The sequence below is a fragment of the Carassius auratus genome, chromosome 35 (genome assembly GCF_003368295.1).
Source record: "Carassius auratus strain Wakin chromosome 35, ASM336829v1, whole genome shotgun sequence".
Taxonomy (NCBI): Eukaryota; Metazoa; Chordata; class Actinopteri; order Cypriniformes; family Cyprinidae; genus Carassius; species Carassius auratus.
In genome coordinates this window covers 10,903,427-10,964,374 of record NC_039277.1, presented here as the reverse complement: position 1 = coordinate 10,964,374, position 60,948 = coordinate 10,903,427, and the positions used below count along the sequence as shown (strand labels likewise).

At 38.3% G+C, this 60,948-nt stretch overlaps 1 protein-coding gene across 2 annotated transcripts; it reads right to left on the bottom strand.

Moving 5' to 3' along the window:
• Positions 1-765: 765 nt before the first annotated feature.
• Positions 766-56,823, bottom strand: LOC113054363 (E3 ubiquitin-protein ligase CBL-B). Of its 2 annotated transcripts, none has more exons than XM_026219878.1 (19): positions 56,560-56,823; positions 55,726-55,888; positions 54,868-55,118; positions 28,657-28,803; positions 20,753-20,909; positions 18,740-18,861; positions 15,643-15,780; positions 13,615-13,702; positions 13,397-13,528; positions 10,705-10,896; positions 8,573-8,728; positions 8,123-8,485; positions 6,831-6,916; positions 4,170-4,298; positions 4,025-4,089; positions 3,714-3,788; positions 3,061-3,216; positions 2,822-2,944; positions 766-2,489 (listed from the first exon to the last, which is right to left on the bottom strand). In XM_026219878.1, exons 2-19 carry the CDS (start codon positions 55,876-55,878, stop codon positions 2,239-2,241), a joined length of 2,784 nt encoding a protein of 927 aa, XP_026075663.1. In that variant the 5' UTR covers positions 55,879-55,888; positions 56,560-56,823; the 3' UTR covers positions 766-2,238. The 2 variants fall into 2 exon arrangements, with proteins under 2 accessions (XP_026075663.1, XP_026075662.1); XM_026219877.1 differs by having other exon boundaries at positions 767-2,489; positions 3,714-3,818.
• Between the last annotated feature and the right edge of the window lie 4,125 nt (positions 56,824-60,948).

Below are 60,948 nucleotides of genomic sequence, written 5' to 3'. Positions count from 1 at the left end.
CAGCAGAACACGGCCCACTAGAGTTTAACGTAGTGACATAGACGTGAATTGCATATACTGTAGTATAAACAAGCAAACATCCGCTCTCGGTATCTGACTGGGTGATAGCGACCTTGCATGCAGAGGCTTTATTTTTTTTATAGGAAGTAAATATAAAAGAAAAGCCCCTTTATTCTGCCTTAACAGAAAGAGTCAGTATGGGGAGGCAAACTTCAGTATGTCATCTGAAACCTCACTGCATAGCCTTTCAGTTTTGTACTACAAAAACTGCATCTTTTTTTTTTTTAACACATCGTTTTCTGTATCTACAATGTTTGTCAGATTCTTGTTTGACACTGTAGTCTTTAAGGATGGGTTGAAGTATTTTTCCGTTTATCATGGTCTGAAGAAGCTGTAAATATGTTTGAATGTCTTGCTTGTGTTTGGCTATTTATAATGTGTGAGAAATGCAAGTGTAGCTGTGCTGTGCTTTTTTATTTAAAATATAATCTCACTTTGTCAAGGATATTTAGAAGAAATTCAGCTTTCACTTTTTTTGTTTTGTCTCCAAGTGTTTTGAATGATCATGTTTAATGTAAGCGTCCTTTGAACCATCAGGTCAGCAGTGAAACCAAAGAGGGTAACCGCAAAAGAAGGCCATAAAGTATTGTAAATACTGACTTTTGTTTTTGTACTTTTGTTGACAATAAAAGTGTACATTTTGAAAAAAAAAAAACGTTTTTTTTTTTTTTTCATGCACAGTGTTTTAAAAAACAAACACATAGCAGTTGTTAATACTGGCTTTTATAAAACGTTTTTTGCTCCACAATAACAGATCACAGGTTACCAACATTACTGAAAGAAGAATATAATCTCCAAGAAAACTTTTAACAAAGTATAAATTAATTGCACACATCACTGGTTTTGAAATGATCCACGAGGCATTTTCCAACAAACTAAAATCTGTGGTAAAAAAGAAAAGCAGAAATGATCAGAAAGCGTTCCCGTTGTGAACCTGTCGAAGGCCACTTCCTCTTCTGCTGGAGGGTCCACTCAGTTCTCAGACTTTCAAGTGTAAGATGGAGAGCAAGGCCAGTGCAAAAAAGTTCAAGTTCAAGAGAAAACCTTATAGGGAGGAATGACAATGGGGGGGAAATTGAGTCAAAGGATTGTTTTCTTCAGTTTGTGGGCATCACTACCATCCTATCACATTAAAATGACTCGCAGATGATATTCTGTGTTTTTTTTTGGTTTGTTTGGCAGGCGTTAATACAAACGGTGCAGGTCCAGTTGTTATTTTTGCATATCGCGTCAGTGCAAGTGGGCTGAGGGTAAACGAAAGGAAAGGGAAGGGTTTAGGTGGCTTCCTCCTGCACTGCACTTATTTTGAAATAAATAAGGAACCAATGCATCCAAAGGGAACATTTGGGTTTGTTTTATTCACAGGCTGACAGGCCCTATTTACAGAAGATGAAACGACCGTATATAGCCCTTGCTTGCGAATGCTGGAATGCACGCAGTTGTCAAAGGCATCTGTTAAGAGTCGATGAAGATTAAAACGGAAAAAAACTGAACCTGATATTCGCAGTCCATCTCTTTTTGTTCCTCAAATGATCTGATCTGATTGGTCGTGTTCACGTCAAACTAATACAATAAAAAAAAAAAAAAGAAATGGTCACACCGAGAGCCACTGCTGTAAAATTCATGATAGCCGAGAGGCGAGGAAGGAGTGGCTGGACGTGTGTATTACACGTGTGTGTGTACGTGTGTGTGTGTGTGTGTGTGTGTGTGTGTGTGTGTGTGTGTGTGTGTGTGTGTGGCAGCAGCAGTGGCAGGAAAGCCATGAACAGCCTGCAGACACTGTCAACACAAACAGAAGCGCTCAGAGCTGCTCTCATTTCACTCCAGAAGATTTGAGAGAAATACAAACGTCACTGCTTTGAAGGACGCAGCAAATCCAATCTAAAATGTGGATGGACACCTCCAAATATCAAAAATTCTATTTCCGTTCCTCTCTTGAACGTCCCGAGCTGTAATGACGATGACCTGAGCGCAGCAGATAAGCCATGTCACTGTAAACACAAGGCTTTTTTTTTTGTTTTTTTCACAGGATCCCATCGTTACAAACGCACTGCTCCATTAGGCTCCTTTTGGCGAAAAAGCACACGTTTCCGTCTCATACAAAAGCAAGCGGAAGTCAGCCTGCGGTTTGTATGCTTCGAGACAGTCATAGTTAGTTTGAAATAATTTCGACACGGGCTACAGGCCCTGCCTGGGGGCGACTAGCGCAAACTCCCGCAAAATGTTCCGTGCCACGTCCACTTTGTTCTGCGCGATCATCAGCGCTCGTTTTACGTCTTCAAATGAGTAGCCCTCCCCCATAAGCTTGGCGATCTTGGCGTCGACATTCTCCCGGGACGATTCGTGCGGTCTTCTGTGGATGTCTGGTGGGATGATCCTGGGAAGTGGCTTGGGAGGTCTCTCAGGTGCCCTGAAGCAATCTCCGGCCACTGTAAACAGGAAACAAAGAGCGTTTAGTCAAAATGGGCCATCGAGAGCGAATAGAAGCAGGCCGACTAAAAAGACTCTGAACACATTAAAAACCCATTACAGGCTAATAATTAATAATTCATTGAGTGCATTCATCTTGATGGCTAATGGCTTCATTTAATAAACGTGCATGGCTATTATAAATTCAGAACAACACACTGAGCTCACAGCTGTTTTATCAGGATATAATGTGAATATTTTTGGCTCATTCTAGATAGACTAGCAATGTTGTTGTTTTTTTTTTACTTAAGCTCAAACTTTTGCTTTATAACAACACTTTTTCAGTTATTACCTGAGGTTGGCGGCAGTTGATCGTAGTCTTGCGGAGCCCTGAATGGCTTCTTCATGTTGTCTCCTGTTAGTCTCCGCACAGGGGGACTGGGAGCCGAGTTATTCAATGCGTCTATGAAAGTGTCTGTGAATCACACCAATGATTAGACACTAATTTAACCCAAATAAAGCCGTTCTTGTTATTTGTACAGCATTAATAGTGCATACAGCATTGGTAGTGAAATGTGGGATCGGTCTCACCAGGGCTGAGCAGGAAGTGTTCGTGTCCAGACGAGGGGCGGGCAGGTCTGGGGTAGGGTGAGGAGGAGGAGGGTTCTGTGAAACTGTTCCTGATGGGGGGAGGAGGAGGAGGCTGGGACGGAGGAAGAGAGTTGAACGGGTCTTCCATTGGAGATGCTAAGGAAACAGAGAAATCGAGTCTATGTGCCTCAGCAATCCCTCCTCTCACCAACAGATGGAGCTCAAATCTCATTCAGGCATGAAATGATCGCTCTCTCTCCATCTAAATGAATTGTTTACGCAATTGCTCGAACACATTTTATGAAAACACTGGACGCATTTTTGTAAGCAATTGAGAAAAAGAGTTATTCTATATTACCTATGAATTAAACTGAAAGACAATTCAATATACTCAAGAAACAAAGGTTTATGGAAGTGAAGGTGAATAAATGTTAGAAAAGAGGCACAAACACACCTTGTGCACATCACACAGATCTTAATTTAAACTAATAATACGAATTAGCGCCTCAATAATTAATAATAACTGCATAATAGTTTGCAGTTCATTTTGTTTAAACTAGTACAACAGTAAATGCAAAACACAAAGCAACAAAACAAACAAAGACCAGATAATCAGACAGCCAATCAGATAAAGGCGATGTGCCATTGGCTACCTTGAGGGGGCAGTAGAATGTCGTAGTCTGAGGGTGTCCTGTTGTTAAGGGGGCACTGTGTGGTGTGAGCCACACCTGAAATCAACGAACCAGAGTCAAACCCACCTGAGGGACACAACACAGAGTTATACTGACCAACAACTGGCCTCTGAGACTTCAACCAGCATTGGTCGCCACATAAAACAATGCATACTTTAGTCCCTGACGCTACAAACACACACAAACTCCCACAATCACACAAAAAAATGGCCACACAAAAAGTGAAGATGATAGATGGAATGTGTATGTGACTTAAATGTGTGTTATCTCACCATGCTCTGGGGGTTTATGTTTCTTTACATCTGTTGAGAGATCCGACGAGCCGTTTTCTACAGCCCTTTACGGAGAGCAAACGCATGTAAATGTGGGCGGCACATTAAAACAGTCACTGTTTCACCATCATGTGTGTGCGTTTACCTGTTAGGGATGCGAAAGGGGATGCAGATGGGCGGTTGTGTGATGCAGACGGGATGTGATGAGGGGATCTGATACTCGTCCTCCACTCTGTCTGCCAGACTCCGGTGGCTTGTGAAGGGGTTGGTGTGTCTGTAGATCATAAAAAACACATGTCACAAGACGTAAAGGAACAAATGACACCACAGAGTCAGAACCACCCAATCCCATGATGCTTCAGGCATCAGATCGGCCACAGATCACACTGACACCATTCAGCCCGACATAGCATGTTGCTTTGCGGTCAGTAACTGATTCAGATTGTTTTTAGCATGTTGTTATGCAGATAATATAGGGATTAATCCCTATATTATCTGTTTTTCACCTGTTTTATCATAAATCTGATGACTGATGATGAAAAGTAAAAGCAGTTCTTTTGAAACATCATTTATGTATGTACTATGGAAAACCTGATACATACTTGAACAACTCCCTAGCTCCAGATATGAATTACTGCATTAGCAAATACTCAAATAAACTGCCTTCGGCAAGTGTGGAATAACCATATGTAAATATTTACATTGATGACAGCATTGTAACTGATGCTGCAGCACTCTTAGAAAACAGCTCTTTGACGGGAGACTTGGACGATGTTCTCCGCCTTCATGCTGACTCACTGAAATGAGCACTGGTCACTGTGAGATTAGACAGTTTAATCATGTAATGCGCTAACTAACAGGCTGGGCTGAAATAGGCAAATCCAGCCAATATTTAAACAGGGTGGAGAGAGGCTAGTTCTGGCTGAGATATGAAGGGTGGTCTTTCCGGCCCAAGTCCGGGCTGCTACCACGATGTGCCATTAGAGGGCACTTTAGACATTTCTTGTCCTTGTGACCATGAGGAGATTCACTAAAGAACTTTTTCGAATTGCTCCTTGTTTCCAAGACATCAAGACAGTGTTTATAGAAGTACATTTGCCAAGTCTTTAACTGAAGCCAACCATGGCAGTGTGAAAGCACCTGAGAGAGAGAGATGACAGGTTCACACTTTTTGTTTTCTTTGAGGAGTTGGAAAGTTGGTGTGTGTGCGTTTCTGTACAGTAAGTATGATGCTCATCACAAAGAACCCAGTGTGCCCTGAAGCCAGCAGAAAAGCCTTACTATCCTTACTAACAATACAATGATCTCAGCTTCTATAAACACATCACTGAGCTCTATGGACAGATACGCCACATATACACACAAGACTATTCTTCTGTGCTCTTAACAACAACCATTGTGGTTTCCAGAGCTTCTCGGTTTCATTTGTCAAAGCGGTGACAGAAACACGTTTTTTCTTGTAGCAGGAACTGCTGAGAAGAGCACAACAGTGTTGCATGAATGAAGCTATTAACATTGACAACCAAACCAATGACTAGGGCTAGGGTGCTATGGGTGATAGTCAGAGCATTGCTAAGCGTTTGCTAAGGTGTTTAGATTGTTTCTGAAACACTTTATCAACCGAATACTAAAAACAGCTCCTTAGCAATGTATTAACAATACTGAAAACACATGCTAAAACATGCTAAAAGCTCATCGGAAATCTACTCAAAATTTGCTATAGGTGCTAATGCTATGTGGTTACTATGACACTCATTGTTTTAAGAATGCTTTATCAATCTTATAGCAACATACCACTCCATACCAAAATACTTAATGACTTTGTTAAAGTGTTTTTACCTTTTCCTTGAGAAACTAAAAAGTAACAACTAAAAAACACACTGAATGCCTTAGCAACATTTTTAAAACTGCTTGGAACACCTAATTTTATCCATTTGTAAAGTCCAATCACTTAGAAAATTAAGAGCAGACCTTTCCTGAACAACCAACATAATTTGAGGCACCATGTATCTGAGGCACTACAACACTACAAGTGAAGTGGTGAAGTTTACGGTGTTAATTAACCACTTCTTTTTATCTAATTATAATAATAATAACAACAAAAATTCAACACTCTGAGCGCAATATAAAGGAAAGAAAGAGCATAGGTGTTTGTGACAGAAGAGGATATATGGCTTGCAGACTGGTTCTGCTTAATTCCCTCAAAAGCCCCACAGGAAGTCCACAAGTGCTGGATCTATGTCTGTGAATGTGTGTGTGTGTGTGTGTGTGTGTGTGTCTCTGTGTGTGTGTGTGTGTGTGTGTGTGTGTGTGTGAATGCTTTTATGTTTGTTTAAAGAGCACATGCTCTCCAGATCCTGGTGCCTGGTGCATAATTGGTGCACATGTGTCCAAACTGCTGTATGTATGTGTGTGTGTGTGTGTTGTTTGATAGAGCTCTAGAGATATACAGAATGATGCATGTGCACTTGATCCCTGGATCACATTAACACATTCAGCAAATCCACATGATCTTTTTGTCTTGTCACCACAAAAAATCATTTGTTTGAAAAAGCAATAACTCAGTCATGGAACATTGAGAGAGCAGCTCAATAAGCAAAGCAGGAAAAGATGCTCTGGATCGGCGTCAAGAGAAGTCCACGGAAAAAAAATGCATTGCTTGAGAGCGACAAACAGGTGATTGTTTAGTGAGGCTCACTTCAGAATGAACAAACATTCAGCAGCTTTACAGTGATTGCAGGGCTCCAGGGATGGGAGTGGTACGTGTGTGTGTGTGTGTGTGTGTGCGTGTGTGTGAGACGCTTACCTCTGGTTGTGGTCCACAAGGGGAGGGGAGTGACGCAGAGGGGGGATGTCATACTCATCACCAGGTAACAGACCGTTGACGAAAGACTGCAGAAAAATGCATGCACACAAACAAGCAATGTTAAAATAATACAACCAAGCCATTTTTGATAACACTCTTTTACATTTAGTTATCAATAAGCAACCAGTCAAACAGATACAGAAAATATAAATATGGGACAGAATGAACAGATCCAAAGTGAGTCAATACAGTATCCATTTATACAGATCAATAGTGGAGGGAAAGAGTATATGGATGGATGGATGGATAATTCATTTATGTCTGAAACAATGTAATATTGTAAATATACTATACTGGTCAATCCTAATAAATAAACAGATTAAAGAAAGCGAGAGAAAAAAAATGGAGAAATGGAGAAATGTCTGATGTCTGAGTGTTTATTTCAGAGATCAAGAGCAGCGTGTGATGCTGCAGGCGGGGGGCTGAACAGAGCTTGTGACGGGAGAACAGGGGCCAAGCTCTCTGTGCCCACACTGTGACTCTAAATTAATCCATATAGTGACATGCCAACCCGGGACAGAGAGAAAGAGAATTTTACAGTCAATTGGTGGTTAAATATAACTGCATGTTGCAAACCTTAGTAAAACAAAAGGATCAAAAAGATCAACATGCACTTCAAACAACCCAGAACATCTCAGAGACGTTCTTTCATTTGCAAGAAGTCTTTAATAAGAGACCTGCTACAGTTTTGCAACCAACTATTTAACTCTTTTCAATCCCCTTTCATAGAACACATTTAGTTAAAGCATAATCTATAAACTCTCAGTGAGCCATGAATATGTGTGTATGTATTTTGCATTTTGGTGCATTAACCTGGATATATGCAAAAACACATGGTGGGGTTGGAGGGCAACTGCTGTAATCATGAAAGGAGCTGAATGCTTTTTAAATATCCTCTTTTTTTTAATGCCAGGGCTCGAAGCACTACAAACAGCCGAATTTCACAGCCTTGCTTTACTGTGAAAATATCGTCACTGTTGCTTAGTAACAGCCATGAGCAAAAAGTGAATATTTATGGCTTATATTAGGCATGTAAGGGCTTGTGAATGAGTACAGAAGGTTCTAGGTGATTTCAAAGCACAATGTCCGGTTATTCTTCTGCTCTTATCTCATGTTCTCGACTCTGCTTATCAAAGAAGGACATTCCAACCCTAATATAAAGTGTCGCTCCCCAAAATGAGCTTGTGAACATGATCCACATGATACAGAAGGAATGTGTGTGCATTCCTAACCTTGCTACACTCTGACTGCGTGTTCAGTCTGTGGCTGGTTCGGTTTAATCCCAAGTCTGCACCGGAGCAGCTGAGGGGTCTTCCGTTGATGTGCACAGGGGCAGCGTGGGCGAGTTTGGGGGAGCGGTCAGCAGCAGATGTCCTGCAATCTGACAAAGCAGTGCTGTCTATGGGGCTCCAGGCCTCCAGGGGCGCTCTGGGGTCCCTCGGGAGGCCAGATGAAGGGGTGACAAGCCAAGCGGCCCTGCCGTCTTGAGGGATATGAGGTGGGCGTTCTGGTGGAGGTGGGGGAGGAGGGTCTCTCTGTGGAGGTGGAGGGGCAGGAAGGGGTTTATCCTGTTTTCTGGACAAGCCTGGAGATGACTGCAAAGCGAAAAGAGAAATTTGGAACATATGGAAATTAAATGAAGACAAATCTAAAAATGTATTGCTATCTAAAACAAAAGATACCTTGGGTGAACTTGTGGGACTAGGAATGAGATCACGGCGGGGCGGTACGGGTGGAATGTTCAAGTGTGGACCCATATGATCTGCAGTGGCTTTCCGGCGTTCACACACAGGGGATGAGTTCGGAGACATTATCGGCGAGTTCTGGATCTCCATGGACTACGCAAAGAAACAGAGAAACACTGATGATGATTTATGCAATATTTAGGAGCATTTGCAAAGATGAGCATCATTATTATTGTTCATTTATAGGGGTTGTTCATACCTGTAAGTTTAGAATTTGGAGCATAACTTATAATGCATTTTGCTTTTACTTTTCTATAAGAAATAAAATGACCAAAAAAGTCTTACACTGAACTTGAGCCACTGGGGCAATCAGAAATAAATCCGTTAGAGCACTGGTTCTCTATCTTCTTGACTCCAAAATTATTATCATCATTATTTATTTGTACTTTTTTTTTTTTACTCACAAACAGCAATTTCTACCTGCTTTTATGAGCTTGTCATAACTAGAGAATTTTATATTAATTACAGAAATGTTCATGACCTTTAATTTTATTAAATTTTATTATAACTAAAATAAAGTTTCTTCAATCTATACACATTTTCCAAAACAATGGAAATTCGGGTTCTTAAAAAAGTTTTTGAGAGAACAAATTAAAACAAATAATATTGGCATCTGATTAAGCTTAAATTAAAGCTTGATCTTTCTCATTTTAAATCATATTAAGCCATCTTAAACCTTTTAATCTTTTGGAAATTTGCTGATGCCCCTAGTGGGTTTCAGTCCCTTGGTTGAGAACCACAGACCTATAAAAGCCTAATAACCACCAAGAACACTCTAGCAACCAGATAAAAAAACTCAAATCACATTAGCGACCACATTGCAACAGCTTGACAGTCATCCACAACATCCCAAAATCATGCTTATGTTTTACAGAATCAAACAGTTTAAGTCAGTGCAATACAGAAACACTCAATGTTGCACAGGTCTTGGTCTTGACTAAAATAAAATGCTTTTTAACAAACAAGACAACAAGAAGAACAATGGCAAACTCATAATTACCCATCATAATGATTGCATACATAGTTATCCTAATGGCCTATTACCTCCATGAATTGCTTTGGGCAGGTTATGGTGTTCAACTTCCTAATTAACTAATAGCATCATTAGCATATCCATAACCAGAGCAATTGCAGCTGGCCAGCATATGTCCATAGTGCAGAAAAATATTTCCAGAGTGGAAAGAGCTGCTAATTCAATTTTCTATGAAACAGTACAGGAAATGAAAGGTGAATGATGTGCACTTCATACACTAACACTACACTTAGTACAAACTAGTTCTCACCCACCAGGAGGCCAATATCTTCTACAAGTTCTCTTGCAAGGGCATTATGAGGAGAGGAAATAATATATATCTTGCATTTCTATTCAAAAACATTCCTGCCAGAAGGTGCCCTCTATTGCTCTCCAAGCTCTACCATTTAATGGATCTACTCAGTGGAGCTGCGGAGGTTGTGTCCGCGTGAGGCAGGTTCCAACAGGTTTCTTTTTCTAATAAAAGAGACTGACATTTAGAGAGCGGGAGGCTCTTGCACCTATATAAAAACTCTAGAAATAAAGGAGATGGTAGTAGAATGACAACAGTGATGAATGAAGTCTCCTCTACAAAGCAGATTTGGGCAAAAACAAACTTCTGCATACTTGTAAACATAGAGCAATATGATTAATTCAAAATGAAATGCATTTGCAACCAATTTTGTTTACAAAACATGACATTTCAGAGTGAAACAATACAACAAAGTAGGTCTGGAGTTGATTTTATCCATCCTTATTTGACTGGGTCTTGAAAAGTTGGCATTACATACAAGAATGAACGGGACTGAAAAATAAAAGGGCTTGGTGACATCATCCAAAAAAAGGAAGTTGTTTATATAAAATATAATATTATATAAAATATATGAATTTAAATTGTAATCATATTTACAATATTACTGTTATTACTGTATTTTTTGATCAAATAAATACAGCATTGAGCTTTATTTAAAAAAAAAAAACACATCAACCCAAAAGTATGTAATGGTAAGCAATAGGGTCGATTTAGAAGACATTGAAAATGTCATGGATATTTTACCTTCTTGATATGATCTATAACCAACGATTCCTCTTTGTCATCATCATCATCCAGGTCCAGCATGGGGGAGTTGAAGTGGTCCAGGAAGTAGCACTTGCCCCCTACGTTGCGTGGGTCAAACGGATCAACAATAATGGGCTCAGTTCCTTTGATCTCACAGCGACAGAACGGGCAGCCCTGACCATCCGAATCCTGCAGACAAGAGTCGAGGACACACTGAGTGAACTTTAAAATACTAGCACATACTTATTACACACACAAAAAATGGTTGAAGTCCAAAAAACCGCCCCACAAGCACACACACAGAGCATAGTACCTCCGGTGATCTCTACCCCAATGGTTCTGGGCTGCTTATTTGTATAGTGCTGTAAACACTGACAGACTGTTGTGGAAATATGCCTCGGCCATGAGGAAGCTCTTTACTGGCAGGATCTGAAGAGCCATGCTTGATTACAAACAGCTGGAACGCACATGTTACCCCCTCAAGCGGAGTACTGAATTTTTCTTTTTCGATTTAGAAAACAGCAGAGTAAGACAGACACACATGCAGGCAGGCAAGTTTGTCCTGTTGCATGGCTCAATACGGCCTGGAGACAGCTTACACATGGCAAAATTAAAAACAATCATCTTTCACTTCCTTCATTAAACTCAGAGAATCAAAGTGTGTCGATATTGACAAGAACAAAAGATGATCATGGCTGCCATCTGGTTGAGGGGTTGCTGAAGACATCAAAGCGTCTTTTGAAAGCTAATCCTAATTAAAGCCCTTAAACGGAGGAAAAAGAAACACAACCCCAACTGACTCGGCATAAAACAAGGCCATTCAAAACGAAAGGAGAGCGAGATTTCGAAAGAAATCTAGTCACCATCCAGACTTCACTGCTTTGTGTTTCCGTAAACTTGCCAGAAAAATAGCTATGAATATTAATGCCTCTGCCAGCTAGGAGGTGAGACTACACTTCTCTGGGCTCTCAACCGGTTCAATGGTTTATTTAACGGTCAGGTTCCTTTTATAGGCATGTGACAGGTTAAAAGAGAAGCCACTTTGGCTGTTCTAGAAAGTGAGAGGGTGAGCAACAGCAGGAGAGATTCAAAAAAGACACACAGCACTAATATTATGTCTCTTGTTGTCCCAAGACAACTTTTAAATGTCATTTTAGATCTATTTTAATATAGTGAGAGTTCATTAATAATTCTGTAATGAAGCAGATATGACACCCTTTTTCACACATTCTCATACTTAAATGTAGCACAGACACAAGTAAACACTTGCATCTAAACTTAAAGTAGCACATAGAAACTGTTTCACCAACATTTGACAAGCAGAAAGTCTACAGATAACTTTTCTTAATTTTGAGTTGCATGTCTACGGTTTTGTATTAGACATTTTTCAGATAAACCTTATCAATATTTTATTCTGAAATGATTTGTTTGAAAAATAAGTTTGTTCTATATTTCTATTTAAAATTAATGGCAAGTTGGTTTGGCATTTTCTTATTTAAAGGCAGTGACATTCATACATTTGTAAGCGTCAAAATATTTTTTTAGGGGCCATTGTATTGTTTGATGAAGTGCTCTTCTGAAATTCAATTACCTTGAGCACTTCACTTCAATTTTGGTCAATAAGCAAAAATTTGTTCTTCAGCCTCTCAGAAATTCAGAAGGTTGCAGATCCATTTGCAGCAGAGTGTAAAATACTTCGACCAAACAAACAAAAATCACGGAACACTACAATAATTCTGCTTCTTTCTCAAACTGTTGAGGACATTATTGGAGTCAGAAAGAAGGAATGGAATCAATGGATTCAATCCTGCTTCTCCTACATTAGCATCAAGGTTCAAATCAGAAATATGATTGGATCCGCTTGAGTAAGTGTACTTTCCTTAATAACAAGAAAAGCAGCATGCATCTGGCTGAATCATCCCGAGTTTAGCTGACCCAACTGAGGCCCTGAAATATTTATCATAAGAGAAGCTCCGATGCTCAGACAACTCTCTGGATTTGGACATTTTTGGCAATTCAGAAGATACTTAAATTGTAAACACAAACACAATTCACCCCACATGTCTTTCATCACCCATGTAACCATACTCGATCACAATCATACACTGACACACAGAAACACACACCCAGAGGATAAATGCAAGCAGAAGGGACACATTTGCCTTTCTTTCACCTGCTCGCTGGGGTGACACTAGCATTTGTGATCAGGACAAACGCAAGGACAACGTAGAGACAGATTACCTGCTGTTCGTTCTAATAAGTCCTGATAGCGCTCAGTATTCAGGTCATAACATGCCATTAAAGCACTTCTAACTTAATCCATCAGCCGAGCACTGGGCATCATTTTTATTTATTTATTTTAATTAGTGTACTGAATTAATAAGTGACAACAGTCCCACCGAAGGCATGCTTAAGATGAAATATTAGATTAAATGTTTGAAGAAATAAAAGAAAATTCACTTTTAGGAGAATTTTTAAATCTTCTGTAATTTTCAAATCAAGGTAATTTCAATTTCAATGTCAAATTATGCAAAAGTGTGAAAACATTAATTTTGTGTAATTACAACCCAAAAAATTCCAACTTTGAATTTTGTGGAAAAGGAGATTGGCATTTCATACACACACAGTTGGACATTAATAGTTTACAAATTATTAACACTAGTGAAGTATAAAACATCTTTAGACATACCTGCCATGATGTCAAACAGGAAGTGCACATGAGGTGACCACATGGCTCTATCTTAACATCTTTATCATTTTCAGCACAGATCTTACACAGCTGAAACGTGGAGCCCATCTCACAGTACAACTCGTATTGCTCCTAAAAAGACAGAAAAAAATTTAGATTAAAAAGATAATATACAAAAACTGACATCTAGCCTATCCAAACGTGCATCGGTTACTAACCTGTGTGACCTTAATGTGGTCGTGTGGGGTGGGTTCACACAGACCTGTGAGATCTGGGTTATAACTGCGCCCATCTGGAAACAGATAACTACAGATGGAGAGAAAGACAGCAGAAAGAGAACGAGGTTAAGAGTCTTGTCCTCATGTGCAACTGGCTGTGTTGCATCTCCATTAGCAGTGCTGTGAAAGTGGGCCACCTCCCCAGCCCATCCAATCACAGCCAGTGTCTGAACCGCTACACTTACAGCACGGATCAAACTTCTCGGCTGGGGCGATCAGATGAGAGAGAGCGAGTGAGCGAGAAGAGAGAGAGACAGAGAGAGAGAGACATCCAGACAAAATCTGCAGGGTTTTTTTTTCTGCATTTTCTGTGTTGGATAGAATTCAGCAGAATAGTTAAATGTGTTAAATAGAGCTGACAGCAGTTGATGACTGAAAGTATAATCAAAATATATTTAAAATAAAAAACTACAGAATGCAAACAAATTAAATGAAAGGTGTTCAACTTATGTAGAAATTAGTTTCTTGTCTGCACCCTGTGTCAGGGTCCATTAACAATATTACAGTGCCCTTTTTGTGTGAAGAAAACAGAGTTGTGCAGGCATATCAGATTCATTATCTAAACGGAATTTCGGAGACCATGGTACAGCTCAGATGGTGTGAGATTTGCATGTAGGGCTGGGCCGGGTAGTCAGAGCCACAAAACCAGTGATGTGAAGTGGTTCAGAGACAGCTGACACAGCAACAGTGACAGCTACATGCAGCTAAACCAGCAAATGATGCCATATACAGACATGCCACTAAGACACCTGCCAACAAAGAGAAAGGGGTGAACAGTGTGTCTGTCTGTCTGTCTGTCTGTGTGTGTGTTTGTTTGTCTGTTTACAAGAAAGACTGACAATTTATCAGAACATATTGAGCAGATAGGGTGCTTCACAGAAGAACGAATGGAGCTGATTCCAGGAAAATGGGACAAAATTAGTAGATCTGGACACAGGGGCGCCAGAACCCTGTCTTTGGCCTATTCAATCAAACTTAGTCAGCTAATATTAAAATATGCACCACTGCTGGCTCAGATGCAGGAAATAATGACTTATACAGTATGCATGTATAAAAAAGCCAATCAATGCTTCACTTAATAAAATTAAAAAGCAAAGTGGTGCTAAACCTACAAACTGCACTTTTACGGTTTACTGCACAGCTTTACCATTGTGAATTCAATTACAGAAGAAAATTCATGTAAAAGAGAAAATCATTTACAATCATTAAAAGAATGGAAACATTTTACAGTCCTTGATCTTCATTCCTGGTACTTCTACTTCAGATATAGATTAATCGTTCAATATAATTAAGTCAAATGTATTTGTACAGCACTTTTCATAATAAACATGGTTTCAAAGAAACTTTACATTTAAACATGAATTTATTATTTATAATATCGTAATAGGACCAAGTATTATAATTGCATCAAGCAGATCAGAGCTAAATGATAATATAATTTACAATTTGTGATGATGCAAGCAATCAAGCAGTTGAGATTTCATATACAGCATCAATTGGCATACACAGGTATACTGTGTGTATGAGAATAAAGTTGGACATACTTATTCATCCAAATCTATATAAAGAGCTGGGTGAGATTATAGTTACATTTTGCAATGCAATATATTGCTTTATGAAAGTGTACTGCATGTATGCAGATAAAGTTGGGTAAAACTTTAAAAGGTCACATAAAAACATCTGATAAAATGCTAACCCACTCGTCTAAAGCCCCCTTGTCTAGTTCAAACACACTAAAAAAGTGTAATGTGAAGCTTTGAAAGAGAACAGGAGTAAAGCTTGTAATTGAGACAGCGGGCACTTAGTAAATCTGAATGGTTTAGTTAAAGAGTTTGATGATGGAGAGAAGAGGAAGGACTGGGACTGGAAATCCAAATGGCCAAATGAGCACCATGACTCAACATGCAGCAGCCACTAGGCCAAAGCTCTGATGTTTATTGAATAGTTTAATCTGTCTGAGTTACTCACAAGCCTTCTCTGCATCCATCGATGAGTGCCTGGAACAGCGGCTTGTTATGTGGGATGGTCTGCAGGATGTTGCCGTCACTGGTGACATAGCCAATGGCCCACTGTCCTAACCGCGTACAACTCAGTCTGAAGATATAGCTGGAAGTAAGAGAGAGAAATCAACTGTAAAAAAAAAAAAAAAAAAACATACTGCATACCAAAACAGCTGACACACAATATAAGCACGAATGAGGTTATGTAAATAGAACACTTGGGTGCTTATCGTTTGCATGAAAGCAGCAGGCTTGGGTCGATTATATTAAAGAAAACATTTATTTGGCTAGTAAAAAAAAAAAAAGTTTTGATATCTTAACAGAAATTATAAAATAATCAAAGGCTAGGAAAAACAATGGCGAGAAAACAGCCATATGGATGACATTTACTTCAACATGCCGCTTTACTAAGAAATGTAAAAGGAAAAGGAAATGAAAAGCACATTTTTGGAGAGATTCAAAGACGTCTTTTGGTTATGCAACTGCTGAACAACAAATTCAGCCAGATTAAGAGACTAGCTGGTACCAGACTGAACCTTTCCATTCAATATCCCACAACATCAGGGTGGCACAGGCTGGCACTCAAGCCGGAAAAAGGGAGAAAAAATGTGTCTGGCGAAGTAAAGGTTGACATTTCTCAGCAGGAGGTGGAAAAGTTTATACATATGTCTTGCAGAATTTGATTTGCAATGATAAATGCTACTTCCTCATGTGGTGTCACAAACATCACAAATGTGCGAATGAGATGAATCAGACAAAGGTTAGCACTACCAGGCCAGAATAAGAACATCTGATGAGGTAAATGCAACACTTCGGCAAAAGAGACAATTTTCCATGCTTGAGCCACTTTTCCAGAAATCAGACCGCACACACTGATCCACCACAGGAGAAGGTCAAGGCCTGATGTACTATAAGGGATTGTTGCAGGATTTCTTGATTACATTAGAGTTATTTCTAATGCAGCTGCTGGGGATGAATGGAGCTCTCTGTGTTAAATGTGATTAATCCCATAATGCTCCACTGTGCTGCTTTCACACTGGACATGGAGCTTTTCATGCACAGGGGGAAAAAATCATACAGCCTCGACACTAACTCTCGTTAACACTCTTTCAGCTCAACTCTCTGCAAATTACTTCATCTCTCTGTCAGTCATTCTTTCTCCTCTCTCTTTTGTTTAATATGACAGCTGCTCCAGTGTACCATTGGCATAATATATCATTTGACACTTTTTATTTATAGGCTAGGCAAATGCAGTACCTACACCAACACTGAAAAAAGAATTGGCTTTTTACTTCTGAACATAGATAAACCAAACCGCTCTATCACAGGACAGATCATAATAAAATTTTGAAACAACGTCCATCCTAACAGAATGAATGGGGACAAAAGCTTTGAATAATAATAAAAAAAAAAAGATATTTACAAATAATTCTGAAGTCAAATGATTTTTTGTTGGGGAAAATTCGAATAATTTTCACTGAAATTTTCTCCTCCAGTGAGCTGTGTTAACCATTGACATATGCCAGTATATTTGTCAAGCGTAACAGATTTTTTAATTGTGTATACCGTGACATGTAAATAAGTGGGCGTGGTTAACTCACAAGCAGCACGAGTGAGACGGAGATGGTGCCATTTGTCAAAGAAAAATGGAGAAAGATGAACAGTTAGATCAGGAGGATCCGATCCACAAAATATAAATTTTCAAAAGGGTTGTTAATAACGTGATATTGTAGGAACAAATGTGTCAACAGTTAATGTGTCAACTTTATGCAGATTTCCAGAGTAACTATATAACTATCGTGAAGTGTATTGTTACAGTGATAAAAATTAGTCATAACAGAATTTTGGTCATACCGCCCACCCCTAACTGACATTACCAAACTCAAGAACAGAATCGGTTCAATTAATTTACAATGATTTTGAAAACTGGATCAAGCAATACTCATGAACATACCAAGACCAATGAAACAGAAATCAAGGTTTTCAGTGAATATTGACTTCAATATCTGCATGTTCATCACACAAACCTATCATATGACTTCAGAAAACTTCCAGATATCAGTTTTTGTTTCCTGGCATAATTCAGCTTCCCTCGGCTGGTTATTCTGCCCTGTGGAACGGGGCAGACAGGTTCTGGTAGGCGGAGAGCACAATATGGATGTCTAGAGAGAAGAAACTGGGAAACGATTGAACAAACCAAGTCACCAGCACCCTCAGATTCATCACACACAAACACACACACACACAGATCATAAAAAGCTCTGGGCTGCTGTGACCACTGAGACAGCGACTGTGTGTTTCCGCACTAATGAGCCCTTGCCTCTCGTGCCACACTGCCCTGATATAAACAGACATGAATATGACATCTGGCTTGTCAAAAGCTTGATTTTGCCAGGTGACGGTTACGGGTAGATGCTCAGCATGAAACACATATAGCGTCCTAGGGTGCAGCCATGACCTTCTCTCCACACACACACACACACAGCTGCTGCTCCTCTTCAACAGACTGGTATTTGCATACAGTTCTGCTCGACCACCCACCGTCCTCGACTTGCTTCTGTTTGTTCAGCCACATCTCTCCAACCCACATCAGCCCTTTAAAACGGCCCATCTCAAACAGTGGGAATCCTTTCCCATAAAGTTTTTTATTTTTATTTTATGGCCTCGCTATTATCTTGCTGTAGCATTAAACGACTGTAACCAGTGTGTAATCATGCCTGCCGTCTGGCTCTGGACCTCCGAGTCGTTTTGGTGCAGATGTGATGCTATTTCTCTAATCAGCTAATCCAAACAGACTGGATTTAACTACCCCTGTCTCCCTGCGGCACTGTCCCGCATCCTTAGCGTACTGGTACCGTACAATCTAGGTTCATTTCCAGGTTACACTGATCTTAGATGTCAGACCAGTGCCTGCGAAATGACAAACAAGAGTCGGAGAGGAGTAAACAGACAAAGAGCCTCCTGTAATAAGCTAACTGGAGAAAAACAGCTGGTTGGGCTGGCGCACGACGCAGCAGATGGTACGTCTATTACAGCCATCCAGTTACACACAGACTAGTCTGTACCTGCCAGGTTTGTTGATGTACTTCTGCAGACGTGCCTTTACTTCATCATAAGTCAGAAAGGCCATGTAGCCTGGGTGCGTGACAGCCAGGAAATTCCAGTTCCTCAGGATTGAGCCCCACGGCTACAGGAAAGAGAAAAGAATTAGAGAGAAAGGTAGTGGTTTTAGGATGCCTGTAATCTGGAGTGTGCCAGCATACAGTGCACTGCATTTTTACAACCTTTCAGACGAATAAATCAACAAAGCTGTGACACACCAACTAAACTAGGTACACAACTGATCTTTGAAGCTGGATTTACAACAATCCCACAAAAACTCCCAACACTTAAAAGTCACAGATAAAAATGCCTGATTGTTGCACACTTTTCATAGTAAACATATAACAAATATAAGATAAAAAAGGATTTGATATTATACAAATGCATTATATAATTATAATTACATTATTTTAGCAATATTTATTTTAAAGAACAGCACAGACATGTTTCAAATTAAACATTTAGCAAAAAAAAAGTGTTTTAAATTATAAAAATAATAAATGTGCTATTCAAAATGTCGACAAAAGCATTTGGAGACCTACATCATTAGTTAAAAATGAATGAATGTAAGAAAAAAAAAAAATATATATATATATATATATATATTAAACCATGTGCAATTTATTTTGATAAAACAAGTATTTGGAAACTTTCTGGTTGTCAGAGGTTCATCGAACATGATTATAGTTAATACACAATGGTAATGGGGAAGTGGCTTTTATCCATTAAAAATAAAAAAGGGAAGTTACTGTAGTTCTAAGAAAATGTTGACCATAATTTATTTACAGATGCTGTCTGATTTGAATTTCATTTTCTAATGAAGGGTTTGGTGATTCTAAGGACTCCCAAATATAATGACGATAATGAATATCATAAAACTAGCTTTTATACTCTCACTGCAATAAAGCCATATGATTGAGAAAAATTTACTTTTTATTAAGTTTATTTCCAAATATTTCTTAAGGTTAACACGCATTTATTCTGACAGCCCTACAAACCAATATGATCACAAATTTTCTGCAAACCTCCTAGTACCTTTTACTGGCTCATGGACTGCAATTTGAAAACCTCTGACTTAGTATAATACAATGACATTTAAGAGTAACTTAAAGAGCATAGACTTTTTTGTACATTTTTAAACATATCAGAATTAAGTGAAAAACAGCTTGGACTTGGATACTGTAGGGGAAAAAGGTTTATGCTGTTTTCCCCGTGCAAGCATAACCAATCCAGACTTAAGCAATTCCAAAAAATCTGCAGCAGAGCAACAGAGAGACAGAGTTTTGGATGAGTAGGGTGTAGTTTTGTAAGGTAGCGGGGGTCGAGTGTTGTGATTTAGCAGAGGAAAGTCACATGATAATTAGAAGCATGGCTAATTGCTCACTGATTGACTCAACAAATTCACAGTAATGAAATGATGTGGGTTATTCCAGCACATTTCTGGGAATTTTTTTATTTTTTGCACCAAGGACTCGAGTAGGTAGACAAAAAAGTAGGTGTTTTCTAGCCGATACGTAATAAGGTTTGTGCAAGCACAGGTTTGTAAGCATGTGTGTTGTGGTTAAGGATGAGGTGTGTTTTTCTAACTACGGGATTCCTCTGCGTAAAACAAACCTCCCACTCAACACTCATTCGCTGAGGTGATCCCCAGTGTTAGCGCTATTTTCCATCAGACGTGATGACTACAAAACATTGTGACGTTTTTGATGTTTTCAATTTAAATGTGGTTATCTGTGAGACATCTGTGTACAAGGTTTCTCCTCAGAATGAGTAGATCGACACATGCTGGAGTCAGAGAAAAACAGGGGTGATCCTGTATCGCTTTCGTTATTACGATTAGCTGTTTTTAGAAAGTAGCTGACATTTAAATGTTAGCTTGTAATAAGCCGATTTAAAACATGTTTGCATTGGTGAGAATTCGAGAGAGAAAAATAGTCTTAAGTGGAGCTGTGGGAGGTGAGGGGTTTAGGGGTTACCTGGAAAAGACGTGTAAAGATGTCGAACTCAAAGACGGAGATGTAGTCGTTGCAGGTGAGGTCGATGGTGGATTTCAGAGCCATGGCCTCCAACCCGGAGCTGATGGGGTGCACGTCGTGAAGGCACTGCCGGAACATTCTCCATGGCACTATTGTTCTGGAATCACACGAGCACAGACAAATGCACACTGGGATTAGACTTCTCGAAATACATCCAAAAGCTTTGGGCTGTAAACATGAACTGAATCCGCCATCAAATCCTTCAGTCACTCGCCTGTGAAATTGAATGTAGAAAATGTGTTTGCCAGGTCACTGCTACAGTATTTGTGATGTGGTTGCCAGGGTGTTCTGGATGGTTGTTAGTGTGTTGCTAATAGCTAATTTAGGGGAAGCATTAAAATAATCCGGTGAATGCACTTTAAGGGATAGTTCACCCAAAAATCATAATTATGTCATTAATAACTCACCCTCATGTCGTTCCAAACCCGTAAGACCTCCGTTTATCTTCGGAACACAGTTTAAGATATTTTAGATTTAGTCCGAGAGCTCTCAGTCCCTCCATTGAAACTGTGTGTACGGTATAGTGTCCATATCCAGAAAGGTAAGAAAAACATCATCAAAGTAGTCCATCTGACATCAGAGGGTCAGTTAGAATATTTTGTAGCATCGAAAATACATTTTGGTCCAAAAATAGCAAAAACTATGAACTTTATTCAGCATTGTCTTCTCTTCCGGGTCTGTTGTGAGAGAGAGTTCAAAACAAAGCAGTTTGTCATTGTTTGTTTGCTCGGCTCGGTGTTCGTCTTCAGTTCTCTCTTCACAGCAGTTCAGTCAGTGTACTGTTTGAGTACATGAATTACTCCGGGATATTTGTTTGTTTGAACTCAGAGGGAGTGTCAGACACATTAAACAAGTTAACAGCTGAAGTCATTTGTGGATTAATGCTTATTGGAGACGCAAACCATTTAAAATGATTCAGTTCCATTTGGTGAACTGGTTCAAAAAGATCCGGTTACATTGAATGATTTGTTCGCGAACTGGATATCACAAACTGCTTTGATTTGAACTCTCTCTCACACAGACACGGAAGAGAAGACAATGCTGAATAAAGTCGTAGTTTTTGCTATTTTTGAACCAAAAGGTATTTTCAATGCTTCAAAATATTCTAACTGACCCTCTGATGTCACATGGACTACTTTGATGATGTTTTTCTTACCTTTCTGGATATGGACACTATACCGTACACACAGCTTCAATGGAGGGACTGAGAGATCTCGGACTAAAGCTAAAATACCTTAAACTGTGTTCCGAAGATGAACGGAGGTCTTAAGGGTTTGGAACGACATGAGGTTGAGTTATAAATTACATAATTTTCATTTTTGGGTGAACAACCCTTTTATAGAATGAAGAACTGAATCATTATAATCAAATCGAACTGAATTTAATTATGAATCCATTAAAATTGAATCGTTCTAATTTTGCAAAAATTGTTCTTTAATCGAATAGAAAACATATGAATAGTGACTCGAATCAAAGCGCTGTCTACCCACAGATTCACAGCCCTAATTGCTATACAGTTGCTTGGGAGTTTTGAGTAGTTGTGAGCAGGTTGGTGTTCTTGGTAGCTATTAGCAGCTTGCTACGCAGTCTATTATTATTATTTCTTGCTATGCAGTTGTTAGGGTGATCCTAGAAGCGGTTTTGTTGGTATGTGGTTGCTAAGAATTTTGGGGTGGTTGTTAGCATGTTGCTATGCAGTTGTTTGGATATTATGAGTGGTTGTTATCTTGTTGCTTTGTTGTTCTGATATAATACGGAGTTAATAATAATACAAAAAAAAACACCTGTGAAAGTTTATCACATTTCTTTGGAAATGCATATTTCTGTGGTTTTTACAACCAGAGGTTGTGCAATGTTGTGGCATGTCAGAACACTAGTTCTTACTGTATACGTGCTTATGAAGATCTCTAAACTTTCTTCACATTCTGTAAAAAATGTTGTACATATTCCTCTGGTGGTCTGTGACAGCAACAAAATGGAGGTTTAGGTAAGAAGCAGAGCATGTGGAGAAAAGTGCCTCCCACGCTCTGCTTCGACTCTAAAGAACAGTTTCATAAACACTGACCGACACAAATTGACCAATAAACACTTTCAGACACAAACACACTCTTGGAAGGAGAAAAAAACAATATCAGAGCTTCTTAAAAGCCTGTTCTCTTTTCTTGGTTAGCACAGAAATCTTCACTTCAAGGTAACGTCACATTGTTCCTTCAGGTGAGACAACAAAAGAGACTTGTCACACTAATAACAGAGGATCTGCTGTTCATGCTACTTCATTCTGACAATCTGACAGTGTCAGCCACCCTGAGAAAGCATTACCAATCATTCCTGTGACTTCTGTTGGCTGCTGTTTCTCAGAAAGCTTTGGACCAAAACCAGACACATTCTGGTTTCGCAAGTAACCCGAGTCTTTCAGGAAGTAAAAACTGTTCCGGATTAAAACACAACAGTAATGACAGCGATACAAGATGAGGATCAGAGCCTGCTGATCAGGACAATAAAGACAAGAAGTGAGTCATCTGGATGTCAGAAACAATGGCATGGATGTTCCACACTGAAGCAGGTTAATGAAGAAACCTCAACTCTGCTGATTCCTATTAGAAAGGGCAGTGGCCTGCTGGTTAATTTTCAACACACGCGCACGTACGCACGCACACACGATAAATAAAGCAACAATAAATAAATGTATACCTTTACAAAAAAACTTCTTACTTTACACATGTATTTCTTTAATAAAAAAGAAAACAAATTATTAAATTATGCTTAAATATCACAGTTTCTACAAACATATTAAGATATAAAATATTAATAATAAGAAATGTTTCTTCAGTGCCAAATCAAATCGGAAGGATTTCTGATGGATCATGTGGCACTGAAGACTGGCGTAATGGCTGCTGAAAAACAAGCTGTGCATCACATTAGTAAATTACATTTCACAACAAAATAGAAACTGATAATATTTATAAATATTACAGTTTTTACTGTATTCTTGAACAAATATAATGCAGCCATGGTGGGCATAAAAGCCAGAAATCTTAATCAAATCTGACCAACACTTTAAAGGTGCTGTTCATTGTTTTCCATGTTCAGATTTACTAGGTCATTTGTAGGTTGATTTCTCTAACCTTTATCATCTCAAATTCAAACTCATTTCCATCATGTCATGAGTTCTGCGCATTATGCATCTTCAGCATGATTACACTGCAGTTCAGCATGGAATTGACCACTTTTTCCAGAGAAACTTTGTGTTCTGTATATGTATTCATCAGCAACCACAGCGAAACAGCGCAAAAGTGGTGATGCATCACCAGGAATAATGAAACTCAGTCTAGCCTCTGATAAACATCCAAATGATGCAGTAAAGAAAACAATGAATCAGTCTATTGAGTTTACCATACACCTCCAAGTCTGCAATATTGAGGGTTACAAGTCATTTTTCTACAAGTGATCCTTCTTTTCCTCCTTATATTTACAGATTGTAGCTGGACGGGTAAGCTGAGCTTGATTTTGTGATGACAAGATCTAGTTTAATTACATTTATTAGAATAGCTGACCTCTTAAATTAGAGAAGACTCAAGACTCATTCTCTCAATGGATGGCACAAAAAGGCATCTCATTAAGGACCCTGTCCATGCCAATTACAGCAGCAGGAAAGGTAGAGACATATGCATAATATCATCATGCTAATAAATAAAAGAACGAAGAAGTGAAGAGTCAGAGCGAGGCAGGTCACGAGGCAGGGGAATTATTTCCACATCTGTTAAAACGGGCTCCAAAAAGCCTCCACAAAGTCATGCTGTCCGTCAAGAGAAACAAATTGGGTAAAATACTAAACCTGAGTGCTTGCTCTGGGGCTATTTGGTCGTGTGATAATCCCCTGTGCTATCAGAAGAAAATCAGCAAGTGCATTACTTTAATTCACTAAACAGCTGCCGCCCGAGTAAGACAGAAAACAGCAGCTCAGCCAGTGACCTTCAGTGTTGCCACTGGAAACCGTGCTCCTATTGGCCACTGGCCACTTACAACATTTAAACGAGAGATTGAAATGGATTTGAGTCTCAGTGGACAAAAGGAGATTAATAAGGAAAATTAGCTTGAAAACAAATCTCTCCTCAACCCATCAGTCAGCAAAACTGATGGATATTAATATGAACTGATAATGAGGAAACAGTGAGCAAGACTTCCTGTTGCTACTGCAGAGGAGCATATAGATCGTATTTTCCCTTCATTATATCATCTGCACATCAAATACTGCATGCCTAATGCATCTGTGTCTGGGTGGGGTTAGTCTACACATCATAGTCTATGCTAGACCGTAGGACTGAGAGCTGAAACTGATCAGAAAACAGTGTTCAGATGAGAGAGGGGGAGGAGACTTCTTGTTTATTCCATTCTATGGTTACTCGAAGTAAAAGCATTATATTCCATTATCAAGAGACCCACAAAGAGAGAGAGAGAGAATTTATAAGGTCTGATATTATCTTTCTAGTCTCAGAGCAATCTGTCTTGCTACATTGATCACCGCAGTGACAACAGTCTTTTTTACATATAAAAACCGGTATAAAAAGTTCAAAAAAATCAAAAAAGACATCAAAAGAAATAAATGGCATGATGCTTTTTTGTCTTATCTAATAATGTATTCGAAACTACACTGAATATTCCATTCACAATGAATTCTATGATGAGCAGTTTTTTCTCTGTTATTTGAAAGTCAAAAATGCAGAATCATAATGAAGAAAAAAAACTCAGTAAAATAATAAAGTTCTTGAAAAGAAAAGATTGTCATAATATTTGATTATTATTTCTTACAAAGAAATGTACATTACTCTTTTTAAAGATTTTTAATGCTTTTGAAAGCAGTCTCTTATTCTCACCAAGGCTGCATTTATTTGATCAAAAATACAATTAAAAAAACACTAACATTGTGAAACTACTAAAAACAATTGTTTTCTATTTTACTATATTTTAAAGTTTAATTTATTCCTACACTGTCAGAAATAGGGGTACAGTAGAAGTCCATTTCTGTCCCCCAAGGTACAATCTACACTAACGTACCCCATAGGGCTCATTATTGGACAAAAGAGTCATGAGGGTCAAAAAGGTATACATATATGTTCCCAAGCATATGCCAAGGGTACAAAAGCTGTACCCTTGAGGGTACAGCCCCAGTGACAAGCCATTGTACCCCTACAATGTTACAATTGTATACTTTATTTTCTGAGAGTGTATAATGGCTAAACTGAAATTGCAGCAGCCAAAACTACTGTACTTCACTGCATGTTGATAAAAAAATAAAAAAAAACAGTCTTTAAAAAATGTTTTACTTTAATCTCAATACACAAAACAAACACAGACACGAGCGAGGGAAACAGAGATAGAACAGCTGAAGGAAGCCTGCTCTGCTTCTCGTATCAATGACTCATGCAAACTTCCTCTGTACAAAGCGGGAAGTAGACCTTTATAATAATCTATAATATATCAGAGCGGTAACTAGATACACACTAGAGACTGCGCCGGTCTTTTCCCATCTCTCAATCTCTGTTGCTCTTCCTCTCTGGGATAGCTGATCACACCTGCCCCATTATGAGGCCTTTCCGTTCCTAACACGCCTGTGTCAGTGCACACGTTCACACTTCCTTTAACTCTCCGATTTGTTGGATTATACAAGAGATAAAATATGCAGCAGCCACAGAGATTGCAAATGAATTAAACATGGCAATCTGCAAATGGACAACACCTTTTAAGGATCTAAAGAGATCTGCACACAGAAGGCCTGAGTCCTGTGCTTGGAATGGAAATCAGATTAATTCCTCATTATTACTTGATTTTGTTCTCGTATCAGAGGAAGCAATAAAAATAACCTCACAGTAAAATAATAATAATTTTTTTTTTAAAACTCATAAAAATCAAACTGAAAGTTACAGCAAAAGTGTTAACAGCAATACACAAGATATACAGCCACTGCACTAAAAATATCATGCTATTTTTGTAAAATGTCATCAAGATATTATTAGTGCCATTACATTATATTTACATTTTTGTCATTTAGCAGACACTTTTATGCAAAGCGACTTACAAATGAGGACAATGGAGGCAATTTAAAAAAAAAAATCACAGCTTCATCAGAATGGTACGAAACTTGGTGACTTTTATGTCATTTGGAATGTGGACACACACACAAAAAAATAAAACAAATAAAGAATAAGGCATAATTCGAGAAGGGCTAAGTGGTCTTAAAAAAATTTTCCCACTTGTGGTCTTTGGTCAGAAATGACCGACCATAGGAAATGAAAGGGAAATCGACAAAAACACAAAAATTCTCTACAGTCTACAAATGCACATGATGCAGAACAAAAGTACACAGCAATGACAGGGTGAAACTCTAAAACAGAGTGCAAACAGATTCACGCACACATGCACATACACACACTTATGAACTGTTATAACTGTAACTCTCTCTCTCTCTCTTTCTCTCTCTCTCTTTAAGAAACAAAAAATATATATTGTTAGTAAAGACAAAAAAAATTTAGAGTATTCGTCAAATTTAAAATAAAATAAAATTTAGAATATTCGTCAAATTTAAAATAAGCATCATTCACCTCGCGTACGCACACTGTCCGCACGGCCTTAAAAAAACTGCCTGCACGCGGATAACGAAAATTTCATAATGCAGACGGTGCGCAGAGATGCAATGATGATGTAAGTGTCATTGCATTATAAGGTTTGTGTTAGCCTATCCAGTTGAAGCCACTAGAAAAAAAAGGGGACCTCAATGTGGAGAAGATCTTGTTTACATCAAAACTGAAACAAGCATATTGCATATTTCGCACATTTTTCTAGAGGGAGACCATTGGACATGACCATATTCTAGATCCCTTAACCCAACCCAATACCTAAACATTACTACTCCAAAAATTACCTTACCTTCTATCAATTATCAACCCTCTATCCAAACTTACTGACTAGCATGAACTCTCACAACTTTATCTTTTTCTTTAGCTATATTTATATGCTGGCAGTAGGGCTGGGTAATTTGGCCAAAAAATCATAGTGCACTATATTTTTGCTGAAATGTGATATACAGTATGTATCTCAGTATTTTCTAAATTTTCTATTTGGATACTGTGATGCCGTCTCCCAGCATGAAAATACAAAAACGATAAAACCCATCATAAACGAGGCATTTCTTGCATCCAGTGGGGACATAATTACTGATAATAATGACTTATACTATCTTTTTACGTTTTGTATTGCGTATCGTGTTGCGTAAACATAAAACCATGTCTGCCTTTGTGATCATAGAAACGTCTTCTCAAAAATCACGTTTCAGTCATCAGTGGCAAATTCTTTAAATATGAAAAGGTACTAACAGGCTGCGAGTCAGAAGTGCCAGACTGTCCTTTCAAAGTTGGAACTGCCCTACTTTATAGAAACAGACACCGGTATTGTAGGCTACTCTCACAGGAAACATTCCTCGTCCTCTGTATAATGCGCTGCACACATCGGAATATTTGGGTTGAACTTTTCTGGAACAGTGTTGTAAATACAACTTAACCACCGAATTCTAATTGTGTCCTCTTTCGAATAAAAGTAATGCCTTCTTTCTTTGCGTGAACATTTGGAAGGCAGCAAAGAAAGCCATCACCGTGTCTGGTTTAGTGTGCAGATGTATGCTAAATCACAGGCATGGCTCAAGAGCAGTACTCGCTGCTAAATAGAAAACAGAAAAGCTATTTCTCCATGACAAAGAGCTTTAACTGATTGGAGCTATAATGAAAACAAGAAAAATCTGATCTGATTTGGCAGATAGATCTTGAAATGAGAAGAAAACCGTTCAAACTCACTTTTCGCCAAAAGACCTTCTCCAAAACTCGGCGGCGTCAGCCTTGGTAATGCGGAATGTGTCTCCTTGGAACTGTCCACCTGGAAAGATGGCTTTGATCTCGGCCAACATGTGACTGAAGATCAGCGAGAGCTTGGTGAGGTTCCGTCTGCAAGAGAACGAGATGAACAAAAGCGAGAGCACAGGGTCAGTACATTAAACAGACAGGAAATCAGCAGTCAGTGCAAGTGTACACACACAGAGACAAAAGTGAACTCTCAACATTCTCTATTGAGTGAGTTTCTTGTCCTTGAGCTTGTCTGGAAGTTAATGTGCCATATGCGTCTCCCTACAAACAGCATGAGGATACAGTGCAATCTGATGCAGGCGGTCTGAAGGGCATGTTGGAGCCACACCAGAAAACAAAACGCTCACTGGACACCAGCCAACAGAACAAAGATGATCTAAGTTTTATTTTATACAATTGCTGGTTTTCTGTCAAATCACAATGTTTCATGTGTTTGTAGTTCATTCATATATTGCATTAATTACATAAGTGGGATGCAGATGATGTCTGATTGTCAAATTAATTGTTCTTCAATTGGTTCACAAAAAACGCTTAAATCATTTGATCCAATTCCTTATGCTAGTCTTTTATACTTCAAACATACATGCAATTTCAGCTGCTTTACAACGTATACTAGTACTTTTCCTATTTCTTATGTTTACCTAACGGCAATTCGTAAATTTTTTACAAGGTGGCTAATTCGTATGGATTTGTACGACCTCATTCATACAAATTCATATGATTTGTGCTAAATCGTATGCATTTTACGAGTTGCACAATTCGTATGAATTTGTACGAATGACCTACACCTAAACCCGCCCCTAAACTTACCCATCACCGGGGTCTAGAAAAATCGTGCAAAATCGTACAATTGAGGTCGTACGAATTCAGACGAATTACCCATCTTGTAAAATACATATGAATTGGTCGTGAGATATCGTTGGTTAGCCTTGAACATCTTTATATTTACGCATGTGACTTTTGGGTAATTTATAGAACAGTGCAGCAGACATGCAGACAAATATAATGAGTTACACCATCTTTAGGTGCCACAAAGTTCAAAGTTAAGTCCCTAAGTGACTTTTCCCATAATGCCTCGTGGCTGGCAGACAGGGACTCCAACCCTCAGGGGCTTGTCCCCTTCCTCCCCTGTGCTGTTCTCCTGTGGGATTAGAGTGGGCAGATAACCCACCTTTCAGAACAACTTTTCAGGTTGCACTCAATTACACAAGGCCACTCAGCCCGAGGGAGGTCAAGAGGAACCAGGCTGCAAGCGGTAGATAACTAGCCCCTCTGAGGCACAACAAACACACACCAACTTTCAGGATTTACAGTGGTGTTTTGTAAAGCAGCAATTGGGCACCTGCAGCTCCCAGGAGTGTTGCCGAAATTCCGGCCCAACTGTCATGCTCTGCACAACAATTTCTTTCCCCGGTGTCACATTTGCATTTCTTGTCTAAATCAGGCTTTATTTTGAGGCCCATTAATTAGTGTGCTACATCACCGTAGCTTCCTGTCAAAACATAACTGTGACAAAGCAATTAGCACGTTAGCAGTGAAGCAGAACCGGTGGGAGAAGGCAGAAACTGGCAGATGAGAACCAGAGGTCAAATATGGAGGTGTATTTTATTTCAGAATCCTGATTATTCAGAGTTTTTATAAAGCATTGGTCATAATCACAGCTCAAAACTGTCAGTGATTAACCAGTATGAAAAACTTTCTTAGATCTAAGTGGTATTCGCCTCGGATATAGGCAATAAAGCTCTTTTCAGCCTAACGTAGCCGTAGGGATCCTTTTATTTCGTTATAAATCTCTGATGAACCCACCAGAGAACATTTCTCTCCATAAACTTCAGTTCAGTTGATACCTCTAAGTCTTCAAGTTTTCAATACTGTGAGTCCCTGCTCATTTTATCATCCCGTTTAATGCAGTAATACTGAAACTGCTGAGGGATTCATATATATTAGGTGTCAGACTGGAGAAAGGCAAGCTCAACTAAAACAGTCCAGATGGGCTGACTCTGGGCTTGCTTTTTATTAGTAATGAATAATAAATGAGTAAATAAATAAGTAATAAACCCATACATTCAAATTTTTGGAGTCAGTTTTTCTCTTTTAAAGGAAATTACTACTTTTCTTCGTGAACAATTAAATAAAGTAACAGTAAATATGTATGTCATGTTACAAAATTTTTCTTTTTTTGTTTTTGTTTTCTCCGTCTTTCTTCCATACTTTGTAACACTAACAAGGTTATATGCCCCCCTTGTGATTTCTCCAAATGTTTCAGACTAATTATACCTACACTTGTCATTCATTTGATACCTGACACACTCCGAGGAAGGCCGAAGGCCAAAATGCATCAGTGTGAAGTGAGTTTTAGCTATTATGTTAATAAAGGCTTTTTAACTTTGCAAATGTAAAGTTTGCAACACAATAACGATACAATACAGTGTATAACTGAAACCCACCGGCTCACATGTCTGTAGAACGTTTACACATATAACTCGAATCACTAACATCCGACATATCCATTACCAGCAGACAACATGCCTACCACATCAAGCACTCACACCTGCTTGCTTCATCACTTTCACAGGAAATTAGAGATTATGGGTCACACAAGAACTACATTATAATATTTCAACATCTACACCGCTCAGAGAGTTTGCACCATTACGCAGATGAATCCTAGAGATACTCATGTGCTGACTGTCAGGTCACAGCGATCATTTAAGCTTCAACACCTCTGACACACACAGCAGTTCCCGGCCATGTCCGTGAATCATTTAAACCCGATCCATGCAGTACAGACTGATAACATGTCACACGCTAACCACAAAGCCAGGGAGGAGACAGTGTACCTTTGAGGACACTGAGTGACGGATGCACACAGAGAGTTAATCCTAGTATAGAAGCTTGTCCTGAGGCAGAAGAAATTGAATTTAAGACAGAACAATAATCTCGGCCCTACAGGCAACTAACGTATGCTAATTCCCTCTGCACTGCTGGGGTGGATGTGGTTTTTTTTTTTATGTGCCTCACCTCTTATCGACAGGAGCGGGGGTACGCTTGAGCAGAGCCAGGACTCCATAGGACACATCTCTACCTCACACAACACCACAGCTCAGCGGGATATAGCTGGAGCTTAATCTGGGATATGTAAAATTACTCTGCAAGTCATTAACAAAACAGCTACATGGGCAAAAAAAATATGTTGGAACAGTATATTCTAGAAACCTGTTTCTCTTTGTAATTGTAATTTCGCTTTAGTCGTTTTAGAGGCCAATGCAACTAGAAACCACCAGGAAGCTGTAGGGTGACTGGAACGGTTGATCCAGGGCGTGCCAACTGTTTTCTGTTTTCATTAAAGGTTGATCCAAGTCAATGTATCTATGATATTCTAGTCTGCAGATATGATTCGACTCCCATCTTTAAAGTCTATGAGATTTATCCTCTGCCAGGTGAAAATAATATGTCTGATGGCTTAGAAAAGTAATAACATATGTTTATCCCCAACAAGCCACATGATTTGAGGTATCAGTTATGTGCATAGTGCAGAATGGAGAAGAATAATAATAATAGTGATGGTTGCCTTAGAAAACACCACAAATAAACCAAACTACACATTTGTGTGTATTAAGGGAGAGGTTGCTAAAGGGAAAGGAACAGAAATAGTGATTCTGGGCTCACATAAGAGCCATGTGACTGTTCTAAAAGCAGCATAAAGGCTAATAATTTCGGCTTTGCTCAGGTCATATGAGACATAGAGTGAACCTGTTGAGTAACTTTAGTAATATTTAGTACGATTAATAAAATAGCAGTGACAGGAATACAATAAAATAAAATAAATAGTTTTTTTGCATTAGAAATGCTGCTCTGCATTACTTTTCCTGGTGTTTCATTGTGGCCAGACCAAAGAAAGTCAGACTTCCTAACATCATCTCTGTGAACTCTTCTTGTGCATTGCTCTGTGAACCAGATGACTCCTGCCTTTCTGAATGAAACCCCATAAAACATTATATATTATTGGGAGATGGAGGATGACAGTGCTGAATTTGAGCACAGATGATTTTATGGTAATTGCAGATAATGGTAGAGTGTTGGGGTTGGGGTTCATCCGAGCTCATCTGGAGAGGAGGGAAAAAACTGGGAAATGACCCTTGGGAGCCTTTATTTTCAGACTTCAATTACATTCAAGCAATCTGTCTGGATTTCCAGTCAAAACCTCTAATAACCACCTCCCATACATACTGAAACACACACACACACACGCACAACGTTGCAGCTCAGAATGGTGCCACGTCTCTGCTGTTGAGTGCTTCAGATAGCGATGCGTTTCCATTTGCTGCATTTTTGCTTCTCCGTGTCCAGAATGTCCCAAATGGAAGCATGAAGCAAGTCTGCAGGTCTTAAAGAGTTTTTTACGAGAGGTCACATCTAAGTTCTATCATACTCCAACATCGTGTTAAAAGGCCACCGGCACCCAGCGGGAATTGACCTCTGTGAGCAAAGTCAGTCGATACTCACACATTATTGGCAGATTGCAAAATGAACCATAGTTCACAACGACTGTTATTAGATTCCAATCCCACTGGAATACAAGAGAAATCTCGCTTAATGTTTTCTTTAACATCTATGACTACAAAGCTATTTCAAAACACAATCATCTGGCATTTGCCGTTAGTGTTAATGAAGTATGATCTCGTAAAGTACTTCATTGCAGTTGGGTCTAAAGGTCCTCATCAGGGAGTGTCAAGTGTGGGATCATAAAGGTACTTGCACATGTGACGGCTGTGCAGAGATCAGGCACTGATTTGATTAACAGCTTTAGCATTACAGCAAAAAAAAGCAACAGCTAGAGAGGGAGAGAGACCTCCAACCAGTACATTCAAGCACCCATCATACTCTCTGGAAACTCAAGCACTGAATCACTTTAAAAATGTGGACTGTATAAAAATGTTTTCAGTATTCTTTGATTAACACAAAATAAAATATGAAATGAGGAAAAAAAACTTTTAAAAATGTCTTTACTGTTTGATTTAATGGGCCCTTGCTGAATAAAATTATTAAGCGAATTTCTCTTAAAAAAATGATTGAGACCAAACTTCTGAATGGCAATGTAAATATATAAAATGAAGATCCCTATATTAAGAAGGTGGCCATTCTATGAGTATCATGCCCACTTTAACTGTAGCTCAACCTCAATCTGCAACACACAACCCTGCAAACACCTTCAGCACAGTGCAGTTGACGCCCTCGAAGGCGTCGTGTGTGGTTCAGAGGCACGTGGAAGCACCTGTCGCGTCTAACGGCCGGCGTGACATTCTCCTATGCTTCCTGACACCTGTAGGACTCATCGTTGCTTGCTATTGTCTTTCACTTTTTGTTGACCTACATTCACACACCCTCCACCATAAATACTGTCATTACATCAATCGGCTGTCAGTCAGAAAACAGCACACAGCGGATGACATGTAATCAATACACAGAAGAGCTTTCCAAAAATTACAGCTGCATGAAAAAAAGGGCACTTGCACCTTTTTCTTGTTGCAGCCACGGCCTAGTGGTTAGTGTCAGTTATGAGGAAGTTATCGAGATATATATATATATATATATATATATATATATATATATATATATATATATATATATATATATATATATATATATATATATATATATATATATTATATATATATTTTATTCACATGAACTGTCCAACTGACTCAGATTTTCAAACTGAATTGGATTTCCAATGTTTTATAAAGAAGAGAGAAACAAAGGACATCTTATGATATCATGTTTAATTATTGCCTCCACCGTTTACCTATAACAGAGCAGTTTAATTTGCAAAAAACTGTTTTAGCCAAAGATAGTTGAATGGTAATCAGTCTTAAATTCTGCCTTTTTGTCCTGCTTTTACCTGAAAGCTATCTGCAGAAGTGAAGCCACCAGGCCAGGGAAAGGTCTCGTCAATAAAATACCTGGCAGCCTGCTCCGCAGCAGGACCGGCCCGGGTGAGAGAGTAAGTGTGATAATAGCGGCAGGACCCCTTGATGCGGCGGAGAACAGATGAGATATCTATCAGGTCCTCCTGCTGCAGGCCAATCTCCCACAAACACACACACATACATACACATTACCGGCAACACCCATGCACAAATCACTATGAATTATTAAAACCGCCAACAATCATTTTGCCGAGGAACTGACAAATAAGCCTCTCCATTAGTCAAGTATGCCTGTCTGTTCTTCCTCTAAACAGCTGAACCTTGAAGTGGTCTTCTAGTGTCTATAATGAGGGACAGGGGGTGGATAACGGAAGGAGAGACTAGCATAGGGGGGGGGGGGTGAGACATCACAAGCCTCTGTTTTATGACTAAATCAATGCTGCCACAACCCCTTTCGCTCATCTCCTTCTCTCCCACGAACACACACACGCTAATCCACTCCACACTAATAACTCCGCTGCTTTGAACACATACATGAAAAACTGATAGGATTCCAGTAACTGTGCTGTTCAACTTTTTTAATGAACGGTTTGGGGATTAAGAAGATAAAAGGGAGGAAGATAAAAAAAAACAGGAACCACAACACTTAGTTAATAGTTTGTGTAACAGACAATAATGACACCTCAAATAGTGCGTTAGAGAGAAGTGAGGTGAGAGGTGTGTTATTACTTTTCTAAGCAAGTGTTTTGCAAATTTTCTCTAGGCAGATTTACATTTTTTTGCTTGACAGACAATAAAGCAGGCAGAAAAAAAAACTACAATGAAAGAGAAACAGAGCCATATCTTGGAAATATTAGTACCAATAATAAGTTACCCTACACCCTGACAACCACCCAAAACACCCTAGCACTTGCACCGCTTACATATTTTTTTGTTTGCTGCTTTAAAAGATAATATCCTGCCCTAAGAGTAAGAGTATATCCTGCCTTTAAAAACAATGCATTTTTGCCACCTCTATCCACTCATATCAACTACAGGGGACATTTTAAGCTTCAGCGAAACCAACAGAGATGGCGACTTGCAAAATGCAGGTTTCACACAGCGGTGGTCTTCTGAGGAGCATGTCCTGACAGTTAACTTATCCATATCCTTCGCCTTTGACTCTTTCTGCATTTCCACTTCTATAACCATCTAGAAACCTGGTAGAAAAAGCTAAAATTTGGGGTTTAGATGATGCTTTTACAGTGTGGCTGTGAAGCGAAGAAAACCGTAAACAAACGTCTCTCAACCTTAAAAAGAAACCACTACAACTCTCAAAAAAAGGCACACGCTGAGAGAAAAGAACAGATGTGAAGAAACTTCTGAGGGCTGCTGAGGGCTTAAGACGTTATGAGACGCTCTTAATCTCATCTCAAAGTTTTATTCTCTTCATTTTATCTTTTTCTACCGCCTAAGTCTCTACTGTCTGAAGTGCTGCAGTTGCTCTGATACGGTAAGAGCTTTGTGAGTTGAAATACACAGAGCTTTTACAAAAGGCAACAGAGCTTCATTCATTTCATATGAGGCAATGCATGTTTTATTAAAGAGGTCCAATGTAAACAGATTCAAAGCTTATGCAATCTAAAGAAAAAAATGCTCCAATAATTAAATGGTAATGTGTGCCTCTGCTCGGAGCTAAATCATGAACATGCAAATGCTGCCAAACACAAATTCATGTGGCCAGAATATTTCACGTGCTCATTAGTAAATCCTCCCTCTCTTTACACTAATTCCACACACACCGCCATAAATGCTCTTTAAGAAAAAAAAAAAGACTACATAGCAGAGATAACGGTGACTACATGCAAGATATTACCCACAATCTTATACACACAAAATTGTGGGGCAAAACAATTTCTGTAAAAGAGCAATTTCAATCTCATTATGCTTCTATAATGAGTCCTCAGAGACAGCAGGCATTCCCTGCTGCTCACAGCAGTACAGATGCAAAGTGCAAGATCAAATTACATGACAATCAGTTCGATTACAAGAAAAGAGACTAAATGAGAGTGGTGCACATCAGCCTGTTCAGCCGCGCATAAGTCTTCGGCATGATGTGTGTAATTAAAAGGTCAAGTTTAATGCCTCAGAGTGAAGAGGAATAAGTTTAGATGGGTCGAGTACAGAGCCTTGGGGAGCTCCTGAACACAGGGGTGAAGAACAGAGGAAAATAACCCACTACCATTGTTAAATTCTAATCAGCATACTGCTGTTTTTTTTTTTTTTTTTTTTTGTCTTTTACCTAATTTTCTTAAAATGTTCAATTTAGAATAAAATTTTGAATAAAACAAAAAAAAATATTATTTTAAAGTTCACGACAAAAACATTAAATTAATGATGAAGCCCAAAATAATAAAAGTTTTTTGAATGCAAACATTTAATAATAAATGTAAGTAAACATGTATCAACATATAAAATATTCATCAACATAAAATACAATATTTAAAACACTTGTGAATAGTGAAAACCTGAGCTCCTAATAAATATAAGAATAAAAAATAGCAAGTCCTAAAATAATATTGCAATGAGTTTGCACACATTTTAGCTATCTTTTTTTTTCATTATTTAGCACTATATTTAATTATAAATATATAAGTATTAACATAAAAAAGAGGTTCATGTGAATTATTTAAATCAACCATATTTTTTCTAGATTTTTCTTCCGAAAACACTGTTAGTGCATATACAGCAGTGTTGATTCTTTTATTTTGTTAACTGAACAACTGCAAAATAAAAAAAGGAAAATCATTTTACTGAAAAGATGCAGCTCTTTATATGCAGCAGACTCTCTCATCTCTGACCTGCAAATAAACAGACTCAATGATGAAATCTTATAAACAAGATTCTCTTTGAAGTTGAGGGTATAAGAATATTAATTCCAGAATTTCTCTCTCTGTTTCTGAGGGCTAAGCTATTGGGACACTGTGTGTGTGTGTGTGTGTGCGTGTGAATTTCTGTAGAAAATTGCATCTTGAAAAACAAAGATAGGGACACTTCTGTCTCATTAAGCCACTGACTGGTTAAGGTCTGTCCCAGGAGAAAGGGAAGACACATATGCCTGAATAAATAAAAAGGGGGCACTGTGTGCATATGGGGCTTGTCCCCTGCAGAAATCCCCCCACACCCCACCCTGCCAATCTATTTTTTTTTTAAATACTCCTACCACATCCTGCACAACCCCATCTCTTTGTTGCCCCATCTACTCACTTTCAGCCTTCATTGTTACAAATGATACATTTATTGAGAGAAGGGCAAGCAGCACATGTGCACTTCATTTCAACGGCCTGCCGTATACTTCACAGTATCACCGTAAACTTCTTTATTAGATATCAATACCAGTATAAATGTAACTATTTTCAATAACACATTTTGACACCAAATAAAAACTAACTGAACGGTTATTATAATATATATGCTTATACATTATAAGAATTATTAAATATTATGCTTATAACATTTTATACATATGCATGTATATATTGTTTATATACACACACTAAATATTCAATAATTATCATTTTTGATATAGGTTATAAAATGATTATATATTATATAATGTTATATAATACAAAAAAAGCAATCTAACCAATCTATATTCCTTTGTAAATATTTCTTCAAAACTATCATTGAATGTGCCTACTTTTTTCATTTATGAATTTATGTATTCATTTTGTGTTAAAATACCACTAGCTTTGACCACTCTATTCGTAATGACACACCAATTCATTAAAGAGAAAATGCATGAAAGCATGAGAGGGAAAAAACAGAGAATGACTGTGAAAGAGAAAGACATGTGCAGGGCAGAAATCAATTCCAACATTCCCACCACATCGATGTATTGATTCAAACACAACAATACTTCCAGTAGAATATTGTCTGAAAAACCATAATCAACTTGGCATGCTATTTAATCAGATATCATACCAAATTAATATTTGTTCAAAAACATGTAATTATATATATTTTTTGATGGACTGTGCAAAGCACATTTTATGTCAGCTGAATGGATTTTCTCATTGATTATATTATCTAACACACTTTAGTCTCTGATTGCATCAGGCTTGAAGTGTGTATGCATGTGTATGTGTGCACTGCACGCATACGAGCATCGGTCAGCCATCACAAAGGGAGCTCTCTGATTGGCTCCCTTTTGAGCAAATAGACTGATAGATTTTATAGGAATTCTATCAGCTCTGATTGTTTCAAAGACAATTACACACTCTCTCTGCCAGATTATGGTTAGAAATATGTATGTGACTATGTTTGGTCTATATTCTTACGTCTTTAAATCTGTAAATTTTTACCTTCAAATCTCTCCCAGCTTGATTCCTCTACAGTTTATGAATATATGAACTCACGTACACATGGTTTACTTGTCCTCTTTTTTTTTTACTTTTCACTGAACTTGATATATTTGAATACATGCAAATAAATTGAGTCATTTACAGACGACGAAAATGCAGATGGAAGATTTTTTTTTTGTGATTATATATTTGTGTGTGTGTGTGCGTGTGTGCGTGTGTGTGTGTGTGTGTATGTGACCCTGGACAACAAAACCAGTCTTAAGTCGCTGGGGTATATTTTTAGCAATAGTCAAAAAAATAATGTATGGGTCAAAATTATTATTTTTTATTTATTTTTTGCCAAAAATCATTAGAATATTGAGTAAAGATCATGTTCCATGAATATATTTAGTAAATTTCCTACCTTAAATATATCAAATATATATTTTTGATTAGAAATATGCATTGGTATGAACTTAATTTGCCAACTTTTAAGGTGATTTATTTTACACCCTCAGATTCCAGATTTTCAAATATTGTCCTATCCTAACAAACCATACATCAATGGAAAGCTTATTTATTCAACTTTCAGATGATGTATAAATGTAAATTAACATTAATAAAATTAACACTTAAGACTGGTTTTGTGGTCCAGGGTCACACACACACACGCATACAATTTATATAAAAATACCCTATATATATATATATATATATATTACTCATTAAGAGAATAGGGACAACACATTTAGACCATGCGCCCGAACGCCCCAACCATTGTTCCGTCATTAAAATAGCCATGAGTGCACCTTCGCCGTGAAATTTACACAATGTGTTTAGATCGTTAAAATAGGGCCCAGAGACTCTCCCCACAGATAAATGCTGTTGGCTCAGTTCACAGGGTACATAATGCTTGCCACTATCCACTATCAAACACACATACATACACACACACACACACACACACGCATTCCTTTAAATAAATAAATAATTGCGTGTGTGTGCATGTGTGTGTGGGTATCATATAAATAATATTTAAATATATTTAAATAGACAGAAATCTAATCTAATCTTTTTTTTTGGGGGGGGGGTATTGTAATCAATTTTAATGATCAAACATACAGTTTAGGAAATGGAAACATAAGATCAGTAAAATGCAAATCAGCGCGGGAAAGTCACGTGAGTGCTTGTGGTAATGAAACTCTCATTAGAGAGAGCAAAAGAAGATACAGCAAAGTTCAAGTCAGCTCTTTCACACTGCATTTGAACAACTAAGAAGTGAGAACACATTAAAAAAATTAACACATACACAAAAGATGGACAAGAATTTATCCACAAACAGGAACAGGAATTAACACAGAACACTGTATACACACACACACACACACAGAGAGCAACACGGCCCACACCGCCGTGTGCTGACAGCAGAAGATTCCGGTCCGTAGAACAGCTCAGACTGTTTGTCTTGTACTACGCTCAAACTCAAACAAAACAGGACTGTGTCTGCATGTCAGCTTCTGCCACTGCAGCACTACCAGTACCACTTCTGTTATTGTGATGTGTTTGTATGGGGGAGAAATCTTCACAGATCACATGATCGATGATACGTATAAAGGTCTTTAGACACCAGGTCTAAAAACACCTCGTTCCATTTACCCAGTGGAATTTTTTTTAGATTAGAGCAAGGGGCACCAACCTTTTTGACAGAGCCATTTCTAAATTCATATCTGTACTAAATGTGCCATTTCGTCACCTACCCTTAACACCATTTCTAAGTATACTCTCAGAAAAATGTTTTAATGCAAAGCTGTCACTGGGACTGTACCCTAAAGAACAAAAGCTAAGTTACATCTTTGTAGTATATCTACCTCTAATGGTACATATTAAATACCTTAAAAATAAACATACATTTTAGTACTTTCAAGCACATATTTTAGTTCCTAAATATCTGTATCTTTTAAAAGAGAGTTTTGTAGCTTTTCTCCTGAGCAATAATTATTATTAATATTGTAACAATATCATACATTTATATAATATATAATATATTACAAATTAAATATATAATATATAATATAATACTTGATATATATATAAATATAATATAGTTATATATATATATATATTATATTATAATATATATATATATATATATATATAACACACATTTATATTGATTAGATAAATACATTTTATTATTATTATTTTATTTTTTCACATGATCTTTTAGAATCATCATCATCATCATTATTATCAAACTGATGTAGTGTATTTCTTTTTTTTTTATTATATTAGGGTGCTGAAATCAATGATGCAGTACTTTTTTTCTGCGATTTTCTTTGAAAGATTAGTAGTAAGTCCAATAACAGCGCATTCATTTGTGTAATATAATTTTTTGTAACATTATAATTTGTCTCTTACTGTCAGTTTTGATCCATTTAATGCAATCCTACTGGAATGAAAACATGACTTTATTTAAAAACTTCTGATTAAAGCGTAATATTAAAAAAACATCCCATCTCTGTGTTGCCACTATGCCACTTGTACAATTCGAGAAATTATATTGTTACAGTCAAGCCTGGAGAATCTGGATTTTTATGTTCTAAATTGGGAGAAATATTTGCGTTTCAATTAGGGATGGGCATGATTAATCGACGATCGATAATTGATCGTTAAGATTTTCCTCGATCATGTTAATTTGTTATCGATTAATCTAAAGCATTTTTTTTTTATCTAATGCAGGTTGCGTTGTGTAGTGCGAGTCTTGAAGCAATTAAATGAATTTCACTGTGTGGCAGCAATTAAATATTTTACCACCAGGGTGCAATATTTGACACCCTACTCGGTTATCTGTGATCTTCCGTTTTGATTTCAAAGAATAATCATGAAGATGTCACGGCGAAGTGTGGCGTGGGACCATTTTGATTTAAAAGCTAACTAGTTAACTGCAAACATTGCGATGGGGTGTTTAAGTACAACTTGGCCACGACTCAAATGATGTACCTGTGCATCCCGGCAACGTCATTTCCCTCAGAGCGGGTGTTTTCGGCGGCTGGACTGACGGTCACCATGGTTGCGGTCGCGTCTGACACCAGATCATGTCAACATGCTTATACGGTATTTCTCAGCAAAAATTCGTAGACTCGTGCAGAAGTTGTATGCTAGTTATTAAAGTTAGTTATTTTTCATGAGGCTTTAAGTAGCATAATTTGTTACGTTAGCGTAATTGTTAGGAAGGCTAATATCTGGCCTTTTCTTCTGGCTTGGATAGTTTTGAGTTACATTTTGACAAAATCTGTCAGATCTAAGTATTATAATGTTTTTTTTTTAATGTTATTGTTTAACATGATTCTTTTATCATTATTATTATTTTGGAACAAATGAGGTCTCTGTAGCAGCTGCAGAGCACTGCATATGCACGCGGATATATGTTCGGTTTGCCTGAACGTAGTTTAACTGTCTGCCACAAGTTGATCTTGTAATAAAGGTCTCACCGAGGAAAACACGCTGTATTTTGTATTCATTGCATTTTTTTATTATAAAAAATAAATAATTATATTATAAAAATATTAATGATTAATCGATAGTCGATCGTTAATTCTCCCGACGATCGACTAAGAAAATTTAATCGAATGCCCATCCCTAGTTTCAATATTAAGTTTAATGTTCAAACATTTTCAATTTGAGGCTCATGATCAGAGCTGGACATGAACCATGAAGCCTAGAGTCATGGCAAGCTCTCAGAGTGCAGTTTGGTGAGTGTGTGGGTGTCAACCTACACTGATCACAGACCAGCAGTGAGTCACCAGCTCAGCCCCAAACTCAACTGATAAATGCAGTTATTACTACACCTCACCGAGCTGCACTGACACGGAGCAGCAGCCAATTGACATACGGTGGCAGAGAGGCCTAGGACAAACACGCAAGCTCCTCAAACCAAGTCCACCATAAATCATTCTAGATAACTAATAAATGTCACTCTTCACCAAAGCCCCAGTCTGGCGCCTCCACGCGCGCTCGCACATACAAACACATGCATACCACACAGACACAAGCAAACAATCTCACACAAAAGTCAGCAAACAAACCCACGCATTCCATCTCCTCTGAAGCCCAGATGCTAGTTGCGCCTTCTCGAATGTTTCCTGAACTCTTGTTGACAAACTTATGGCTTCTTCTGACAAGCTTTTGGGTCTCCAAACCTTTTGCTAACAGAACGAGAGATCGACAAAGAAAGAGAGGACGCACTTCGTCCTCCCACAGACACAGGATGTGCTGCAGGAAATTCAATGGAAGTCATATTCACACACTCTGTCAGCTCCTGTCCACTTCCTGCATGAATGTTACACTTCCATTTCCTCTAACATTAACTCTTCAGACCCTTTAATCAACTGCAACTGACTTGTGGTTGAAAGGCTTTCTTCGTTAACACAAGGAATAAACCGATGAATAAAACGGCATCCACGCCCACGAAGTGACTAAGCACGTGTCATTGAGTCTTTACAGTCAGCGTTTCTAAAGAAAGACATCCTCCTCTTCTCCGCCTTCATGCTGCACCTCTCTCTGGCATGGCCTGAGCCATAGATATAATTGCTAGATGGCTCAACCCCACTCATGTCCGTCTCACCACATCCTAGCAGATGGGACCCAGATTTCAGGCTCCGAATGGGTTGTTTCTGGGCTACAGTGTGCGCTCAGGCCGTTTGCTTTCATATTTGCAGGAAGGATGGACATTCTGGTCATTTTACTCCAGTACTAAACCAACTGATTCTGTCAAACTGCTCTACGTACAGATAGAAGTTGTCAGCTGGTGCATTGGTTTACACTTAATGTAAACTTACTCTTTTTTTTTTTTACAAATAGTTTCAAGTTTTTTACAAAAACTTACTTTTTTTTTTTTACAAATAGTTTCAAGTTTTTTACAAAAACTTACTCTTTTTTTTTTTTTTTACAAATAGTTTCAAAACTAAATATAAAAGTATACCAAAAAAATTTTTTTTAAGTATCATATATATTTATTTTAAGTTATGCAATTTATCTTTTCATGATCGATTATTGCTGTCATTTCCTAGTTCTGGTACTCATATCCTTTCCTAATTGGCAGCAATAAACTAAGGGGGAAAAGGAAATGGCGTCACTCTAAAGTGAGGATTTTCCCTTACTGCGCAATGATGCACCTGGAAGCTGTGTTGTGTAAAGCATAGCGCGGCTCTGTGAGTACTGTATGTTGGAGAAGGCATGTCAGTTCTGGGTGATCCCAGGGATTGATCATAGTGTGGGAATGGCTCCCGAAATGGGCAGACTCCGTCATACCTTCCTCCTGTGTCGCTGGCTCCATGACTTACTCACAGACGTGAGTAAAACACCCCTATTTCTCTCTATACTGTAGCTCAGGCCCCCACACGTTCACTCAGCTCTGCTCTTCATTTCTTGTTCTCTTTCTGGGCCCATTTCCTGTGCAGATGGTGTATGTTAATAAATAGATTGATAAAAGATGTACTTTATTGATTCCTGAAAGCTATCTCTGTGCAAAATCAGCACAGCGGGGCTCTACAAAAAGTTTTTTTCCTTCTTGTCTGGTCAAAAACAGTTTCCTAAAATTAGTATTTTGCAATATTGGGTGTAAACTGAACATTACATAAACACTTTAGCTGGAAAACAATGTGAATTGGCGATTTATTTGTAATTTTCAATACAGCACAGCATGTTAAAGAACTTTTAAAAATATGAATGAAACATTAAATATATAATATTATTATTATATAATAAACTTTTTTTTTTTTACTTTTAGATAAAATCATTATAGGGCTGCTTGATTCTGGCAAAAATCATAAATCAAAATTATTTTGGTCAATAATATTATTTGAAATAAAGGAAATCAATGAATTTACAGAACTTATAAAAAAAAAAAAACTTTTTAGCAGTGAACTTCCTTGAACTTTAAACCAAACATTTTCAATGTTTGCAAGACACATCGATGTAGATGTTCAATACATGCAAGCTCCATCCTGTGGGCTTCTTGTGGCAAAAAATATCTGAACTCTTCTCAGAAAACCAATTCTGCCATTTTTAATCATGCAAATTTATAGCTGCAACATGCATTATAATTCCCCAATGCCAAGAAATACACTAAACCCTCAACTGCGGCCAAATGCAACTCTTGTACCTCTGTGTGCACTGTCTATGTTCTCAAATGCTCTTTGAGAAGCGGGTGGTTAAAGTTTCTTAATAAAGAACATTCTGGATTATTTACAACTTTACTCTATCTGCATCTGTAGCATGCAGCCAATAACTTGGAATATGACATTAAACTATTGTTTATTCTGCTTTTAGTATCCCAGCAGTCAAAGAATGGCAGGTTGTTATTTCATAACCATGCCTTGTTGTCTTAATCTAATTGTGTTAGAATAAGCATCTGATCTATGGCATAATGAACTGCAAGTATAACCTTCAAAGTGATGATACCAAGTTTTTGATAAAACATTGTTTCATTGTCCTTTTTGCGGGTATTAGAAGGATATCCTAGACAAGATATTTCGACCATCACTTTCAGAACACCACAAAGCCTTATTGTTTCATTTCCTGTAATATTAAGGTTTTGTGAAAGCGGTGTCTCTTTAACAAATAGAAACGATTCTCCCATACACCACTGACTATACTCAAACATTGACCCAAACTGCCAATATTTTCCTTTTCTTTCTTTTTTTCTGCGAGCGAGCTGAACTGCCATTTCTGAATCAGCGGAACATGTTACAGTTAGTTCAGTGACAAACAGGAAAAAGAGATCTAAGATTAGCTTTATGATGATCAGCTTACTAAAACCAGCTACAAACCCAAAACAGCAACAGCCAGACAGAGTTCTCCAAGGTTGGTTGGAATAGGTTGTTAGGTCTGCTTCTTAAAGCTTAGAGAACTGGTCCTTACGAAAGAGTGATGAGTTTGTTTCTCCACATCTCTTGTTTCACAAATCTGTTCATGGGCCCAAAGAGGATGCTGCTTCCGGGATAGAATGGATCAATACTGGTTTGAGTTAAGGAAGGTCGTTGGAGCTTCCATTCTGCCTTATCAGTGTAAATGCAGATCTGACATGCAAACATTTCCAAGCACTTAACCGTGAAAGAAATGTCTGAGGCCCCATCCACACTGAGACACGTTTCTGTGAATACGCCCACATTTTTAACTAATAGGCCACACGGATCCAGCGTTTTCGGAAGGTGAAACCGCTATTTTTTGAAACCGGGTCCCAGGGTGGATAAATCTGAAAACGCCATCTTTGCGTTTTTGTGTGGACGGGGCCCCATTTTCTGAAATAATGACGTCATCAGCCCATGTCTCGCCCCTAGTCGGACACCTCTACATCACGTAACAGCAACAAAAACATGAACACACACTGAATGATTGTCTTTTTATCAACTAACATTAACAAAGATTAATAAATGTATTGTTCCATGTTCGTTTGTGTACCACGCGCAAGGTTTATGCACATAGTCCATGTCTTCTTCTCCATTTTTAGTGTTTCTCTGTGGCAGAATTACAGCACCACATGCTGGTCTGGCATGTTTACTACATCGCTTTGTGGTTTCGTGTGGACACGGATATTTCTTGAGATGAGGAGAAAAAAAAGATTGGATTGGGGTAAGCGCCGGCTTTGTGTGGACGTAGCCGGAGATATCCAACAGTTTGATAACTCTTAATATAAAAATGCTTAAAAGTTTTTAAGCTAATAAAGTAGCTTTTCTGTTATCCTAAAACACATCAATTAAGGCACATCGGTAATAAAAAGAAAAAAAGAATAAAAATGATGGTGATATCGATGACTGATAGGTGGATTCTTCCTGGAATTCTGAATCACAAAGAATTTAACTGGTCATCATGTCATCATATGTTTAAAAGCAACGGATAACTGACAAGACCACACACTTGAAAAACGTCTCTCACACCCCACGATGAGTGACATATTGCTTGGTTTGAGTGACGGTTGGACAGAAGGCAACCGATCCCAGAGGGCCTAATCTAGTCTGACAGTTTAAACAGGCTTTCACACTGAGGTAGCGAGCCGGTCACAGGGCTGAGGGCAGTTTTGGGGGCACGTTATGCTGAGTTGAGTCTGCTGAAGGTTTCTGATCACAGAAAGAAAAAGAAGCCGTTGCCAGCTCAGAGTTTCCATCCTGTGCACATCAACAGCACTACGTGCAGCCCGACAGAAGCGTTTATGTGGTCCCTCTGATGAGGTCACCAATTTTACAGCGGGAAAAGACAAAAGGCGTTCAGAGCTCCGGCAGGTGTTCTTCTGTGGCTGCTTTAAAACTACAAACCTGAGGTTTTATCGTAACACATGCAGACAAATGTCTCATTCAAATCAACTGAATGCATGGTGACAGCTATGAGAGTTGGAGGAAGGCATGTTTTAATGTTTTTAAAAGAAGCCCCACCCAGGTTTTATTTGAAGAAAAACACACAGCAATACTGTGAAGTATTCATTTCTTTCAAAATCTTGAAAAGAAAAAACATGTTGTGGGTATAAGGATATATTCCGTATGTATTGAGCATGTTTAAGTGCTCTGGCTCAGTTTTGTTTGTTCACAGTCTGCCTTCTGGGATTTCATGCTCAACAGCAGTGAATGGTGACTGGGGCTCAGATGGCCTGCTGATGTGTGTGTGTGTGTGTGTGTGTGTGTGTGTGTATACACAGTATATGAGAAAGGAAACACTTCACAATAAATCAAGCAAGCCAGCTAGACTCCTAAAAGCACCACATAGACACAAAAATGCAACAAAGTCCCATATGGACACCCGTGAAACCTCACTAGACAAATCATCATTCCCACTCTGGACTGGACACACACACCCGACTCCCCAAGCACCTCGCTGGAAACATGGCAGGTTTCTGTCCTTTAAAGCACACATCTGCCACAATGGACCTAACCCAGAGCTCAGACGGGGGACTGGACATTGCTAGATGTAGAGTAAACACTGGAAACAAAAGGCTTGTTCTCTCATCTTCCGCTCTTCTCTCGCTCTACAAGTCACCTAACCACTTGAGACACAGCTGTCAAGACTGCTATTGATTTGCTGTTGGGTTGATTTGAATCCATCCTGAAGTTCCACCTGCTGCCCGTGCCAAAAAAATAAATAAAAAACAGCGCCAACACACACTTGCAGTCACTTAGATGGCAAGAAGCTGTCACAAATGGGGCTCTGGTTTCAGAGAAACACATTTTCACTGCCGTGGAAAGTGTGACACTCACCCACTCAGTTCATGAGCACAAAAGCGGCCCATGACACCCTAGATGCAGAACTTAAAGACTGAGAGGTAAAGATGGAGAGATACACCAACAGAGATACAAATGAAACCTCAAAAGCTGATAATTCATTAGATGTTAATTTAAGGAGGCATCCCATATTTAAGCTTTTCCAGATGAGATCAGCAAAGGTTGAACCCCAAATTTCAGGGGGCTGGGGCACAAAGAGACAATCATAAAGACAAAAGGGTGATGTGTGTTTTAAGTACAGATGGGTGCTGCATCTGAAATCAGCTCACTGCATTATAATAAAGCCAGAAATAGTGTTGTCAAAAGACCCAGTACTTCGGTACCAAGTCGGTACTAAAAAAAAAAGAATTTAAATGAATTGTGAATCTAAAATATGCATGTTAGAGAATGTACAAATGGTTAACATTGTGTCATATCAGTCAGAAAAGCAGTTCTGGGCTTTTTTCTATTTTTTAACAACTTCGTTGTTATTCTTGGCTTTAAAATTCAAATGCCATTTTAAATTAAATATTTACACAGTTTGGACTTAATGAAAGTACAGTCAAATTTTATAATTAGCATGTTTTGCTTTGGGACCATGAACCATGGATTTTCACTGGTATTTGTATCAAATGCTGAAATGCTGGTACAGTGACAACTCTAGCTAGAAATATACTTTACACAAGCACACAAACACAAAAGCTTGGCCAACGAATTGCAATGCACTGAAGTCCCATTCACCCATTAAAATGCTCAGTTTACTGTGACAGTAATCTACTAAACCTTGAAACTCAAGAGAGTTCAAATTTGCCATTAAGAGATGCAATAATATTAATATCTGTTAGATAAACTGATTATACTTTAAATAACTGATATTTAAATTCTAACTAAACATTTTTTTTTTAAACTGGTCAACAATTTTTTTTAAATAATGCATTAAAGAAAAAAACGTTTTTGCTAATGACCAACCCTTGATTTATGAACTGCATTCATTTCTAGGAGCATTTGTCTACTTGCGTATACAAGTATTCTGACCTAAATGTGTTTGTGTTCACAGAAAAAGGATAATTGTGGAAGGGAAACACAAGAACAGGATGTTATGGGGCACTTCCTCCTTAAGTTTTCCTCCAGATGACTGAAAAGAGGGTTAAATGGCACAGTACAGCAAAACCCGAGTGAGCAAAAATCATAACAGATACCTGCACTCATTGCCACTGATTTGCAATGTAAAGATATCCTGTCTTGTAAGAGTGTGTGTATTTGTGTGTTTGCCCTTCCTCTTGAGGTCATATATTCCAATGTTTTTCCTTTCCGGTTTTCACCCCAGCCTTTCTTGCAAACCACTTCCTTTAAAGTCTGGATATGTTTTGGGACCTTGACTGAATTCCCATACAGTTGAAGTACAGAGAACATAGACACTGAATTTAGTCCTTTCCATTGAAGCCAATTCAAAGCAGTAAACAGTGGTATCTCCTAGAGGTCTAAGGCTCTGAATCGGAATTCCTTATTAATGAAGCTTTTTTCCATCATTAACCAGGCACCAGATGAACCCCATCATCACACTGCAGAGCAAACGGTGCGGTAACTGAGGCGTGGTGGGGTGGGGGAGCTGGGATACGTGGTGTGCCATCTGATTGCTGGTAGACTGAGTGCTGCTAATTGCGCTTTTACCCAAATGTAGACCGCTCATTAATCACAGCGATTGGCCTTCATTTGACAAGGCAATTTAAGAGAAATAAATAAAAACATGAACCCAATAACAGGACAACTTTACTGAGCCCCCATTGCAGGACAAACATGTTACACAATGGGATAAAGGAGCAGGAAAACATTAAAGAGTGAACAGAGAGCAGGGAGACCCCTAATTGAGTAGAACATCTGGCTCTGTTCCACTGTTATTTGGCTATTTGAACTTCATTGTTCCAGTGTGTGATGGATGCAGCTGGAGAAGGCTGAGATTGGGGGGTGGAGAGGGGCCCATTTGGTCTGCAGCCTCCGAGATGAGGGGAGGGTATATTTTCCTTTCATTCTCCATGGGAGGGCATTCACTTACTCTGTAAATAACTCCAATTAACTCCAGTCAAGGAGTGACATGCCCTGCTGCAGTCCATCATGTGCCATGCGCCAGGTCTGCAGTCAATAATTACTTTGTATACTTGAGCAATAAGGTATGAGGTTGCGCTATGTTAAAACTAGGGATGCACCCATATTAAAACATTAATCATAAGAAGAAAAGCTTTTTGAGCACTATTGACTTTAATGATTTAATAGCTGCTTAAAATTCAGCTTTGTCACAGGAATAAATCAAAGTTTACAATACATTACATTTAATTTAGTTTTAATTTTAATAATGTCTTGACTATTTAGGAGCAATTTAATGCAGCTTTAATGAGCATAAGAGACTTGTCTTATCAACCCCAAACATTTAAATAAAATAAATGAAAAAAAAAATCTAATTTTGACCAATATGGCCTCAATATAATATGCATCCCTAATTAAAATGTTTTCATTAATCAAACTTATTAAATGGCACCTTTCAACAAGACAATATAGTCTTAGACAGGTAAACAACAAAATGGTATTTCCAACCAGATTCCTGGAGTCTTTTATAAGAATATTTTATTTTATATGAGAAAAAAGAGCCTGATATATAATGCAGTTATTACTTTGTAACAAAGAAATAATTTGATGCATAGTGAAAAGTCTTTCTGACCAGAATCGGTTGGAGAATGGGTAATTGTGCTCATTCACCAAAAACCTAACCTATAATTAGTTTCTCCTAGGGAAGTAGAAATCGCTGAACATTAACTTCTGCTTGCGCAGAACAAATAGCAGAGTTAACCTTTTAAAAGATGCTCTCTGCAATGTGCTTAAGGTCAAAAAAGGCACGCCGGTCTCTCAGTTCCTCTACCTAGCAGTTTCAAATCCACAGCTCCGTTTCCATCAAGGTCTGCACTTTCACTTCAGCTTTTCATCACCAGCTCAGACAGAGTTGAGATAAAGCTACATCAGAGACCGTTTCCATCAAATCTGCTGCTGCATCAGTTCAGTCTGTTTCAGGGCAGCGTTCAGTCCAAGCATCATCCTGTGACGTTCCTGTTGCCCCCTGTACTGTAACATGTTGATCAGTTCTGTTTATTCACAGCAGACGGCAAAAAAGTCTGTTTCAACAACTACAGGATTGTGTTTATCCTGCACGGAGGACATCTGCACGGAGAACATAGTTGCTTGTGGTCAAACACGAATGAAGGGATGGTTATTCAGAGAAGGCGGTAAACATCCTGTGCTTTAAGGAAATAAAAAATTTCAAACATCACATCATGGTGCTAACACCTACACTGGTTTACAGGTGCTAGAGAAGAGTAGAGGTGCAAGATGGGAAGAAAATTCAATTTTAGCACCTTTGCGGAAGGCAAAAACTTCCCCAAATGTTCCATAGCTGTTAATCGGCTTTGAACCGAGCAGGCTGAGTAAGGAGATTTAAACAGACGGCTGCCACTTGTGAGCAAGTGCAGTTTATTACCTTTCTCAGAGGGGAACTGGATCTCTTGAAGGACTCTCAGAACGTAAAAAAAAAACGTCGTTCTGGGATGTGATGAGGCTGGAAGAGGTAGAGTAAGGAATGGCGTTCATACACTGCAACTTCACAGTCAGTGTAAATGCAAAACAGCTCCAAGGACCGTCCCCACTGTCTGTGGCCTGCTTAAAGGCCAAACCTCAGAGATATTTTCTTTTGCGAGTTTGAGAACAGTGCATCTGAAGTCTCTATCTCTGTCGACAGCAGGCTCTCTGTCATCAGCTCACACCTCAAAGCCACAGGAACATTAAAACATCTGCCGATCTTCTCATCATGCATGATGACTGAGAAGCAAGCGCGTCAATGAGGCCAAGTCTGAGGCTTCAGCAAAGTTTGGCGTGTACTGTATGGCTCCGTGCTACTCTACACAATGCTTTCCATCTCTGTCACCAAAAAGGACACGGAGGAGAAAAAGCATGAGAGATCCAACACTCCAAGTCTTACAATTGCCACCTCAGCCCCAGATACAACAAAGCTTGCCATTCTCGACTTGATTCAATACATCCGGCCTATTCATCTCTGTTCCAGACCACCGTTTTGTCCACCTTTTAACGTCAATACTAATAGATTGTTCTGCATTTACATCTGTAAGAGGGAACTCAGAACCTCAGCGATCCTCTGATCATTTTCAAACAGGGCTGACTAGGCTAGAATACAGCACCAAGTCTGAAGATGGGTGTCTGTATCATCACCACATTGATGATTTTTTATAATTATTAAAAAATTGCGCAGTTAATGAAACAAAGTAAGACCACGTTCATCCCCCCGCCCACTGTTCCATCAGTGGCTTTATGGTTAATTTTTTTTCTTTTTCTGTTGTTGTTATAATTTGCCCACAGCTGTGCAACGATGTAAACACAGAAAAATAGTCACACAGATTTGGTGAAGAATAAAATAGTATAGTAAAAAAAAAAAGATACTTAAAGGGGTTAAAAAATTAAATGTTTTAAAACTCTTCACTTATGCATATTTATGGACTGAATCAAAATGACACAACAAAACTAGGCATTATAAGTTATTTAGGAACTGTTTTGTCCTCCAAGTTGATGCCAGAGATGATATACAAGGCGGGAGTGTGCTAGAGCCCCGTTGTTGGTCTCATGAGTTGCAGTATAATTACTATAGCACATGCGGGGCCTCTATGAAGATGCCTGGCTGCAGGCCGGGGACCAGCTTTTGTACTGATGTCTCCCCGCAGCCCCACTGCACTATGAATGAACTCTCCTTGCTTTTCCACATGGCTCTATCCTGTTTCCCTCCTCTCTTATTGCCTCTTCTGTCCTTTCTACGCATCTCGTTCAGTGAGCTAAATAATAAGGAATGTTTCTGCTGGCCTAAACAGGACTTTCACTTGCCCTGTCAAAATTTTCAAACATTTATTCCAATGTATTATATTCAAATGTATATTACGTATCGATATTATGTCCTATTAAATGATATATTCCAAATGGTAATATACTGTATACTATTAAACATCTATATGCATGTATGTATGTATGTGTATGTATGTATATATATATATATAGAGAGAGAGAGAGAGAGAGAGAGAGAGATTGATATAGATATATATATAGATATAATGTATTTATATTTAAATTTTCATTGTCAATTATTATTTCCATTATAACTATTGCTTGCAAGATCAAAAAACTCATCTGTGTGAGCCAGCCAGATGTTACCGTGGCGACATATTTAAATTAGCAGAATTTTCAATGTGAGAAAACCAAACGTTTCCATTTACAAACCACAAAAAAATTATACATGATCATCAATTATATGAACCCCTGACAGCACAGCACTAGCCTGACTATTGACAGTTCCATCAACTAGCAATGGAACATCAAACCATCCTTATTTTTAAGCCCTGCACTCATCTCAATTTCTTGACCTTTTTGTCTTCCCTCCCTTCCTCTCTGTAATCTCCAAAAAGACACATTTCTACCCCCCTTTGTGTGGGACAGGGAACCAAAGGCTGGAAGGCAAGGTAGAGGATCTCTCTCCGGAGATTTAAAACAGGAGTGACACAGCAGATGTGGAGGAGCTGTCAGCCGATATCCCTGCTCCTGTCCAGAGCGAGCTTCATAGCTTCTGGATACGACAGCGTGCCAGGACGGCCTGTCAGCTGGTGCCCGCAGGCTAACAAATGCTGCTTTTACCTCTCCATCACCCCCAAAAAATGTCATTTCAATCATCTTCTGACCCCTGCAGGATCTGGGGAGACTGGGATCGAAAGCATTACTGAAATGAAACTCTTCTGCCAAAACCCGAGCCACAGTTGCCAATCAAAAGCACTGGGATATAAACCAACAGCTGAAACACTATTATCTGCTGGCAGTATCAAACGCCTTATGATAGGTTTTCAACTGTGCAGTATTTTCCCAAATAGTCAGTGGCCTAAATACAGTTTAATTGATGTGAGGCTACGCTCTAAACCAGATGCTGGGAATGTTACGCTTGGCTGTCAGTAAAGCAGAATGCTAAGATTTTCCTCTGTAGTCAAGGGCCGTGTTTCATGTCTGAAAAGCACAGGCTGACCCAGAGCTCCAATTCCCCTTAGGGAGAGTGTTCTGCTTGTGTCAGCTTATGCCCGGGACACACTTACTCTGTTAATAATCTCTCTCACTTTGTTCTCGTCCAGTGCAGAGTCTGCCCGGCCCACCAAGGGTTTAGATCCAGAGGGGGTCAGTCTCTTTCATTAGCGCTGCAGTTCTTGATCGGAGTTGGATTTCCATGATAATTAGCCACGACTCAAACTGACACTGAAGGAAACCCAGCAAACAGACCAGCCATGTGACCTGAGCTCTCTTATGTCTATGTCCATCCAACAGGACGTTTAAAGAGCAACAGATCAGTGTCAAAAGAAAGACTGTATGAGTAATGAGACTGACAACCGTGATAACGCTTGAAGATGATCTTAAAAAAAACATCTGCTGGTGTTAAAACAGATATCACACGCAGGATGCACATTGAACAAAAGTGAGATGTCCTTTTGTTTCACTTTGAAATGAATAAAACACTAGCCAAACCACTTGTGAAACAGAGCATAAGTGAAATAAAAAGCATCCTACCTGTCTTGTGACTGTTCTTCATACATTCTCTCCTTGGCTTCCTTAAAGAGGCGAATTGCTCTTTTGGATTTCTTCATCAGGCTGTCGATGTACACTTTGAAATAGTCATTCTCACTTAGCTGAGTAAGTCTCTGATTCTCTTCATATTTGCACAGAATCAGCCTCAGGTGCTGGTAAGTGTCAGGTAAAATATCCAGGATGTACGGAGGACTGTTCTTCAGCTGTAGTCTAGGGTTCTGACATAACCTCACCTAAAAATAAAGAAAAAGCACACTCACATCAACTCCTCTTCACTGACAACAAAGTAAACAGCAATTTTCAATGAACAATTTATTTAAAAATAGATAATAATTCAAACGTTAGGTGGTATTTCTGACAAACCTTTTATTAAAATATAGAACTGACAGATGCATGGGAAATAAATCACATAAGATATAGCATAAATGTATACATTAAATATATAAATAATACTTTTTCAGTCACAAAAGGAGTGCATATATTAAATAAATATATTATAAATATTTTTTCTTTGATGCATTTTTAGATATAAAACCCGTCAATATATAAAACAAGGGTGCTCAAAATAAACATTTCCTTTTTTATACACAAACACACATAAATGCCTTTATATATTACTCAAACATTGAAAAATTGCAAAGGACTGCAGATAGAGAAAATTAAGCTAACTGGATGGATTTCAATAACCAACAAATTACTTGAGTTTGCCGTCAGACAGCAAACAGTTTGCTACTATGTATCTAACAAACGCTTCCAAACAACCAACTTCATGGAAACCTTTCTCATTGAGAACTGTTGTGTCATCGGCAGCAAGACTGTAAACATACTCAGGACACTTACTACTTTGTCCATGAGTTTCCATGTCTTCTCTACGGTCCGGCGGTCCGCAGCCGCCTGCTTGGGGGGTCCAACAGCGTCCTGGATGGCGTCAATAATGCCTAAAATACGGCCTTTTCGATTGTTAGGTGGGCGTCCACTGAGAGCAGTTGCCATTTTCTGCACACTGTAACACACACAAAAAAAAATTTTTTGCTGCTTAAGGAAACAAAACAAATGTGGACAGATATGTGACAGTATAAAACCTTTGGTTTTATATCGGTCCAGCGTTTAGTACTAAGTCAAGACTAGACAAGAGAAAAACTTGAACTTTGTAACTAAGCAATAGCAAACCCATCATCCCATTTAATTTAATTCCACTGGTTACATTTGTGACATTAGTTAGAATAAACCATGTATAATACAATACACAAAGGCACCTATCATATACGTGTACAGGTTCCAATAATCATTAAAGTACAAGATTCTGTCTCATACAAATCATGGTCATTATCCATGTAAACATGTCAGTGGTCACTTTTGAATGAGTAACTGATTAAATCACATTCTAAAAGTTTTTAAAAACTTTTTATAGGAAAGCACACAGTTTGTTTAATTAGGTTGTCTATGCAGTAAAATACATGTGAATAATTTGGGATTAAACGGTTTAAAAAACACCCTGCAAAAAGGGTTACAGTGTTGCACTATTTAAAAGTGAATGGAACAAAATGCGTTGTAGCACGAAATGCAACTTGATGTTCAAAACCATGCCAACTCATTAGACAAAGCAAGTATCTTAAATTCATTGTAAATTGCGGCAAACTGCTCTTTTGTATCATCTATAAACTCCAGACTTACTGCGGCAAAAGGAAAACAGTGTAGCTGCCAAGACAGGGAATGTCAGAGTTCCTGAGTAGAAGCTTTAGGGAGGTCCCCACAACAAATACAACAAAAGCAACAAAAACACAACCCAGATACCAGGAAACTGTTACATCTCTGCCCAGATGTTCAGAAACTTGAAGCGGCTTTTCCGTATCCTCACGTAGAAACCGCTTAAACGCAACACAATCCCGCTTTACTCGCTGTCTGATATGGTCGTGTCACTGCTCGCTTGAAAATCACTACTGGAACAAGAAGCAGCGAAAGCAACAGGGAGGAGCCGAGTGGGCGGAGCCAATGAAGCAATCGCTCTCACGTGGCCAATCAGAATGCGGGAACGTTCTCGGCGGTGATGGAGTCCTCCAATCGCCAATTAGAGTCGAGACTTTAACCGCATACTTAATATTTCCGCAAATGAGGAGGCAATGAAATCGTGCAGAGCGATTTGTAGGTTGTTCCTATTATGCAAATTGTACATTCAGTCGTCTTCACTTTCTCCGATGGAAACAAGTACTATGGCAAGCCGTGTTTGCATTTATTCCTTAAAAATACCTAAATATTGTGCTGTATGTATGCATGCTAATTACTCTTTCATTACTAGTACCTAATCCAATAGTGACTAGTATATATATATATATATATATATATATATATATATATATATATATATATATATATATATATATATATATATATATATATATATATATATATATATATATATATATAGTATTATTGAATAAATAAATTTATTTTGATAGCAACTAACTTCTATTCATTCACTCACTAACTTTATAATCCATTGTTACTGATAATGATACTGGTGGCAAATGGAATAGATGCCAGTATCTAATAAATATCTATTTATACTGAAATGGATGCTAATGACTGTAAAGTAAGTTCTAGTACCATAGATAAGCTAGAATAAGAAGTAACTGGGATACTACTAAGATGAAATTTCAATTACAAAAGTTTGTGATTTGTTACTAGTAACATTAGAATCGTTGAATTGGAGAAGTGATAAGTAGCAATGTAATAATTACTAGAATCTAATGACTAATTTAATCAAATAAGTAGGCTAAGTAGGCCAAACTTAATGTAAAAATTAATATTACTTTACTAGTTACTTTAAAAGAATAGATGTTAAATTGGCTTTCCACAGGTCATGTTGTTTCGCTGCCCTGTATCCACATGGGCCATTGGCTGAACATTTTGTCTCAATCGTTTAATTAGGAATGTCTTGCTCTTTTTCTTCTGCATATTCTGTCTTCATCTCCTTCAGTTCATCTTCCTCATGTTTGTATTCTTAGATGGACATTCACAGTCATGGAAAACCTGGATATATCTGGTATTTCAACATTTTGAGTCTGGAAAAGTTAACTCATCCAAAGCTGTGTACGTTAAGACTTGTTTTGTTTGTGAATGGTTCATATTTTTGAAAGGGTTCTTTGAAAAAAAGACTTTCATACTATTTCATCATAATGTCACAGTCTGGCTTTGAATTTATGATCTTTTTTCAGGTGCATCATATCCTATTTTGTACTTAGAAACAATATAGGGCATTTCCAACAACCAGCAATCTTTTAGATTGGTATTTCACCCATCCCATCCCACCTAGACCAGCTACATATGGATTTCATATACTACTCTTTAACTGACTATACACTGAACTCATTGTTAAATCTTACAGTTACAGTGCAAGCATGAGTGATTCTATACAGAACCTCTGTGAAATATGAAACTGTGAGGTCAAACCACTACAAAAAAAAAAAAAAAACATTATGGTATAGGCACTCAAAAGAGAAACAGGAAGTAGCAAAAACAATGAAACATCTTTGCACCTGAAGACACAACCGAATTTGCAGACACTACAAAGTAGACTGGTTTATTCAGATATTAACACGATGTGAATAAGGGATTAGTAAAGGAGTTCAGAAATTTAAGACATGACTAATTTAACTGAGAATGGATGCAGGGCTTCAATGTATCCAGAAAATGCTCAGACATGTCTGGTTTAAATGAAGCTATTTATGTGGTTAGTAAATAACCCCTCTACTTTGTCAGAAAATCACAGAGAATAATCAGCCGCTTTCAAAGAATCAAAGAAGATTTTATATCTGCCTTTTTTGTATATATGGCAAATTTGAAATTTTAAACTTGCCCCCATCTGCAGCAAAGCCCCATAGATGATGTTTGTAATGAGAATGGAGGTCCCTGGGGCCTTGACCAGGAGGTCACACAATACAGCGCAGCGCTTATTAAAGCACAACACTCTCAGTTCCACTTCCATGACACTACTCACACACACACACACACACACACACACACACACACAGGATATGTGATCCAATATCTCCAGGGCATATCTTTCTCCAAAGAAAGGAGAGCAGACAAGATGAACAATCATATCATTACAGGGGCTGATGTTGATACACACACGCACACATATATATATATATATATATATATATATATATATATATATATATATATATGTGTGTGTGTGTGTGTGTGTGTGTGTGTGTGTGTGTGTGTGTGTGTGTGTGTGTGTGTGTGTGTGTGTGTCAACATTAGCATTATATATATAATTAATTAAAACTCAGAACGGCACAACATGATTTAAAGTTATTGTCAAGTTATTCTTGTAATGTCAGCATAACTGATTCCCTCTCAAAAGTATCAAATGGTCTGCACAATATCTTGCTTCTCTGTTAGAATGTGACCCTGCTTCCGATTTACCTTTTCCTGACCTGTGGAGGTCAAGTATGTGATAATAGTTTGGGGGGGGGGCAAAAGACCCCAAAGTAAGTGTTTTTGGCCAGTCAATAACCCCCTACATTAACTTAAACAATTAATAAAAACATACTAACAAAGAGTAACAATCACTTAAGTAATAGTTTATTAAAGTTGCATCTGTCTCAATCAAAAGAATAACGTACCTTGCGATGTGTAGCAGAGTGGTTTTGGCACAATATGCTGACTGAAGTGATGAAAAATATAATTGACATGTTTCTGAGTCATTATTTCTCTGTTATGACTAAGCACACTTATTATTTCAGAGCGAGCCGTCTTTCAGGATGTCTGTGGCCTGTTAATAGTGTGCTAAACGTAACAGTCACAGACTGCATTCTCAACAGGATTCACAATGAAGGTGTGGTGGTTCACTGTGAAATGTCAGGATTATCTGGAATTGGCATGTCTCTTACGATATTGTTTCTGGCAACTGGGCGCAGTGATGTCATCAAGTATTGCAAAATAATTCCCTGGATGTTTGCTCAGATGTAAAATTATGAAACTATGTTGCCATAAGGCATAAGAATTTAATCTGCTTTCTATAAAGGAAGTTGTATAACATTGAGCCAATTAAATCAGGGAGTTATCATGTGTGCCATTGCATGTTCAGGAAATGTAAAAAGGCTTTATCATGTCCACGGGAATAACCAGGGGTGTGATTCGCTTCAGAGTGGCCTCAAAGTAAAGATGCCTATCAATATTTAAACTATACATCCTATGTCATCTGCTGGAATCTCTCCTGAACATGCGTACGACGTTTAATGGAAGCTAGACATTACGGTTGATTAAGTTTTAAACGTATATTTTCTTACACAAATGCATTCCTTGGCTTCCGAAGGCTTTTATTCACCCCCAGAGATGTGTGGAGTACTTTTGATGAGGGATGCATTTTTTTGGGCTCGAAAATCTCGACCCCCATTCACTGCCATTATAAATCTTGGAAGAGCCAGGACATATAATAATAAAACTCTTATTGTATTTGTCTGAAAGAAGAAAGTCATAGAAGTATTGTTCATTCTAAGTTCATCTTAGTTAACTAATGTTAACAAATGAAATTTCATTGTAAAGTGTTATCCTGATTTGTAACTGGTCCAAGCCCATTTAGACTGGTTTAGATGATTTAGAAACTACAATATCAGCTGGCATGCAGCAAAACAAGATCCAGTTTGTTTTTGGAACCTGATAGCTGGCTTCTTATTGGTCTAAGATGGTCTACCAGCCCAGTCAGGTCCATGCCAGCTGGCATTTCAAATCTAAACTATGTTGAACCAGCTTGGACCAGCTGCAATGTTCTAAATCACTAAAGCTGGATTTTCCAACAGGGCTTTCGTATTTTGATTTGAACTCCCAGGATACTGGCTCTTTTCTGATTCCCACTGTGAGATATAAAGTTTGTTCTGGTAATGGTATAGTAAACAAAGACCTCAGCAAACAAACACAAATATCCGGCCCCGACAGTCCAAGGCCTGCCAGGACAGGAAATTGTTACCCACTATTTTTCTCTGACAATAGAGTTTCCTGAGGCTGCAACCAATAGCTATGCTAAAATTAACTTTACATTAATGGTAGACACAC

Excerpts from the sequence above, each read along its gene's own strand:
- LOC113054363 (XM_026219877.1), bottom strand. The coding sequence starts at position 55,878 with ATGGCAACTGCTCTCAGTGGACGCCCACCTAACAATCGAAAAGGCCGT. Across the intron at positions 28,804-54,867 it reads GAAGAACAGTCACAAGACAG|ACGGAACCTCACCAAGCTCT; the intron begins GTAGGATGCTTT and ends GTTCTCTTGCAG. Across the intron at positions 20,910-28,656 it reads AGAAGGTCTTTTGGCGAAAA|AACAATAGTGCCATGGAGAA; the intron begins GTGAGTTTGAAC and ends GTGTGATTCCAG.